Below are 60,948 nucleotides of genomic sequence, written 5' to 3' on the forward strand. Positions count from 1 at the left end.
TGTTACCTTCTTCTTCTTCTTTTTTTTTTTTTAAAGATTTTTATTTATTTATTTGATAGAGAGAGATCACAAGTAGGCAGAGAGGCAGGCAGAGAGAGGAGGGGGAAGCAGGCTCCCCGCTGAGCAGAGAGCCCGATGTGGGGCTCGATCCCAGGACCCTGAGACCATGACCTGAGCCAAAGGCAGAGGCTTAAACCACTGAGCCACCTAGGAGCCCCAAAATGTTACCTTCTTGATGAGGCCCCTCTTGACTGCGTTATCAAATGGTAGCCTTCTCCTTCTACCAGGACCTCTCCTGGTCCCCCTTAGCCTGCTCAAACTTGCCTCCCTCTCCAGGGTCCCTAGCATCTCCTAACATCCCATGACCTATCTTACTGATTGTGTGTGCTGCTTACGTTTTGTCTCCCTTCTCCCCAAGGGAAAACTCCACGAGATCAAGGATTTGCTCTGTGTCTGGTACACAGTAGGTGTTCAGCACAGGAGACCTGTGCTAGAAGAGCAAGAGAAGGGAGAGAAGACTCCCAGTTTGAGAAGTGGCAGCAGGAAGAGAGAACAGGGGACGGAGGAGAGGAGCAGTGGGGGAAGGGTGCCCAGCATTTGGTGACTAACTGGAGAAGGGAGCGAGTGGGACCATGGATGACTGGGAAGGGCTTGACTTCCCACAGCTGGGATAAGACTGTGACTGAGGGCATGTGGCAGGTGTGGGAAAGGCTGATCTAAGGGAGGTTGCAGTTTTACTCCTACTAAGCTTGAAAATATAGCCAGAAACCCCAGGGATGGTTTTCTGTTCATGGAAAAACATTCCATGCTCATGGATTGGAAGAATAAACATTGTTAAAATGTCTATGCTGCCCAGAGCAAGCTATACTTTCAACACCATCCCAATCAAAATACCAATGGCACTTTTCAAAGAGCTAGAACAAACAATCTTAAAATTTGTGTGGAACCAGAAAAGACTCCGAATCGTTAAGGAAATTTTGAAAAAGAAAAACAAAGCTGGGGGCATCATGTTGCCTGATGTCAAGTTATACAAAGCTGTGATCACCAAGACAGCATGGGACTGGCATAAAAACAGACACACAGACCAGTGGAACAGAGTAGAGAGCCCAGATATGGACCCTCAACTCTATGGGCAAATAATCTTTGACAAAGCAGGAAAAAATGTACAGTGGAAAAAAGACAGTCTCTTCAATAAATGGTGCTGGGAAAGTTGGACAGCTATTTACATAAGAATGAAACTTAACGACTCTCTTACACCCCACACAAAGATAAATTCTAAATGAATTAAAGACCTCAGTGAGGTGAGACAGGAATCCATCAACATCCCAGAGGAGAACATAGGCAGTAACCTCTTTGACATCGGGCATGGCAACTTCTTTCAAGACACATCTCTAAAGGCAAAGGAAATGAAAATGACCATGAGCTTTTGGAACTTCATCAAGACAAAAAGCTTCTGCACAGCAAAGGAAATAGTCAACAAAACTAAGAGGCAACCCACGGAATGGGAGAAGATATTTACAAATGACACTACAGACAAAGGGCTGATAACCAAGATCTATAAAGAATTTCTCAAACTCAACGCCCAAAAAACGGATAATCAAGTCAAAAAATGGGCAGAAGACATGAACAGTCCTCATAGTATCTTGATGGCACAAACATTCTTTTATTCTGATTTATATAGAATTAGCTGAGCAGCTTCAGCTGGCTCTCAAGATAACTACCTTTTTGGGGCCAGAGACATCTTTTCCCAGTTTCCTTCTCTGTTTCTATGGTTAGGAGTGTGTTAGGATACGGGAAAACTCTGTGTGTGCGCACACGCGCGTGTGCCATATGGAGGTGGAAGGATGTTCTGAGGGAGGGGGATTCTTTGTGCCGTGGGGACTGATGGAGAGTGTCTGGTGATGTGGAGTATTATGTGACAGAGGCAGGCTGTGGAGGGAGAAGGAGAGTTTTAGGTGCATCGGGGAGAAAGGTGGACAACAGTGCTTTTGGCCCATGGTATTACCCATACTTACAGCCTTAGTCAGAGCATCTAACGTGACTCGCATCCTCCAGGCCCACGGCCAGAGAGAGAGTCTGGGACACCTGCCTGTCTGATTTGCTCACCTCCCTCCCTCTCTCTTCCACTTCCCATCATTCTGGAGCCAAGAGGGCAGGGTCCTGCCTGAATGACATCTCCCTCTTTCCTGACTCCAATATCAGAGCTGTTTTCTTTGTGCATTCAAAGTCGGCTCTACTAAACGGGGATGAAAGGGATTGGGAAAAATCTCTTACAGAAAACCTGGCTTTCAAGATTGTTGCTTTGCTGCACAATCTCATTTTGCGTGTCAGAAACTGGAAAATGCCTCATTATGTCTTTTTTTCAATCCCTCAGGAACAGATGCTAGCCTAATACCAGGAAATGGGTGCCTTGGGTTGACAAGAGGAAAATAAATCATCAACATGGAAAGATAGAAAAACACAACCAGAATACAATTACAATCTTTTAAAACATTATCCTTTTGATAAGGATACAAGGGATTATTAAATCAACTGGTTTTTCAGTGGATTATTTTTAGAGGAATTGGCATTAGGCAAGTTAATCTAAACCTCTTTTAACTGCCTTTAATCTGGCATTTCATTGCTCTGTGTGTGGGTGCATCATAAATTTCAGTGCCTTACTTTTAAAAATATGAGCAGGGGTGCTTGGGTAGCTCAGTTGGTTAAGCCTCGGACTGGAGCTCAGTTCAGGTCCTGATCTCAGTCGTGGGGTCAAGCCCTGAATCAGGCTTCCTGCTCAGCAGGGAGTCTGCTTGCCTCCCTCTTCCTCTGCCCCTCCCCATCCCTTCCCCTTTGACCTGCTTGTGCATGCTCTCTCTCTCTCTCTCTCTGAAATAAATGGATCTTAAAAAAAAATATGAGCAGATAACAAAAAATCACCAGATATTTGGAAAGACCTCTAACATTAAGATTGATATAAAAGCAAATCGAGGGACATCTAGGTGGCTCAGTGGGTTAAGCCTCTGCCTTTGGCTTAGGTCATGATCTCAGGGTCCTGGGATTGAGCCCCACATTGGACTCTCTGCTCAGCAGGGAGCCTGCTTTCCTCTCGCTCTCTCTCTGCCTGCCTCTCTGTCTACTTGTGATCTCTCTCTCTGTCACATAAATAAATAAAATCTTTTAAAAAAAAAAAAAAAGAAAAAACAAACCAGCCAGCTGAGTCATCTTTTTGAGGGAAGCCATAAAAGCCACAGGTTAGCCTGCTGCCAGTCAGCTCTAATTGGGGTTTGGGAGAAGATGCCAGGAAATGGTACAATGTAGTGTAGAATGAGGGCACAGGGATTTAAAAGGCACATTTTCCACCTCCTTTTATGGGTATGTAATTGACACGTAACACTGTATCATTTAGGGTGCACCGCAGGTGGATTTGATCCCTTTACACAAGGAAGATCTCGGCACTACTGTCAGCCAGCTCCCCCACCACAGCAAATAACTGCCATGTCTTTTTTGGTGAGAACATTTGAGATCTATTCTCATAGCTATAATTCAGTGTTATTAACTATAACCACCCTCCTCTTCATTAGATCTCCCGAACTTATTCAACTCATACCTAGAAACGTTTACCCTTTGTCTACCATCACCCTATTTCCTGTACTCCCCAACCCTTGGCAACGTCCATTCTCTCTGTTTCCATGAATTTGGCTTATTTAGATTCCACATATAAGTGATATCATATAGTATTTGTCTTTCTCTTTCTGACTTAACACAAGGCTCTCAAATTCCATCCATGTTGTTGCTAATGACAGGATTCCCGTCTTTCTCGTGGCTGAGCGCATTCATATATGTACACACATATATTTATACATATGTGTGTATATATAACACCGTTTTAGGGATTTTATTTACTTATTTAAGGGAGGGAAAGAGAGAGGTGGGGGAAGAGCAGAGGCAGAGGGAGAGAGACTCTCCAGCAGTCTCCACGCTGAGCAGAGCCCAAGGACCTCAATCCCAGGACCCTGGGATCATGACCCAACTGAAATCAAGAGTCAGACACTTAACCGACTGAGCCTCCCAGGTGCCCTCATTTATAACATCTTTTTCATCCATTTATCCATTGATGGACTTCAGGTTGTTTCCATATTTGGACTATTGTTAATAATACTGCCATGGACATGGGAGTTTAGATACTACCTTAAGATCCTATTTTCATTTCCTTTGAATAGATACCTTCAAGAGGGATTGCTGAATCATCTGATAATTCCATTTTTAATTTTTCGAGGAACATCCGTACTGTTTTCCACAGTGGCTGCATCAGTCAGCCTTTTCCCCATCAGTGCACAAGCGTTCCCTTTTTTCCATATCCTCACCAACACCTGTTATCTCTTGTCTTTTTGAGGATAGCCAATGTAACAGGTGTGAGATGATATTTCATAGAAGTTTTGATTTGCATTTTCCTGATGATTAGTGATGTGAAGTGGTTTTCTTGTGTCTGTTGACCATTTGTATGTCTTCTTTGGAAAAATATATATTCAGTTCCTTTTTTTTTTTTTTTTTGAGAGAGAGAGCACATGCAAGTGGGGGTGGGGGAGAGGCAGAGGGAGAGGGAGAGATAATTTAAGCAGACTCCATGCTCAGGGAGGAGCCCAACTCACCGCTTAATCTCACAACCCTGAGATCATGACCTGGGCCAAAATCAGGAGTCTGATGCTTCACTGACTGAGCCACCCTGGAGCCCCTCTGTCCATTTTTTAACAAGAATTTTTTTTAAGCTATGGAGATATATTAGTTTTTAAAATATATTTTGGATATTAAACTCTTACCAGATATATGGTTTGAAAATATTTTTTCCATTACATAGGTTGCCTTTTCATATTTTGCTATGCAACGCTCTTGAGTACGAGGTAGTCACACTTATTTTTTATTTTGCTGCTTGTGCTTTTGGTGTCATATCCATAAATCATTGCCAAGGCCAGGGTCAAGGATATGTTTCCCTGCGTTTGCCTCTAGGAGTTTTATGGTTTCAATTCTTTGTTGGTATTTGCTTAATATATCTAGGTGCTCAGATGTTGAGTAGGTATATATTTGTGATTGTTATTTCTTCTTGAAAACTTGACCCCTTTGCCATTATAATGATACTATGACCTCTTTTGTTGCAGTTTTCGGCTTAAAATCTATTTTGTTTTCTCATTTCATTCTTGCACTGTTTTTCTACTCTTGTCAAACTGCATCTGTTCTCTTATAGCTCTCTGAGCATCCTTAGAACAATTATTTTGAATTATTTGTGGGACAGTTCCTGATTCCTCATTTGAGGGGGACAGTTATTAGAGATCTCCTGTATTCCTTTGGTGGAGTCTTGCTTCCCTGATTCTTCATGATCCTTGTCGCCTGTGTGCCTATACATCTGAAGAAGCAGTCATCTCTCTTCTAGACTTTATGGTGTAACTTCAGTAAGAGAAGACTTTCACTTGTAGGCATGGGCCCACTGGCATGTGCTGTGAACCCAGGTCTAGCTATGCAAGTAGGTAAGTGCAGAGGTGTGTGGCAGCGCTGGGCCACCTGTGGAGGGTGAAGGCATGATGTCACCTCAGCTCAGACTGCTGGGGTTCCTAGCATTAAAAACTCTATGGTCCTTGGTAAGTGCTTCGTGTGTGTGTGTATGTGTGTGGGGTGGGGTGGAGGGTGATGTGGTCCTGCGGTGGTTGGAATGGCTGTTGGGGTCCTCAGGTAGAAACTAGGGCAGGCAGTGAGGGTGGCCAGAGCCGGCAGTGTGGACACACTCGGCTGCAAGTGTTAGTTTCTGGCACCTGTGTATGGCCGTGGCCAGTTACAGATACACACATCGTGGGGAGGAAGTGGAGAGGGACTCGGTGGACTGACATATGCTGGTGAAATCTGCAGGGGTCCCCAGGCAGCTGTACCCACCATTGGTGAGTCCTTTAATGGCAAGAACTGCTAGATGTGACTGTATAGCAGGTCCCTGAACCCAGTGGCACCCATGGTGCGGCCACTATGAGGGAGTCACGGCTTTTCTTCCTTGTTTCCTGCCATCCCTACATGTCTCTGCTTTGCCACTCTGGGTAGGGGGAAATCACAAACGTTCCCTTTCATGCAGTGCCCTTAAAGGCTGGGGAAGCTGGTGTTCACACTGCTCTCCCTCCTGGTGAGGGAAGTTTTTTCCAACAAGGGAGTTCCTTCTCGGCACTGAACGATGCCTTCGTGGGGGAGGGAATGATGTAACTAAAATGCAGCTGTCTTCTTTGCTCTTTTTCATGCGGTTATTCTCAGGGTTTTTTGTTCTATTATGTTGCTGAGGTTTCTTAAGTGGAGCTAAATGGACTCCAGAGCTCTCTGTTTCTGTTTGTGGATCGCTAATTGTTGATCTTCGCTGGAGGACAGTGATTCTCCTGCACCGCCATCTTGATGACATTACTCTGAGGGACACATTTAAAGTAGGACACATGGGTGCCTGCCAGAAGAACCCTGTCCCGGGTCTAGAGGTGAGAGGAACCACCAAGTGGACCTTTTGCTCTCTTCCCTCCAGGTGGGTACCTGGGTCCATAAAACAAGCAGACATGGGGTGGGATGCGCAAGGCAGACATGCCCCAAAGCTAGATATATTGTTTGTGCATCTTCTGAGGTGCAAAATAACAACAAGACCAGCTTTGCCTGTCAGCAAGAGAAACAGAGACTGCAGATGGCTATGGGGAAGATTCCCAGGAGGGAGGCCCGCACAATGCTGGCAAGCGGGTTACCCTGGACTGATGCCACTGACCCTGGGGCTAATAAATGAGTCCTAACAGGAACAGATACTTATTCTGGATTAGCTTTGCATACCCAATGCTAGATGCAAATGTTCAAAATACTATTAAAAATTTGTAACAGACGATACTGTATCAATCTGAGTGGCCAAATTACATTTCTTCAGACCAAGGGATGTACTTTATGGCCCATAATGTCCAACAGTGCCCATTATCAAGAGGACAAATCAGGCTGCCAATCCTCCCTAGAGAAATAGTGTAATAGAGAATTGGAACAGGCAGTTGAAACATGTAATGTCTAAGACGGTGTTGGAGATGGGGGGAGAGGAGAGAGCTAGAGGGAGGGCGCAGGTGCAGCTCTATCCTTCCCCACCCCACCCCCCCAGCTCAAGTTTATTTTTTCCTATCTGACGCAGTGGTCCCAGGACCAGGGATGCAACTGAGGGCACCAAGAGGGGGGATGATTCTTAAGCAAGATACTGTAACTACACTTTTAAATCTTTTTTTTTAAATTTTATTTATTTATTTGACAGACAGAGATTACAAGTAGGCAGAGAGGCAGTCAGAGAGAGGAGGAAGCAGGCTTCCTGCTGAGCAGAGAGCCCGATGCGGGGCTCGATCCCAGGACCCTGGGATCATGACCTGAGCCAAAGGCAGAGGCTTTAACCCACTGAGCTACCCAGGTGCCCCTACACTTTTAAATCTTTACAACAGATTTCCTAAGGGCCTGGTAGGGTGGGTTGTGCCTTCACACGGTCTGGCAAACTCGGGGTTCACAGTGGATGCGTCTGTGTTTCCTGGTGGGAGGACAGCCCACTGGTTCTGCACCTGCGTCACCCTACCCTGTATGAATGGGAGCAGATGCATTTCCTAGAGTCACATTGTTGCCAGCAATCTGGACGGATGCAGTGGCTGAGCCTCATGTCTCTTCCAAAAGTTGAAAAGTCTGGGTAAAAATAAATGACAAAGGGAGAGAAGAAGAAATAAGAGCTAAGAACAAAGGAATAAATAAGTGGGTTCTGCAACAAGGGAAATCCGACATGTTGTGAATATTTCAAGAGAGGCTCAGAGCAAAAGAATAATATCTCCTAGCACAGTTATACCAGATGCCCAGAAGAGGGAGGCTGTGTTTGCCAAGACCAGTCCTACTTTTGGAATCTGGTGAGGCTGAACAGCAGCCTGCAACCCAAGTGGCATCCCTTGGGGATATGTTCTGTTCTATGTTCTGGTCATACGAAATGACAGCCTGGACCGATGGTTAATGACTAAATGCAACTCCAATAATGTGCTAGTGTCTTTTGATTCCGACTTTTTAAGCTATATGCTGCAAAGAATATCATTGGAAAAGGAATTTCCAGGCATTGCTTCCTTCTGGGACTTTAAACTGTGATGTACGGATCTCCACGGACTGACTGGTCACTAGGTAACTATCAACTTTGATGATCAAATACTGTAGAAAGGTCTTTGATGATAATGAACAAATACAGTGGCAGCATGTCCAGCATGCTACTGCGTGCTACGCGCAAACGTGTACCACCCCTGTTCTCATGGACGGAGAACCAGGAGGCAGGATCAGGGTAAACAAGGGGCCTCTGATGGGATTAAGACAGAGGGCCTCACAGAGTTCCTCCGAGTTCCTCAGGGGGACAACCCCAGCCTGAAACTAGAAAGGATGTGGGAGGCCTTCTGGCCTACTCCAAGTAAATGACATCAGGCATGACCATCTACCCCTCATCTACCCTATGGAACCCAATGTTCGGGGTGCCGAACACACACCCTAACCACACCCAGGCTTAGTACACATGGCAACGACGTGTGAGGTGGATTAAACAGCGATGGCCCACAAGACAGAAAAGATCGTTAGGGGAGATAGGTGTCAGTCTGTGTCCTCTGGAGAAGTGGGGTTTGTTTCTAATGAGGATTGGCATTCAGAAGAAAAAGATTTATTAACTAGAGTAGACAGATGATAGGGAGCTCCCGCCCAGGAGGAAGGCACAGGATGGAAGTCAGTTCCCAAGGGCAACAGGTTTAGTGAGGTGGTCCGGTGACTCAGCTGAATGAGTCCATGATGCTGGATGTTGCTGGAACCTGGTGTGGGGAATGGGCCAACTCACGGACCCAATGGGCTTCTTGACCATTAAAATGGGCTTCTTGACCATTTTAATATAATTGGAGGCTGAAACCACCATGGAGGGCTCTGGGGACTTCCTTCCCTTCAGAAATGTGGAGTTTTTCTTGCATGTTTGTCTTTTGTTTAAAATCTTGATGAAGTCTGAGGTAAATTTTGTATGCTTTTTTAAAAAAGATTTTATTTATTGAGAGAGAGAGAGCTGTAGGGAGAGAGAGAGAGAGAGAATCTGAAGCAGACTCCACACTGAGTGGGGAGCCAGATGTGGGGCTCGATCTTGGCACCATGAGATCATGACATGAGCTGACATCAAGAGTCAGAAGCTTAACAGATTGAACCACCCAGGTGCCCCTTGTGCAAGTTTTTTAATGGCATTTTGACCATTTTGGGTCCTTTTTATTTTTTGGTTTCTGTTTTTTTGAAAGATTTTATTTGAGAGAGAGAGCATGAGAGAGGGGAGGGTCAGAGGGAGAAGAAGACTCCTAGCTGAGCAGGGAGCCTGATGTGGGGCTTGATCCTGGGACTCCAGGATCATTACCAGAGCTGAAGGCAGATGCTTCACCGACTAAGCCACCTAGGCGCCCCTGTATTTTTTTTTTTTTTATTGTTAAACCTGCTCTGCACATTTTGGCAGTGTTTCCATAAATTTTTATGTAAAATCTTCCCTATTTCTAATGACTATTCTGGAAGCCAGTCATTGGTCATTCGAGCATGTTCCAGGAAGATTTTATAACTGTTTAAGCATTTCAAACAATTTCAAATGTTTTCTTAAGTAGTTTACCTCCTCAAAAACCTTTATTAAAGTGGAACTATATCTACAAGTAAAATGTAAGCCACCAGAATACTGCTGGGTAGCAAACCATGCATTGTGTACCTAGGGGGAAAGATACAATATGCCTGGATTGTGGGGAGCTGTATAAGGTGAAACGTTCTAGAGAAGTACTTTCGACCTCTTTCTTTTACATTCCAATGTCAAAATGGAACTTCAATGTAATACTTTTTCCAGCCATGTCTTCTTTAAAGTGTCATTTCTTTCATTTCTGTGAGAATTTCATTTTTAATTTGAATTTTAATAAAATTTAACTTAATTTATTAAAGCTACCGATTCCATAAAGTTGAAAGATTAGTAAATGGCTTGAAGTCTGAAATAGCGTAGGAACATCAGAGAAAGACCCAAGATCTATCCACAGAACTGTGGTCTCACCCAGCTCCCACAGCTCTGAGAAGTTTGATCAATGTGTAAAGCTGATTTTTGCCACAACTTGAATGGGTCTTGGTGAAATCCTGAGCTGAGTGGCTACTGTGATGTGTGACAGTGGTCTCCAAAGGGCAAAAGCTGCAGAAAGCAAGTAAAAAGTGACCCTCAGCATAATGCCCAGCAGGTGCCAAAAACTATGGCAGCCTTGAGAAAGTCAGGGAAGGTCACAGAGCTAGTGAATGTGGATTGAACCTTGAGCTTCTGATTCTGGTTCTGGTTCTCCTTCTCCTGTATCACAGTCTTCTCAGGTGGCTTCTCAGAACAAGAGGCCAAGGGCATAGGCCCTGAGAGAACTCAGAGAGAAGGTCAGAGGGAAACTAAAGACATAAAAGGATTCCTGATAATGAAACCCAAGAGGGTAGTGACTGGGTTAATACTATTCTGAGTTGACGAGATAAACCTTTCATGTGAAAAGCCAGAAGGAGTTGGACATCTCCAATCACATGCAACAACCATGCACAGGTATAAGGTGAAATTGGGTGGAAATCGGGTAAAATGAGTCCTGTGAGCTGAGGACTGAAGATGAAGATGTAGATAACCAGTTGGGTGGAAACGCTTGAAGAGCTTCCGCAATGAACTCCACTGTAGGAGTAACATGAGCTCATGCCTACAGCTTACACACGTGTGTACCATCCTCCTGTCCCTGGTCCCTGGCCTAGCACAGTGCCTGACAAACACAGCACCTGGGGGCCACCAATGAAGCTGTCAGAGGGTGTGTTTCCCAGGAAAGGGTCTGGGTCTCAGAGCTGCATGCAGGAGGATTCTGGGAGTGGGGTGAGGGCAGCCTGAATGGGCAGAGGGAGAAGCTGAATGGAGATACCATTGCAATAGTGTCACAGAGGCCACAGGGAACTGAGGGGTTGGGTGGGGGCAGGGCTGTTCAGAGCTGTCAAAACTGAGACAGGGCCACTGAATCCTGGATGCCCGTGTGTATGCTAGCTACTGGGTGCAGGAGGCCCCAGGAGGAGGAGCCTTGGGGGGGGCAGCCTCTCTCAGCTGAAGGAAGTCTCTAGGGAGCACTCCCACGTGAACAGCCACACACACAGCAGCTGGGGGCAGAGGTGAGCACCCAGGCTCTGCCGGGAGCACCCACGGCACGTGTTTCTGTCTTCCAGCACTATTCTAACTTTATTCTTTTAAAAAATATATGCTTTGGGGATGCCTGAGCCGCTCAGTCGGTTGAGCGTCTGCCTTCTGTTCGGGCCACGATCTCGCGGTCCTGGCATCGAGTCCCAGCACCGGGCTCCTTGATCAGCAGGGAGTCTGCCTCTCTCTCTCCACCTAACGCTCCCCCTGCTTGTGCTTTCTCTCTCTCACTCTCTCGCTCTCTGGTGAATAAATAAATAAATAAAATATATTTAAAAAAAAATGCTTTTCATAAGAATTAATTTGGAGATGAGGAGAGGTGGATACTTTTTTAAAGAGCAGTTTTAGATTTATAATGCATTTGAGAGGAAGATCCAAAGAGTTCCCTTATAGACTCTGCACACAGACCCCCAGGTATCCACATACACATGGCCTCCTCCACTACCAGCATCACTCACTGGAGTGTTACACTTTTCCGCAAGGGTGAACATACACTGACTCATATAATTGACTAAAGTGCATAGTTTACCTAAGTGGTCACGCTTGGTGTGGGGCACTCTTTGTGTTTGGACAAATATATGGTGATGTATATTCATCGTAATAGTATCATACACAGTATTTTCACTGCCCTTAAAAGGATACTTGTTCTTAGCCAGCCATTTTCTTTTTTTTTTTTTTTAAAGATTTTATTTATTTATTTGACAGACAGAGATCACAAGTAGGCAGAGAGGCTGGCAGAAAGAGAGAGAGGAGGAAACAGACTCCCTGCGGAGCAGAGAGCCCGATGCGGGGCTTGATCCCAGGACTCTGAGATCATGACCTGAGCTGAAGGCAGAGGCTTTAGCCCACTGAGCCACCCAGGTGCCCCTTAGCCTGCCATTTTCATCCAAATGTGCATATCCTAACACCGAACTACTCTTGGGATACCAATAATAGTATTTCATTTCTCCATGATGCATTTTCTAAGTGAATAGATTTTATTTGGCAGTATTTTGAAATCACATCTCTCTTTTTTCTATATTCCTCATAAGCATCCCAGAATTCTCATATTCCCAGCTTTTTTGCTAAGTGAAATATATTGACTCATTATAGAATTTTTTTTTATGAAACAGTGACGTGGTTGGCATTGTGCTAGAGACGCAGCCCCGAGGAGGGCACACAATGATTCTGATTGTTAGCAAAAATACTGAAACATGTGGGGTGTGAAATAATGGAAGCATAAAGTGCTTTTAAAACAGAGCACGGGCAACTGCCCACGAGGGAGTCAGGAAAGACTACGCAAGAGAAAACATGAAGCGGGCCTCAGCTGATGTGCGGAAATAAAGATGGCGGGAAGAGAGGGCGGCGTGGGAGAGCACAGGGCAGGAGTTCGTGTTTACCCGGTTTGGGGAGCAGTAAGACATTTCAGTGTGTCTGGAGCTGGTGTTTTTAATGCATTTGGGGAAGGGGGTTGGGTAATTTTTAGTACCTTGCCCTTTCCCCCAAACATCTAAGAGTTTTCTCATGTTCTCTAGAATTTCCAGTGGAGAAGCCCACTTAAAAGATTCACTAACATTGTGAGTGGCAGCTGGGAAGACCCCTTGCCTCAAGGCCCAGCCTCTTTCCTCACCCCACAGGACTTCCAGCCCCTCAGAAGGGCGCTGTTGTGTTCCTAGGGGAGACTTCAGGATCATGGGACTCTCTGTCCTGGTAGTTGCCAAAACTGGTTTCTCAGCTAAGCCCTTTGCAGGCCTGGGAGGTGAGAGAGTGAGTCAGCCACTGGGGTTGTGTAACACAGGACTGAGAAGAGAGTCATCACCTTTCGGGGAAGCCCCAGCTGGGTGGTGTCTGCCCGACTCCCCATCGCTTCCTCAAGGGGATAATGACAGCTGCGTTCCTGTGCAGCACCTCTAAGTAAGCATGTTATCTCATTTAATCCTTAACACAATAGTGTGAGGTAATGGTCTTATCCTCACTTTAAAGTTGAGGCAATTGAAACTCAGATATTAAATAACTTATTCAGTGCCCAGACACCAGAAAATGGTACTGGTGTAGGCACTTGCATCTTTCGGTGAGTGAGAAGTAGAAGGGCTGCTCTTGTAGACATCTAACTAGACGACTAAGCTGCACTTAGTTAACTGATAGTTCCAAAGGTGGACAAGTTCTGCCGCCTATTAGACACTCTGAAAACATGGTTATCCATCATACTGTGGTAAAGGTGAGGGAATCTCGAGTAGGTGGGAAATGGAAATTAATCACCTGTGGAGAGATGTTTCCTCACAAAATCTCTATGAAGTAGTTCCTTATCCCCATTTTGTAATAAAAAACCAGACACTCAGAAAGATTAAGGAACTTGTCTGAGGACGGTCAGTAAGAGTTAGAGTTGGAACTTCAACCCGGGACTGTGGGACTCCAACGTCCTGTTGTGTGCATAACCATTCCATGAGAAAGCCAGTGTGGAGGGGCTCCTAGGTGGCTTGGTTGGTTAAGCATCCAACTCTTGGTTTCGGCTCAGGTCATGATTTCAGAGTCCTGGGACCAAGCCCCAGGTCGGGCTCCACACTCGGTGGGGAGTCTGCTTATGTTTCTCTCTTCCTCTCCCTGTGCCCCTCCCCCCACTTCTTCATGCACTCTCATTCACTCGTTCTACAAAATAAATAAAGAAATCTTAGAAGGTCAGTGTGTAAACCTGGTGCTCCTGCAACCAGCTGGCCAGGCAGAGCCACTGGTAAGTCATGGAGTGAGCAAAGCACGTTTTCTTTGCCCTCCCACCTTCTACCAGCCTCTACACTCTTCCTTCCATTTCCTGTGCCTGAGCACCCAATGGTCTCATGTTACTCTTTGGTTGGTCAGAGAAGACAGCCCTGCCTCTGACAGTACATCAGAGAGGTTGACCTATATTTTAAAAGGATTCTCTACTTCTTATAATCAAAATTGCCAATCACTGCTCTCACAACCCACAACCAGTCCACCAGAAAATCCCCTTACATCTACATTCAAAATATGCACAGAAATTGTCAGCTCCCTCCTGCCTCTGCCCCTGCCAATCTGGTCTGTCATCTTATGCCTGGATTAATACAATAGTTAGTCTCCTTGATGGTCTCCCCACTTCACTTCTGCCCATGCCCCTGTACCGAAGTCTTCACTCTTGCAGTATTTCGAGGCCTCAGTACCCACGTGGGGCTCATGACTTTCCTATTGTCTGTTATCATTACAGCAGGCAGACTGAGAGTTTAAAAATCAAAATCAGGTCATATCCATTCAAACCCTCCCATGGTCTGTTTCAGAGTCAAAGCAAAATCATTATAATGACTTACATACGAGTTCTGCTGAGCTGGCCCTGGCTACCTCTCCTTGCCACTCTTTCTCCTAATCCCCTCTCTGTCCTTTACTCATGTGGCTCTACCTTGCCATGTGCTGTTATTTGATAGTGCAGAGCAAAATCCCACCTCAGGACCTTTGTATGTGCTATTGATACTTCTGGATTTGCTTTTTCTCCAGAGATGCTCAGGGCTTTCTTGTTCACCCCATTCAACTCTCTGCTCAACTCACTGTTCCACCTTAATTGAAAAGCCCCTCTGACTGCTCAATTTCAATAGTACATTCTCCCCACTGGTGCCTCACATGCTATCCCTCTACCCTGATATGATTTTCTCTATAGCAATGAAAGTGTTATACATGTTTGTTTATGTGTGTATTTAGCTCTGTGAGTGCAGGGCCTCTGTGTTAGTTTCTGAAACATCTCCAGAACAAAAAGTAGGCTGTATCTTTGGCATTTTGGCACACATTGGGTGCTCAACAAACATTTGCCGAATGCATAGGAAAGTGGCGGATAAACTCAGGTGTTGATGACTATGTTGTATTGTGGAAATATTTGCATTTTATTTAAAGCTTATAAAGAGGCACTTCCATCAGGAGAAATGGGAAATGAACATTCAAATAATTTCTCTTGTAAGGAAGATATTTTTGGTGGAGAGACCTCTTACATCACAGCATGTTGAGGGTGTGAATCAGGGATGGCATCTTAGATCTAAGAGCACTGTCTCATAGACCTTTCTGTGATAATGGAGATATTTTTACTTGCCCTTGCCAACAGGGTAGCCAGCAAGTAGCTGTGGAGCACTTGAAATGTGGCTAGTGTGATCAAGAGATAGAATTTTCAATTCTATTTTTTCTACAACTCAGGGTTGCTGAGTCAAGAAGACCAGGAGTGAACTCTGGAGAGCCAGGAGGTTCCCTGCAGTCTTTGCGAGAAACTCTCGGCACCCCCACCCTGATGGTATAGACAAGGCCAATAACATTCACCTTGCAGCTTCCACCAAGGTCTAAGAGGACTTGAGACAACATGATCCCTAGTCTTTAATGCCCAATCAGTTTTTGTGAGCTTGGTATATACTTCCCAAGAGTCCCGTGATCTCATTAGATAACATCCTCTCTCTCTTGTCAAGAATAGGAAACTGATTCACAGCATGACTCTCATGAGCCAAGTCCTAAAAATGATTCATAGAAGATGTAAGGCTAGAGTGCTAGACACCAGCCCTCACTCCCCCGGCAGGTGGGTGTGTCTGTGACTCAAGTATATACCTACCAGAACCGAGGGGGAGGGGGTAATAATACGAACATGGATAATGTGCAACGTAGTGTTCCAAGATGTTTACATGGTGAAGTACTTGCTGGCATTTTCCCACTTCACAAATTAAGCAACTGAGATACAGAGAGGTCAGGTTTGCCAAAGATGACACAAATCATGTGAAATAATAAATAAGCTGCTACATTTTACGGAGCTTTGTTATGCAGCAACAGCTAACTGATACAGGAAGTTTTGGGACTCATGGGCATCATGGACAACAGGATCTTTTGCCAAAGATGACACAGCAGGTGATGGCTGAGTGAGGACTCAAACCCAGCAGGTGATGGATGAGCCGTGCGCCCACCCAGTGTACTCTACTACATTGGACAAGACAGGGTCTGGGTGGGTGCCCATGGCCCCCACTCCCGCTCCTTTCACCCACCTTGAACAGCTTCAACCATGTCCTCATTCCCACTCCCAACCTCCCTGTGTCTCTCTTCTTTCTCTACCATCAATACCCGTGCTTCTTCCTGCCAATAGCTGGCTGACAGAAGAATCACAGATGATCACAAGGTGCCAAGGCCATTAGCACATAAGAAAGAGTCATGGTTTTCTCTTTGGGAAAAGTCACCACCAGACTGGGCTGATGGGGTCTGAAGGGCAGCTGGAAGCAATGCTAAAGATGGTTTAAAGATGGCCACTAGAGCATGAGGTAGGAGATCTTCTAAGGACTAGGACCCTGCCCTTTGGAACCAAAGGATTGGAAAAGAAGCAAGATACTTAAGAGACACCCCCATCCCCCGCAAAGTTGTCAGTGTCAGGGAGCTTCTACTACATAACAAAATAGCCCGAAACTTAGCAGCTGTGTTATTTTGCACAATTCTGTGGTTGACTGGGTGCTTCTTGTGTGAGCTTTCACAGACTAGGGTGGTCTCACTCATATGTCTGGACTCAGCTCCAGCAGTTGAGGTCATGGCAGCCTTTCTCCACGTGGTTTCTCAACCCCAAGGAAGCAATCCTGCACTCGTGCATGTGGTAGCGGATGGACCCTCAGCAGCAAGAAAAGGTGAAACTCAATGCACAAGGACTTTTCTTTTCTTTTTTTTTTTTTTTAATTATCATGTTCAGTTAGCCAGCGTATGGTACACCATTAGTTTTTGATGTAGTGTTCAATGATTCATTAGTTGCATGTAATACCCAGTGCTCATCACATCATGTGCCCTCATTGATACCCATCCTCCCACCCCCCATCGCCCCATCCCCCACCCCCTCCCTTCTGTAATCCTCAGTTTGTTTCCCAGAGTCCAGAGTCTCTCATGGTTTGTCTCCTTCTCTGATTTCTTCCCATTTTGTTTTTCCTCCCCTCCCCTATGGTCCTCTGCACTATTCCTTATGTTCCACATATGAGTGAAACCATATGATAATTGTCTTTCTCTGCTTGACTTATTTCACTTAGCATAATCTCCTCCAGTTCCATCTGTGTCCATGTAAATTGTCAGTATTCGTCCCTTCTGATGGCTGAGTAATAGTCCATTGTATATATGGACCACATCTTCTTTTCCATTCATCTGTTGAAGGGCATTTCAGCTCCTTCCATAGTTTGGCTATCATGGACACTGCTGCTATGAACATTGGGGTGCATGTGCTCCTTCTTTTCACTACATCTGGATCCTTGGAGTAAATACTTAGTAGCACAATTGCTGAGTCATAAGGTAGCTCTATTTTTAACATCTTGAGGAACCTCCATACTGTTTTCCAGAGTGGCTGCACCAGCTTGCATTTTCACTATCACTATAAGAGGGTTCCCCTTTCTCCACATTCTCATCATCAGTTGTTTTCTGTCTTGTTAATTTCACAAGGCCTTTTAAAATCTCTGCTTGGATCACATATGCTACTGTCCCATTGGCCAAAGCAAGTCTCAAGGCCAAGTCCAGATACCAGGGATGGAAAAAGAGACTGCCTCTTGATGGGAAGGAGGGTCTTTCAAAGCCACACTGCAAAGGGGCATGCCATGTCTCCATGGGGAAGAATTTGCAGGCAGCTTGCCATCTACGACAGCTTCGGAGCTGAACCATCATTTCCAAGCACTACATAGAACTTGTTGGCAATGTTATCATATTCTGATTTCTTTACAGTGGAACTATTTCCATCTGAAGGGGAAAATAAAAATCAAACCTCAAATCTGAAACATAGCAATGCTGGGATGATAGTTCAACTTGATGGGAGAAGATTTTGGTGGAAGTACAGAAGATGCTGCTGCATGATAGCAGTCCTGGACAGAATCCCAAGAAATTCCAAATTCAGTAAACTTGGCAGGACCGGCCAGTAGTGTCTTTAAGAGCTGCAGCAGTTTGGGGTGCCTGGGTGGCTCAGTGGGTAAGCATCTGACTCAATTCCAGCTCAGGTCATGATCTCATGGTCCACACGGGGTGGGGAGTCTGCTCCCTCTGCCTCTACCTTCCCTTCACCCACCTTGAACAGCTTCAACCATGTCCTCATTCCCACTCCCAACCTCCCTGTGTCTCTCTTCTTTCTCTACCATCAATACCCGTGCTTCTTCCTGCCAATAGCTGGCTGACAGAAGAATCACAGATGATCACAAGGTGCCAAGGCCATTAGCACATAAGAAAGAGTCATGGTTTTCTCTTTGGGAAAAGTCACCACCAGACTGGGCTGATGGGGTCTGAAGGGCAGCTGGAAGCAATGCTAAAGATGGTTTAAAGATGGCCACTAGAGCATGAGGTAGGAGATCTTCTAAGGACTATGACCCCTGCTCCCCTGCTCCCCTGCTCCCTTGTGCACTTGCATGCTATCTTTCTCTTGAATGAATAAATAAATATGAGGGGAAAAAATTGCAATAGTTCAGGGACACTTGGCTGGTTCAATCGGTAGAGCGCGTGGCTCTTGATCTCTGGGTTGTGAGTTTGAGCCCCACACTGGTTGTAATGATTGCTTAAATCAAACTTAAAAAAGAATTGCAACAGTACAGTCCTCCAGTTTGAAAGAGAATGAAATTCCTGAATAAGCCTGCTAATTGGGTTATGATGAAAGTTCCAGTTAATTTGTCTGTGCAGTCAAACTCCCTCTTCTTACTGAACTTCTCCTGACCACACAATCCCTATAAGGAGCAGCTCTTTAGATCTGCAACCCCGTTGTCCTGTATGCAGCTACTTGTGTCAGACGTAGGTGCCTGACACACAGCCCTGTCCACATGCAGCTGAGCAATAAAGGCAGAGTGACAAAGAAACTGAACCAAGAAGCACAGAAGTTTGGCAGATAACAGGGGCATTTGTATTGGCAGTGGTGACGATCTTGGTCAGAACTATGGTGGGGAAAACTATAGGCAAACTCAAATGATGTGAAATCAGAAACCATAAAGAAGCACAAAGTGAGTATTCGGAGAGGAAAATGCACTGTACCTGCAGAAATAAGTGTGTCTGGTGGTTTTATTACAACCTGTTTCCAGGCCACCTCCTCAGCTTTACCTTGAGCATGGCTCTAGTGATTTGATTCCAGATTCATAAGCTCTTCCAACCCCAACATCATGAGTTACTGATTTGTTGTATTGATATCCCTGTTCCAAATTTGCAAGAGACTCATCTTTTAAGCCAGGCCACATGACAACATAGTTGTTGGAAAACCAGTTGTGGCTCCCATCAGCCATGTGGGTGAGGCATGGTCCCTCCTCAAAGATGCCGGCACTCAACAGACAACGGCAGCCATGTCTGGTACAGAACGTGGTCCACAGTTTTATACCCATGTATGCATTCACCCACACATACATTTCTGTAGTAAACATTTATTGAAAGCCTTCCCCAGATCCTTCTCTAAATTTCCAAACCCCCACATGACCTACTTTAACGTTGGTTGCTAGGCGTGATTCTCTTCACAGAGGTAGTCTGCATGAAATGCTTCTGTTTTCCACGAGGAGAACTAAAAGAGAAGCATTTATGCCTCCCCAAACTCCTAGCTCTGACAAATTTTCCCCTCTGTAAGCAGAAAGTATATTTTTATAAACCAGCTCGTTTCCTCATTCTTCAAGTCATGGTATCTTAGCCTGTGTCCCAAGATCTCATAGCAACAGCCAACTAGCGCCCATGTCCACGTGGTAGGTCCTGGGGCCCCTTCACGTTGGCAGGCAGCCCTTGGGAGGGTGCCCACATCCGGCTTCCCTGAAGCCTGGAAAGGGGAAGCAGAGACTCTCACTGCTGTGCTAGGTCTGTATTCATCCTGCTTGACAAAACCCTCATCAGTGTGGCTGTAGTCACTTCTTCCATGTCTGCTTTCCCTTGCTCATTAGCCTGAGTAACCACCGTCTAACAACTTCAGGGGTGAAAAGAAGTCTGGAGGGGGACGAGCTCAGCCCGGCTGGGGTAGGAGTGCTGCATCTCACTCCATATTGCACTTTGTGTCATCTGTTCTAGACACTCCCAGTGAGTGCACTCTGGAGCTTGAGCTTCTCTAGAACACTGGGAGGGGCAGAATAAAGGTCCTCCTAAAGATGTCCTTGTCCTAATTCCTGAAACCTTTGAATGTGTTACCTTAACATAGCAAAAGGGACTTTGCAACTGTGATTAAGTTAAGGAACATCGGATAGGGGATTATCCTGGATTACCTTAGTGGCCAATGTAATCACAGGGGTCTTTATGAGAGGGAAGTAGGAGGGTCAGAGTCAGGAAGATGCGATGAGGCTAGAGCATGCTCTTTGAAGATGGAACAGGAGTCCGGGGTCCAAGGGGGTCTAGATTCCTCTGGAATCTAGAAAAGGCAAGGAGACAGATTCTTCCCTAGAGCCTTCAGAAGGCACTGGCACTTTGATTTTGGCCTGTAGGGTCCATGTCAGACATTTGGCCTCTACAACGGTCAGATAACAGGTTGGTGTTGTTTTAAGTTACTAAGTTGCTGGCGATTTGTTATAGTAGCAAGAGGAAACTAACTCATCAACATGGTGGCCAACAGCAAATACAAGGGCATCTTCTCTCTGGCTGTATGAGCTGAGGTTTCGGTGGCCAGCAACAGAAACCATGTTCATGAGCATACACAGAGAAGGAGTTCATTGACAGACTCTTGGGAAGCTCATAGCATTGATGGGAAATCTGAAGATCCAGGCTTAAAACTAGATGGGGTCCGAGGGAGGCCAGGCAATTAGCATCCTATCCAAGGACACATGACAGAGATGATGAGGTAAGTGCATTGGCCCAGGACATCATCATGCTGATGCTGTGGATCATTTCTGAATTGTCTTTGCATCTTTGTGTTACTCACTCAGAATTCAAGCACTTGGCTGGAATATCTAAATGGCAAAGCTTGGGTCGCTTGCTTAGGTTCTGTCAGGGTGGGAGTCCGCTCTCCCCACTTTGGTTTTCATAGTGGGTGGCAGGGCACTGAGTCCTGCCAATGGCACAAAGAGTTTGCATAATCAGAAGGGAGTTTGCCAAACATAGGGCAAATCCCAAATACAGCAGCCGTCCTCAACTGCTCTCCTATTTTCAATGCACCCAAAAGAGAATTCTGGGGATGGAAACGTGACCAGGTGCTAATGTCCAAGAGAGTGAGCATAGGCAGACCCAAGTGGGAGAGAAGGAGAGTGAGGCGGGCACCCATGGTAGATGGGACAACAAGCTCATTACAAAAGTCCCTTGCTGTCCTTTCTGACTGGCTCTTATTGGATCCCACTGAAACCCCAGTAAAGGCTCTTGCCCACATTCTGCCCACCCTCTCCACTCCCTCTGCCTCCGTACAAACCTCGGTGCTTCCCTGTGTGCCCACCACCCCATGGCACGACCCCTTCTCTTGTGAGCCTCACGTAATAAACTATGGTTCCAATGGCCATTGTCTCCTGATCTGTTGGCCTCACCATATTTGAACAATAATAAAATTCATATTTGAAAACATTGAATCCCATTTCTGTTGGTATTGGATGAGTCCTGGTGTGCAGATGTTAGTCTTACCTATAGATCTACAGATCTTAGACCATCATAGGACGAGAAGTCTGTGTCATTAGCTCCAACACGGTTTGCCTCAGGTGTTTCAAGTCACTAGAGTGTTTATTGCTGAGGAATCACGAGCCTTTCATGGGGAACCATGAAACCTCTGACAGCAGGCTCCACCAACCAGCAGCATGAGTGTCTCCTGGGAGTCCCCTGGGCATCTGCTGGGCACTTAGAAATACAGTCTCTGGCTCTGCCCCAGAACGACCGAATCAGAATCAGCATACTACTCTGCCCTCCGCCAGGTGATTCTTCCCATTCAGCAGTGATCTATGAATTTGTGCTCTAGTGGTCTGTGAGTGTGTCTACAGGGTCCTGGGCAGGATTCATGGGCATCTGAGCACCCTCCTCACCACCAAGGTTGTTCTTTCTCCTGTGCTTCTCTCTGAGCCCCCAATCCACATCCTTGGACTCTGCATCACTCCCCTGTTTCATCTACAAGGGACAACAACCCCACTGTTCAGGATTTAGCCAGGTGGCCCCAGGGTGTGATATAAGACGTACATAGTTCAGTAGCATTACGTATGTGTATGTTGTTGTGCTGACATTATCACGTTCATATCCAGATTCCACATGATGTTTCCCTTTTAGCTAGAAAAGAATGTCTCGAAGATGGTAATGCCACACAGGAGTTCCTGCTTTCTCTGTGACTTGTCACACCCTTCCAGGAATCTCTCTAATGGGGAGGGGAAGCATAGCCCATGCCACGCCAAGAAGATACTTCCCCAGAGACTTAACAGGATCTGTGATCCAGAAACTGCTCCTCAATAATCTCAGCTCAGAATCCAATTGGTTAGAGAGTCAAGAGCAAACTCGCCTCTGGGGAAATGGGTATTGGTCAAACCCTAGAGACTGATATGAGCTCTGAACACTGAGAACATAGCACATATATGAGAATTATAAATGCCTCCTGGCCAGAGCATGTAGACTGAAGGTCTGTCGCATGGAAAATGAAATGTAATCAGAAAGTGGTTTGATGGGTATGCCATCAAAACAAGACACATTACTAGATCGGAACATCTAATGTCCCAGCTGCCCTCACCAGCCACAGCTCCTCCCACGGACCCCAGTCCTTGGCCAGAGCACTCGTTCCCTGAGACAATGCTTGAACACCATTTCCCAGATTTCGCCGCCCTCTCTTCTTTCCTTGGGAACATTGGTATCAACAGTTACGGTCAAGTTCTGTCTGTTCTGATTTCACAGCCTCTCTCTCTCTCAGGGAAATATTTTATTTCCATGTTCTTGGGAGAAGCCTCATGGAAACTGATATCAGCCCTATTATTCATTGGCTTTTTTCCTTTCTGTGGTTTTTAATTTCACTTCCTGGGTTCCATTAGCGCCTCTACTGGGGCTTTCATTATTAATGTACTTTTGCTATGAATTGGATTTGCTGGGGGAGGGACACATTTAGCACGGCTCAACCTTTGGTCTTTTGTATCAAGGCTGTTTTTCAGAGCTCTGGGAATCTCTCTGCCTCCCGCCATAGTGTTCAGAACAATCTTCACGATCACTATTTATTCCTTTATGCTCAGTACTCATTTCACATATATTGATTTTCAAGTGGAGTAACATTTTTCAAGCTTGGGCTCAGTTTCCTGTTTTGTTTGATGCAGTCCTGCTCCTTCTGCCCCACAGACTTCGTTCCTGTCCCTCACCTGATCCTTGCCATCTTTTCTCTTCATGCCTTAGATCTCAGCTCTGGCTGCACTGTTAACAACCCCTTGGGGAGCTCTGAGAGCTTCAAATGTCCAGCCTGCACCCAGACCCATGTGTTCAGACTTCCCAGGGCAGCGCCCCAGCACTGGCACTTTTCCAGCTCCCCACATGAGTCTCCAGAGGATCCCAGTGTGCAGCGAACGTTGAGATATACAGTGACCCAAGGCACTTTCTCCAGCCTTGCTCTTAAGCAGGGCTGTTGGGCGTGCCTGTGTGTGTGTGTGTTTTAACTGAAATATATTTCACATGTAATGTTGTGTCAGCTTAAGGTGTACAAACATTGCCTTGATGCATTCATATACGGGAGTATGATTGCTTACAGAATTATTTCTTTTTTATGGTGAGAGTAAGGGGTCCTTTACCTGATCCTCCAGGGATGGACTTTGAGAAGTCCGTGAACCCCTAAATTTGTATAGTTTTAAAGAGAGGGCTCACAGCTTTTGTCTAATTCTGAAAGGGGTCTGGGTCTCAAAAAGAGGGGAAATTGCCTTGAATACCCTTTCTTCCCAGACAAGATCTTAGCCCAGGGGCCATCAGCTTTTCTACCATGGAAGCCCTCTCTTCTTTCCTCTAAGCACGTGGATGGCACGTGGCAGAACTGGCTACAGCAGGTAATGCTTGTCATTCTTCAGAATTCGTTGTGGGTAACATGTTCGTCCCATCTGCAGCGGAATCTTCCGCACCGTGGGTGTGTTCATCCGCTGGGCACACTTTCCCCGTGGTGTTGCAATGCTTTCTTAATTCAACCTGTATGGGTGGGGCTTTTTCATTTTAGACTCCTTATTGGGTATAAATTGTGCCTTTCTGGGCTTGGCCCTTTTCATTGTTTGTGATATTTGCAATTTATGGGGTGGATTTCGTACAAAAGCGAAAATCCTGTGCCTTTTCTCTCTGCTGTCTTCCCAGAGCTGGGGACGGGAGGGTTCGTGGTGTTCATCCAGGGCTTAGGTGTGGCTGGGCTTCTCTTACTTCCTGAGGCTTAATTCCTGCCCCCACCCTCTGAGGTAGCCAGCATTATTTGCTATTATGGAAGTCTCCCTTTAAAAATATTTTAAAAATTTATGTTGATGAATCATTTTCAGGGGAGGGTAAGCTGCATTCTCTCCCATCTGCCAACACACAGCGTCCCACATACACTTTCTCACCTGCCCCCCTACTCGGGAGTGAAGCTATCTGAACCATGGCTCTTGTTCCGTGGTATGCTGTTACACTCTACCCTTTTCCTTATTCTGCCTTATCCCCAGAGGACCTAGCAAAGTGCCTGTGCTGGGTAGGTGCTCAGTTAGTACTTGCTGAATGAATGATAACCTCTCAAGTATCTCATCTTTAAGAATAGAAAAAGGGGGTGCCTGGGTGGCTCAGTCCTTAAGCATGTGCCTTCGGCTCAGGTCATGATCCCAGGGTCCTGGGACTGAGCCCACATCAGGCTCCCGACTCAGCAGGAAGCCTGCTTCTCCCTCTCCCACTCCCACCTGCTTGTGTTTTTGTTCTTGCTCTCTCTCTCTGCAAGTAAGTAAAATCTTTAAAAAAAAAACAAAAAACAAAAAACAGCAAAGGTGCACTCATGGGACATGGGCTCTGGGCTTTCCAAACAGTCCCGGAAAACCAGTGCTTTGCTAATTCTCTTAGTATAGCCTCTTTATCTCCATGCCTTTTCCTTTCTCAACCCAGTTTCAAATGCCTTTAATGTTCTGGATCTTTTGTTCACCTGTTCCCACCCTCAGACTTGGTGGCCGCTTTGCTGGAGAGCCCCCAGTTCTTGATCTCAGAGAAAACCCCCAAGGTCCTCATTCACCCTGCTCCTGCCTGGTATGGGTGTCCCACATCTGTTCCTGCTGTCAGGCAGCTGATTTCCAGTTCGTGATCTCACGTTACTTTGGCATCCTGAAAGGACTCTGCCAGTGTGTGGAGCCCTTTCTGTTGGATGTGTTCATGAGATTGTGAGTTTTACTCCTTGCTAAGCCAGGTAAAGAAGACTTCTGCAGCCACTGGCCAGAATATGGAAGGGTCAGGGAATGACAGCAGTTTGCCCCGAGTCGGTCAGCAACAATCACAAGCCCTTCAGCCTGAAAAGCAGTGCCATGTTGGGAAAGCTTTACAGATGATGACTGTCCATTGATGAAAATGTGGGAAGATGTGGAGAATGGGATAGGGACAATACTCATGCCCTGGGAGAAATCGGCATTGAGGGCCTCCTGGGATATATGACATTCTGATGATGAGGATGAAGATGATAATGATGGAGACAAAAGCATTTATCGAGTGCTTTCTACACACCAGGCCCTGTGCTAAGTGTACACTCTCCTGTTAATCCAGGAAGTTAGGCACGGTTTTGGTCCCTGTATTAGTGTGCTCGGGCTGCCGTGACAAAATGCCACAGACTGATAGGCTTAAACAATAAAAATGTACTTTCTCACAGCTCTGGAGGCTGGGAATTCCAAGGTCAAGGTGCCAGCAGGGTTGGTTTCCAGTGAGAGCTCTCTTTCTAGCTCACGGATGGCAGCCTTCTCACTGTGCTCATATGGCCTTTTCTGTTGGTGTCTGGTGTCTCTTCCCCTTCGTTTTTAAATTTGCTTTTATTTTTGGTATCTCTCCCCCTTCTTTTTTTAAATTATTTTTATTTTTAAATTAATTTATTTATTTGAGACGGAAAGACAGAGAGAGTGAGCAGGGGGAAAGGCAGAGGAAGAGGAACAAGCAGAACCCCTGTTGAGCAGGAAGCCCAACATGGGGCTTGATCCCAGGATCCTGAGATCACGACCTGAACTGAAATCCAGAGTCGGCTGCTCCACCACTCAGCTGACGGACCCACGCAGGAGCCCCTGTTAGAAACATTTCTTAGGGAGAAGCTCTGGATTTGCACTGTGCTCTTGTACCTGAACAAATGAGTAGCTGAATGAATGATTTTTAAAATCAGAAAAACATTGTTCCCTAAAGCTTTGGAAGGACTCCATACAATAATGCAAAGACACTGAATGAGAAGAATTTTGATTTCCTGAGCTACGCCCCCTGCCCCTCTCCGCCCCCGGCATGATGCTGGGGACAGGGTAACAGTAAGGAGATGACGTCCTAAGCCATCCACCAGGGTTCGGATACCAGCCTCGTCGCTGTGACCCTTGTGGGACTTCAGCAAGTCGTCTATCATCTCTGTGACGTGGTTTCCTCAAGTAAGTAACAGGGAAGCACCTAATTCACAGCATTGGTGTGAAGCGTAAGTGAGTTCACACCTGTAAAGCACTTGGGACGGGGCCTGGCCCGCGGCAAGATCTGTAACTACCAGGGTTACTGTTTATTTTTACTCTGAGCCCTCCGGAGTCAGAGCTCTGCCCCAGGAGTGGTAGGAGCTTGACCGCAGCATCACAATAAGGGCAACAGCTGTGCGTGGACCCAGCACCCCCAAGGGCTCCGCCTGCCTCCCCTCCAGCCTTCAGCCGCTCTGCGAGATGGGTGTCTGACCCCTGTTTTCCAAAAGAAAGGATGGAAGCGCAGAAAGGCAGGAACCCAAGGCCGCATCATTAGAAGACGAGTCAGAATTGTCTCCGAAAGGGCGCCTAGGTGGCTCAGTGGGTTAAAGCCTCTGCCTTCGGCTCAGGTCATGATCCCAGGGTCCTGGGATCGAGCCCCGCATCGGGCTCTTTGCTCAGCAGGGAGCCTGCTTCCTCCCCTCTCTCTCTGCCTGCCTCTCTGCCTACTTGTAATCTCTGTCTGTCAAATAAAAAATAAATAAAATCTTAAAAAAAAAAAAGAATTGTCTCAGAAGTCCTACAACGTATCAGGCTAACGTCTTCAAGATCATTTGAATCACCGATGACGGTGATGACTGCATTCATCTCTCTTCTGGCATCTCGTTTGTGCAGGGCGCCGCGGGCACTCACGTGCGGTTTTTCAGTTCTTGCAAGGACCCTGTGAAAGAGCCGAGATGTGATTCTCGTACTTTACAGTTAATTTTCGGTGTCAGCTTGGCAAGGGTAGGGTGCCCAGCTGCATCGTCAAAGCTAGTCTAATGTTGTCAAGGTGTTTACAGATGTGATGAGCTACAGGTGTGATTAAATGAGTAGACTTTGAGTAAGGGACCTTAGGTCGGTGCACGGCGCCCAAGCATCTGGATGCCTGAAGAGTAGAGACTGAGCTTCCGGAAGAAGGACTTTTGCTTCAAGACAGCAGTATGGAAACCATCCTGAGCTGCCCGCCAGGTGGCCTAAGGAATTCAGAGCAAAGACCATAGCATCAACCTCAAGTTCCCATCAACTCTCCCCTGAATCCTCAGCCTGCCAGTTCCCGAAATTGTGTGAGCCAGTTCCTCGAAATAAATCTTTCTCATGATCTATCTAGTAGAGATCAGGATCCTATGGGTTCCGTTTCTCTGGAGAACCTCGACTTAAAAACAGAGTAAATGAGGGGTGCCTGGGTGGCTCAGTGGGTTAAGCCTCTGCCTTCGGCTCAGGTCATGATCCCAGGGTTCTGGGACTGAGCCCCACATCAGGCTCCCTGCTCAGCGGGGAGCCTGCTTCCCCCTCTCTCTGCCTGCCTCCCTGCCTGCTTGTGATTTTTCTCTCTCTGTCAAATGAATAAATAAATAAATAAATAAATAAATAAATAGTAAATGCAAACTCAACAATGTTAAGAATTTGTTCTGAAGAACACGGTTTATGAGGGCTAGAGATGGGATTTAAACCCAGGTCTCTCTGTTTCATGTTTCCCAGCTCCGAGAAGCCAAGGACATTATCCCTGACCTTGTGCTTTCAAGCATCACAGCAACTGGGCACTGACACTGGGCAGGAGTGAGCCTCCAGGCACTCGTTCCAATAAGTAATGCCAAATAAAAACAGACTTACAGCATAGACAGGTTCTATGTACGATCTCCCCATCATCACCAAAGCAGAGTGGAAGGGCTTGCTTCTAATTCTCCCTACAGACTCACCCTTCAGCGAGTGTTTTGTCTATTGTTTTCTTTGAAGATTGCTCTCAATGGTCATTTAACCCAAGTGCTTTTACCCCTGCTCTGTCCCCTGTGGTAGGCACTGGCCACAGGTAACTCTTGAGCATTTGAGATGTAACTGGTCGAATTGAGGTATGTCGTAAAGTATAAAATACACACTGAGTTTCGAAGGCTTGGTATGAGAAAAAGAGTGTAAATTATCTTACTGACAATTGCTTATACTGATTTCGTGCTGAGATAATACTTTTGCTATATTAAGTCAAATATATTTTAAATATATTTGTTGTATCAGCCCACATGTTATTATATTTATCCTATTGTTAGATTATTATATTATAAATTTATCTGATCAAATATACATAATTATCATTCTATATTTCATTAACATAATTATACTTTATTATAGTAAGCCATTACCTTATGTATTATAATTTCAGATTATTCAGATTATATTGTCTTAGATAATTAAATACACTAATTGTACATTGTATTATATATTACATGGTATAATATATGAATCATAAATATATTGCTCTCATCTATTAATGTGTAATTATAGTAATAATATATTGCCAAATATTAAAATTGATTCCACCTGTTTTCTTTTACTTTTTATTTTTTTTGCTTTTTATTTTTTTTCTTTTAGTAACCTCTATGTCCAGCATGGGGCTGGAACTCACATCCCAGCCATCAAGAGTCACGTGGTCCACTGGCAGAGCCAGCCAGGTAGGCACCCCTCTCTTTACTTTTTCAGTGCGTCTACAAGAAAACTTTTCTTCACACACGTCCCTGGATGAGTGCACTCCTAGTGGGCAGCCTAGCTCCAGACAAAGAGGGAGGAAGGAAATAGATACCTGCCCACTTAAGTATTCCTTTCACAAAGGCACTGGTGTTCCTGTCCTGGGGTAGCTAACATTTCCGCCTTTTGTTGGCCCCACGCCTGCTTTAGGTGCATTGTTTACTGATATTCAACACTGTTGTGTAAGTGAAGCACAGCCTCATCCCCCTTGAGTGGCTGAGGCTTCCCGAACGTAAGTGAGGTTTCCAGAAGCTTCACCATAGGCACAAATTCAAAGAGTCTGACTCCAGACGAACTCCTACCTGCTGCCCAGACATGAACGTAAGAGCCTCGAGTGCTGGGTCATTTGCCAGGCGCTGTTGTCCTTGGCTGAGGTTCTTTGGAAAGGTCAAGGGGACCAACAGCTCGCAGACTCTGAAGGCAGGATAGACGCAGGTTCAGAGCAGAATTGTCACTATGTGATCTACAGCAAGTTATGTGACCCCACAGACCCTCAGTTTCCTCTTCTATCAAGAGATGGGATAACACCCCCCTATGGGATTATTGGGAGGACTACATAAAAGGCCTATTTGCCCAGCACTGCATTCCTGTCCTTGGGGTAGGTGTCCCCACACACCCATTTAATTGTTTAAGATACTTTTGAAATGCCTGATAAAAATTTGCATTATAAAAGCAAGACTAGGGGGGCACCTGGGTGGCTCAGTCGTTAAGTTTCTTGCCTTTGCTTCGGTCATGATCCCAGGGTCCTGGGGTGGAGCCCTGCATCAGGCTCCCTGCTTGGTGGGAAGCCTGCTTCTCCCTCTCCCTCTGCTTGTGTTCCCTCTCTAGCTGTGTCTCTCTCTGTCAAATAAATAAATAAAATATTTTTTAAAATAAATAAATAAATAAAAGTCTTTTTTAAAAAATCAAGATTAAAAGTGAGAGAAAGGCAAAACAAAAGCTGCTTCTGAGGTTTAAGTAGACAAGTTCTTTAGTGATATTTCCAACACAGACTGGCTATTGGCATGAAAAAACGTTATTCCACAAAGCAGCGGTGAGCTGGTCTGGAGTGTTCCTGTACCCATCACCACCCTGATCTCAATCTTAGTCTGGGATGTGATGGTAAATCCTGGTGAGCAATTCCACTGAGCCAACTAAATGGACTTTTGAAGCAATCTGGTGCAGCTAAAACATTCACACTGATCCGAGAGCCCGAGGACCTTGGTTCCCTCCCTCTGGGTCAAAGGACTGAGACCTCCCCTGGTATCTGAGACATCTGGAGGCTCTGGAAAAGGAAGGTACATTCCCCAAAGTGTGTCAGCACCACACCCAGCTCCCGAGGCCTGTTCTCTGGAACCATCAGCAGTTGTCTTCTTGTAATGCAAATGAAGCTGAAGGCAGAGTGCTCTGGCAAGTTTGATCTTGCTCCAACTTGAACCTTGCCTTCAAAAGACTGGTCAGTGGCTCCTGGGTGGCTCAGTGGGTTAAGCCTCTGCCTTCAGCTCAGGTCTTGGTCTCAGGGTCCTGGGATTGAGCCCCTCATCGGGTTCTCTGCTCTGCAGGGAGCCTGCTTCCTCCTCTCTCAGCCAGCCTCTCTGTCTACTTGTGATCTGTCTGTCAAATAAACAAATAAAACCTTAAAAACAAAAATAGGAAAGAGCATTGCCTTTAAAAAAAAAAAAAAGAAAAAAAGAAAAAACTGGTCATGTACATTCCTTCTTTTCAAAATTGGGAGGAGATTGTCTCTTGCCTCTTAGGTCTGGGGGGCCACCATGGAATCCTGGCTCCCACTCTCTCCCAAGGATGTGGGGAAGGAATGTCACCAGAGATGCTCAAAGATTCACTAGTCCTATTCTCCATTGCCTTTAGTTCTGGAAGCATCTATCTTACTATCAATGTCAAGTCAAAACAGAGCTCCGGTGACACTTGAATTGATGAAGGAAAAAGACTGAGCTTGAATGGACCCACTCAGTGCTTCTGCTGCCTCAGAGGCTCAGCAGAGCCTCCCAAGGGCTGGAAAGCTTTGGAGCTGCTACATTGACTTTCTTGTGGGGGAGAGGAAGCATGGAACATGTGGTCAGAGGGCCATCTCCAATCTTACAAGGAGGGCAAGGAGGTGACATCAAGAATTAAAGTCTTTCTTGCTGCCCAATATGTGCCTGGCATGAAAGGTAGGGAAGGCATCTCAGCTCCCTGAACCGTGGTGGGTAACTAGAGAAGCCTGCTCTGAACCATTTGAATTTTCATCATTTTATTTTGCCTAGGTCTTGCTTTGAGATTTAAAAAAAGACATCAAGTATTCGGCTCTTTGCATGAAAGCATTAGTCATGGGATAGGAAATTTAATTGAATGACATTAAATGGTAACTCAATTTATAGTAGCTTCTCCTAGGAGCATCTTCATGATCATTAAGGTCTCTGGGCCAGCCTTTGAAAGTGCCTATTAGGGTAGCAGTCACCTATTTGTGAAATCACGCCCTGGCAGCTGAAAGCTGGGGTGGGGAGCTCACTTCCGCTCCTCACTTAGCTGCTTTAGAACCGCCTTTATAAAAGCAACACATGGTTAGAGCTCTGTGATATTGCCAGGGCCAGTTGTCTGCATCGAGTGGGTACCCACTGTGGTCTGATGGTGCTAATGAGTTCTCGCAGGCCATGTCCGCCAGCAGCAATCACTTGTACTTTCCAGCAGTGAAAGTGATGAAGTTCTAGAACCTAGGCGAGGTTCGGTGGGTAGCTGAGGTCCGGAGCCAATGACCAAGAAAGAATTCTTGAGACATCTTTGGTGCAAAATGGTGGTTTATTAAAGCATGGGGACAGGACCTGTGGGCAGGAAAAGCTGCTGCCCTGTTATCCTGAGGAGTGGCTGATTTTATACACAGTTGGGTAGGTGAGAACAAAGGGGGTGATGTTAGTCTGTAAGGAATTTTGGAAGCAATGTCTCCAGGACCTTGAGGGGGCTAGCTATTGTTGAGAGAAAGGTTATTTATTACTACTAGTAAAAATCTTCTTGTGAGACCCTTTAGATGTGTATCAGTGGGCCTTGTGCTTGGGAATGATTCTCGACACTATCTTGGAGATCTAGAGATAAAGTTTCACACTTCTCCTATCAAGTGTCCTTGTTAGTGAGATTTGGGTTTAGAAGAAATTTAACTTTATTTAGGGCTTCAAGAACTGAGTTATTTGCTTCTGGAAATTGTGCTATTGATAAGGTAACTTCTTTGTTTGTAGATCTCTAGGACATTTGTACCAAGGGAGACTCCTGTCTTGTAGGATTGTGATTTCTGCAACTTAACTATTTGTTTCTCACTTATGGCAGTCAGGGGTGCCTGAGGAATGTCACACACATTACCCCGAGGGGAGCAGGTGGAGAGAGGGTGCAAGGTGCCAGCTTTTGCTTTGTCCTCAGCCAGCCTCCTGCTCTCTCATCAAAAGCAAGAAATATCTGGAATCCTTAGACAATGGAAAGATCATGCTTTCTCTGGGAGCATACATACATACCTATGTACGTACATATTTCTCTGTCTTCCTGCACATACGTGTGTATGTGTATTTTCTACTCTAGAACATTGTCTCAAGTGAGTTTTTTTTCATTGTACCATTTACTGCCCATTTTTGAAATAAATTACGTCTACACAGCATCTGATAGGCAACCCCCCCCCCCAAGCACACTGTGCCCTCATTGCCCGACCCAGCTACACTTACTTACCTTTTTTTTTGCAGAGAGGGATAAAGATGGGGAGGAGGGAGGATGGGTAAGGACAGAGGGACAGGGAGAGAAAGAATCTGAAGCAGTCCCCATGCCCAGAATGGAGCCCAATTTTGCCACCCTGAGGTCCTAACCTGAGCCAAAATGAGGAGTTGGACGCTTAACCACCTGAGCCACCCAGGTGCCCCTAAACTTACTTTTATTTGGATCTCTACAACCTGTCTGCTCTTCTGAGCAGGACAACTATCAGTACTTATTAGTATAGATTGATGCGGCTTACATTTTTAAAAACCAAAGCAAAGTCAGCTCTGTGGAGTTAAGATGTGAGACTGGTAGGATTTTATGAAGAGAGGTGGAGTTCTGGAAATTTTGATATTGCACCAGTAATGCCTGCTGGGACAGCCACCCAGGAAGGAAGGAAGAAGGAAAAGGAAGGAGTTTGTCCAGAGATAAACCTATAAGGTCTGTGTTTGTGTCTATCTATTGACCTACATCCCTCTATCTAGCATCTATCATCTCTCTATCATCCAGGTTCCTCTGTGTTGAGAATCTTGCTCGAGTTCACACAGGATGTGCAGGAACCAGAACTCTGCCCTTCTTGCCAGAGCAGCAACTTAGTATGTCCAGACTGGCTGTTTTTTCCTTTTTTGCTCTTTCTTCCAAACTTTTCTGGAATGTTATCAAATCAGATTATCAATGGATGCCACAATTAATGGAAGAACACCCACCCTTATTCTCTTTATGGACACAAAAGACCTGAGGTCAATTTTCTACTTAGAGGTAAGCTAAAGCTGTCAATGTGTAAGCCAAGCTAACAGGAGGTTAGCCGTCAGCCTTTGGAACTCGCTAGACTTGGGCCTTGTGCTTGGAGACCTACATGCAGGACCAGAGGATTCATGAGTGGTGCTGGCTAGTCTGAAAGACCTCAATAGCTCACTGCTTCTGCCTGAATAAGAGGTACTAGTTAGATTTTCTAAAAGTAAATTCTATTTTGAGGGGTGCTTGGGTGGCCAGTTGGTTAAGTGTCTGCCTTTGGCTCAGGTCATGGTTCCAGTGTGCTGGGGTCGAGTCCTCCATCATCTCTGCCCAGTGGGGAGCCTGCTTCCCTCCCTCTGCCTGCCACTCCCCCTACTTGTGCCCCCCCCCCGTGTCAAATAAATAAATAAATAAATAAATAAAATATTTAAAAAAATTCTATTTTGGGATGATATTCAATTTACAGAAAAGTTGCAAAGATAGTACAGAGAATTCCTATATACCCCTCACTTGGTTTTAGTATTCACTAATGTTACCATTTCACATTGCAATTGTGATACATTCTCAAAACTTAAGAAATTAACGCTGGTCCTTACCACTGAACTCCAGACTTTATTTGATTCCACCAGTATTTTCACTACAGAGCAACTAACTGCCCCTCACTCTGCCACACTTTTTTTGGCCCAGAATCCAACCCATGATACCTCATTGCATCTAGTTGACCTGTCTCCTTGATCTCCTCTGGTTTCTGACCGTTTCTGGCCTGCTATATTTTCCATGACCTTGATAGATTTGAGGAGTACTGACCATCTATTTTCTAGAATGGCCAGCAGTGGGTTTGTCTGATGTGTTTTCTCAAAATTGTCCAGCAATTTGGAGTTTTGGGGGGGGGGGTGGGGAGAATGAAGTGACATGCCCTGCTCATCATTTCATTTCAGGGAGTCCCTGACATCCATACAATGACACTGAGGTGTTCATTTTGATCATGTGGTCAAGGTAATGTTGGCCAGATTTTTCCCTCGTAAAGTCATGATTTTTCCCTTTATAATCTATAACTTGGAAGTGAGTTACTGAATCCAGCCTACCCTCAGGGACTGGGGAATTGAACTTGACTTCCTGAGGTGAAAATAATTAGATTGCCTCCCACCCTGAGAACTGGGGATCACTCTACTCCATCCTACCCTCCTTATAATTTGCCACTTATTTGTGTTATGGGATAGAGAATGTGTCAAAATTTTCTCAAAAATTGGAATGATATCATCTGTCTGAACAATTACGAAAATTAAGCTGTACAACAATGCTGAAAACAATGCTGAGTACAGTGTTTGGTATGCAGTAGATGCTCAATAAAGGCTACTTGCTTTCCTCCAGTGAGATAACATAGTGTTGCTGCCAAGAAATGGGTCCTTGCTCCAGACTGCCTGCCTTTGAGTCTGGTTCTCCTGCTCTGAGCTGTGTGATCTTGGGCTGGTTCCTTAATCTCTCAGTGCTTCAGTTTTTTTCTTGGGGACAATAATAGTACTCCTTTCACAGAGTTGCTGTGAGTTTCAAATGATTTATTGTAGGTAAAGGGCATAAACAGTGCCCAGCACATTTGTAAATATTGTGTATCCTTCCATACATTTCTATTTTGGGCATGGGGATAAAAATACAATATGTGTTATTTTAATATCAAACTATCCTGTAGATTACAATACCCATTTTTTCTTGTCAGAACCTCCACATTATTGTAATGTGTAATTAAGATACAATAAATTGCCCAAAAGTGTATAGTTGACAAGTTTTGACATATTAATATATCCATAAAACAATCACCCTGATCAAAATACCCAACTTGTCTGTCAGACCCCCAAAGTTTCCTTGTTTCTCTTTGTCATCACTCCCTTCTTTGCTTACATCTCTAGGAAACCATTCATCTGCTTTCTGCCACTATAGATGTTAATATTAATGGAATCATGTAGTAAGTACTGTTTTTTTTTTTGGTATGGCTTCTTTCAGCACAAATATTTTGAGGTTTATCCATGTTGTTGCATGTATCAAGCATTCATACATTTCTCTCTGTTTTAAGATTTATTTATCTATTCGAGAGAGAGAGAGAGAGAGACAGCATGTGAGTATGGGATCGGGGCTAGGGGGTTGGGGCGGGGAGTGAGGGGGAGAATCTCAGGCAGACTCCTCACCCAGCAATGAGCCCATGGCTTGCCTGGGTCCCACGACCCAGGAGAGATCGTGACCTGAGCTGAAATCAAGAGTCGACACTTTAATGAGCACTTGGTATTATAGAAGACTGATGAATCACTGGACTCTACCTATGTAACTAATAATACACTCTATGTTAATTAATTAAACTTAAACTTTAAAAAATAAAGAGTCAGATGCTTAACTAACTGAGCCACCCAGGTGCCCCAAGATGTACCATAATTTTGTAACCCATTCATCTATTTTTTTAAAGATTTTTATTTATTTATTTGAGAGAGAGACAGTGAGAGAAAGCCTGAGAGGGGAAAAGGTCAGAGGGAGAAGCAGACTCCCTATGGAGGTGGGAGTCTCACACGGGACTCAGTCCCAGTACTCTGGGATCATGACCTCAGCTGAAGGCAGTTGCTCAACCATCTGAGCCACCCAGGCGCCCATCCATTCATCTATTGATGGACATTTGTATTATATCCATTTCTTCTGCTATTGCAGATAAAGATGTCCTGAGTAGCCATACCCTGAGAACCATGCACAAGACTATGCATGAACATATGCTTTGATTTCTCTTGAGTAAAGATAAATAATCCTCACTATTCATGGATTCAGTATTTGCAGATTTACCTACTTGTTGAAATCTGTCACCCCAAAGTCAACACTCGTGGTCATTTGCCTGCATGTGCAGAGCTGCAAAAAATGAGTCTCTGGGCTTTGCAAATCCCCAGCTAAAGTCAAACAAGACAGTACTCTGCTGCTCTGCCTTCTTGCTCCTGCTGTCACACGGAGATGACTAGAGGGATGGAACGCGCTGGGCTGTCATGGTTTGTGCGAAAAGCTCTAGCCTTGGGGCTTGTTGGACAGGGATTGAATCCCAGTCCTGGCACCAGTTAATGGGCTGGTCTCAGTCGATTCACTTAAGATTCCTGAATTTTGTTTTACCCTTTGTAAAATAAAGAAAATAGAATCTACCAGGATGAGCTGTTTTTAGGATTGAAGATTATAATCTATGTGATTCCCACATATATATATCTCAAATATTTCTCTCTATATATTTTATATTTTACATATATATATATTTCTTCAAGGAACAATGTTTCAGTATTAGCTAATTCAGAGTTTGCGGTGTCTTTATAGAAGTATAGAAGTACCTTTATAGAAGTACTTTATAGAAGTACCTCCAATAATGAGAATCTACTGTACCCTAGGAGTGAAATGGGGGGGCCTTATAGAAGTTATATATTTAACATTTTAAGAAACTCCCACACTATTGTCCAAAGTGGCTGTATGGTTTTACAGTTCCAGCAATCTAGGAAAGTTCCAGCCAATTCACATCCTCACCAACACTTGGTGTGATTGGTTTTTTAAAAAAACAAGAGTCTGATGTCAATGTATTTTCTATTTCCTGATAGATTTTCTCTACTTTTTTTGGTTCTAGTTTAGTGGATTTCTGCTTTTTAGTATTGCCTTTATTTTGCATATTTCAGGATGAATATGACTTTTCCCCTTAGTTTGTTAAAATTGAAACTTTAACTTCGACACCTTTCTTCTTTTCTAATGTAGGTATTTTGTACTATACGTTTTTCTCAAAGCACTCCTTTAGCAGACTCCCATAACTTCTGGTATATGTGTCTTCATTTTCATGAAGTTCAAAGTACTTCTAATTCCCATTATGAGTTTTTTTTTATTATGGATTATTTAGACATATGTTCTTACATTTCAAAAAAAAAGATGGCTGGTTAGCTTTCTTTCTTTCGCTCTCCCAGTCTCTCTTTCTCTCTCTCTTTCTTTTTTTTTTTTTTTTAAAGATTTTATTTATTTATTTGACAGAGAGAGATCACAAGTAGGCAGAGAGGCAGGCAGAGAGAGAGAGAGGAGGAAGCAGGCTCCCTGCTGAGCAGAGAGCCTGATGCGGGACTCGATCCCAGGACCCTGAGATCATGACCTGAGCCGAAGGCAGCGGCTTAACCACTGTGCCACCCAGGCGCCCTCTCTCTTTCTTTTTTGCTGTGGTTTTATTTTCAAACCTTCTCTGTAAATTCCAAATATTTTGGGATTTTCTAGTTATCTTCCTGTTATTGACTTCCAGGTTTGTGCTCATGGAAAGAATACATATTCTGATAATGTTGGAGGCGATGCTCTTTCAATGTCAGTTAGGTCAAGTGTTGTTCAAATCTTCTATATCCTTACTAACTTGGTTGCAAATTAGTCTAGCTTCAATTTTGCTTAACTAATGAGGAGGCCACTTCTTAGTACTCTCTCCCATGGACTTTGAATTATCAGATTTTCCTACTCTGGCTGCTAGGAACACACACTATTGCTAGCCCCATGTAAGCTTTGGTGATTCTTGTCTTTATTCCTTGTTGGTTATTCTTCCCTGGCATTGGATAATTTTCTTACACCTATTTCCTGATCATTACTCAGCTCGAGACCTGAGAGGATCATCTGAGTGAGTCTGGAGTTTTCTCTTTTACTCTCTCTTTTTCAACACTGTCTCCTATGATGCTTCTTGACAACCTAGAACTCCCAAATCTGTTTGAAGAACTCGAGAAGATGGCAGAGTCCACCTGGCTTCCTCCTTCCCACTCTGTGGTTGGGAAACTCGCCCTTCTCGGTAAGCTGGAGCAATCACAGGGCTCACTGCATGAGAGCCCCTTTCTCAGGGTTCACTGTCCCATCTGTCTCATGTCCTGTGTTTGAAAACTGTTAGCAACAACAAAGATGAAGTGTAGCTGTGTCCTGATTATTTATTATTTATTTATTTATTTTTATTTGACAGACAGAGATCCCAAGTAGTCAGAGAGGCAGGCAGAGAGAGAGAGGAGGAAGCAGGCTCCCTGCTGAGCAGAGAGCCCGATGTAGGGCTCGATCCCAGGACCCTGGGATCATGACCTGAACCGAAAGCAGAGGCTTTAACCCACTGAGCCACCCAAACACCTCAGCCCGTGTGTGTCCTGATTATTGAAAACAATCTAATTGGGCTTTCATTTTGTATTAATAACTTATTTGAATTATTTGGACAATGTATTCCTTGATTCTGAACCTACATATCCTAGTACTTTGAGAAAAGAAGGCTACTATGGATTGTAACCTCAGTAGAACTACATGGTGTGGAGAACAACTTTCCTGAAAACAAAGTAGATTATTATCAGAACAGATTGAAAAACTTCAGCTCCTTCTCTAGGAGATACTATAAATGACTTCATAGTTTCTTCCAAGGACAAGAAGTTTCCAATTTTTTATTGACCACAGGCCTCTCTACTTACCTGAATTGTTTGAATTCAGACTGTCCTGATTTATGTGCTTTGCTTTCTAGGCCTGGCCAACTATTAGTCCTATACTTCTAGAAGAGTGAAGTTCTTTCAAGTTTGAGTCCCGTATCCATTCTTCTGGATTTTAGTTGGATCCAATGCAGCGGAGACTTTTCTCTCCAAACTAGAGAAAGAATTTTCTCTCCACTCCTGGTCCCTTTTAAAAAGAACCTGTTCTTTCCACGAGGGCATGTGACCTAGAACTATACTCACTGCCCTTCCCCACTCCCCCAGCATTCCCAATCCCAACTATTGGGATAGAGATCTGATCCAAATTAGGTGAATCTAACACATTCTTCAGGAATTTCTATAAAAGTCAGTATTTTCTTAGTGCTTTATTTGGTTAGCTGTGGGGAAGCTGAGCTGAAAGCTTCTGTAGACTTGTTTGAGGAGCCCATGATTTGCAGTCAAAGGAGACCACGTGCAAGGGGGTGAGTGAGTGAGCAGAGAAGGTGGTCCAAGGATGCTCAGAGTAGGGGAGAGAGAGAATGGTTGTCCATATGACCCAGCGATGCTTCTTGGACTTGAACAACTCCTTTCTCATCAAACTTCTTTGAGTGGTTTTCTATCCTTTGCAATCACGTGATTCCTAAGACCCTCACCATCTGGGCTGGCACCTGACCCTGATCCTGGGAATCCTTCATTCTTGTTATCACAGACTTCTGCTCCTTATAGTAGCCTTGCTCTTGCTGATTAAGTATTGTGCTCATCTGCCAGGGCTGCCACAGCAGTCTCACAGGCTGGGTTGTTTAAACAACAGAAATTTATTTCTTCAGTGTTCTGAGGGCTGGAAGTTCGAGGTCAGGGTGTGTGTCAATAGGGTTGGTTTCTTCTGAGGCCTCTCTCCTTGGCTTGCAGATGGATACCTTCTTACCGTGTCCTCACATGGTCTTCCCTCTGTGTGTGCCTGTGTACTTATCATTTTTTTCCTGTAAGGACATGGTTCCATTGGATTAGGGCCCATCCCAATGACCTCAGTGAATTTTATTTACCCTTGTAAAGACTTCACCTTCTATTGGCAAATGATATATCTGATAAGGGGTTAATATCCAAAATATATAAAGAATACTTACAACTCAACACCAAAAAAAAAAAAAAAAGAAAAGAAAAGAAAAGAAAGAAAGAATAAAACCCAACAATAAAAACAACAAACAAACAAACAAACACAGACTATCCAATTAAAAAATGGACAGAGGACCTGAAGAGACATTTTTCGAATGCAGTCATGCAGATGGCCAATAGACATATGAAAAGATGCTCAGCGAGAGCCATCGTCAGGGAAATGCAAATCAAAACCATAATAAGCTATCACCTTACACCTGTCACAATGACGAAAATAAAAAACACAAGAAGTAACAGCTGTTTAGGAGGATGTGTAGAAAAGGAAATCTTTGTGCACCATTGGTGGGAATGCAAACCAGTACAGCCACTGGAAAACGGTATGGAGCTCCCTCAAAAAATTAAAAATGGAATTACTTTATGATTCAGTAATTCCACTACTGTGTATTTACCCAAAGAAAACAAAAACTATTTTGAAAAAATACATGCACCTCTGTGTTTATTGCAGAATTGTTGACAATAGCCAAAATATGGAAGCAACCTAAGTGTCCTAAGTGTCCATCAACAGATCAGGAATATGTGGCATGCATATATTATACATACTCATATAAATATAATATTGCACAGCCATAAAAAAGGATGAGATCTTGCCTTTTGCAACAATATGGATGGATCTACAAGATATTGTGCTAAGTGTAATAAATCAGACTGAGAAAGACAAATACCATATGATTTCACTTATATGTGGAATCTAAAAAAATAAAACAAATGAATAAACAAACAGAAAGTATAATTAGACCTATAAATACAAAGTGCAAGCTAATGGTTGCCAGAAAGGAGGAGAGGTAGGGGACTGGCAACATGGGTAAGGAGAGTGGGAGATCAGGCTTCCAGTTATGGAATGAATAAATCACAAGAATAAAAAGCTCAGCACAGGGAATATAGTCATTGATATTGTAATAGTGTTGCACGGTGACAGATGGTAGCTACACTTGTGGGGAGCACAGCATGACATATACAGAAGTCAAATCACTATGTTGCACACCTGGAACTAATGTAACACTGTGTGTCAACTATACTAAAAAAATTTTTTTTAATAAAGAAAGGAATAAAATATAAAAACCTACAAAGTTAGCATGTGTGAATCTAGACAGACATAAATAAACATTTGGATTCATAAAAATGGGTCACAAGATGAAAAAAAATATAATTTTGAAAGTTCTCCCATGATAAATCCTGATTTTATGTAGATGCATGCTAACTAGAAGGCCTCCCTTCTCATCTAAAACCAAACTGAGAAAGTAGCTCTAAAATACAGTAGAGGAATTTAAAGCTTCAGCATTACATATGTATATACTTTCTGTTTAAGAAAGTTAACAAAGAGGTGCCTGGATGGCCCAGTTGATTAAGCGTCTGCCTTCGGCTCAGGTCATGATTCCAGGGTCCTGGGTTCGAGTCCCACATGGGGCTCCCTGCTCAACAGAGAGCCTGTTTCTGTCTCTCTCTCTGCCTGCCTCTCTGCTTACTTGGGCTATCTCTCTGTCAAATAAATAAATAAAATCTTTAAAAATAAAAAAAGAAAGTTAACAAAAAAGAAAACTAAAGAGATGGACAATGAAGAATCTATGAGTAAAAAATATCAATTCAAAGAAAAAAAGTCTAATAAGAAAAAGTCTTCTAATAAAAAAGTTGATTCTAGATATCCTGATAAAGATAGAAAAAAAAATTTTTTTTGAAGACCTTGTCATCAATATAGTCACATCCTGAGGTACCAGGGGTTGGTTTTCAACATATGAATGGGGTGGGGGAGGGTCCCAGTTCAGCCCCAAATAAAGATTTTGCAGTTTGCTTCCTTTTGCTTTCCCAATCCTGCGGGAAGTGGTTCTCAGTTGCTTCTCTTCTAAGGTTCAAATTCACCATTACTGGAGTCTCTTTGTTACTCTTGTTTCTAATAAGAGTCTGTTTGTATTCTTTTTTGTTGTTGTTGTTATAAATTAATTTATTTATTTTCAGAAAAACAGTATTCATTATTTTTTCACCACACCCAGTTCTCCATGCAATCCGTGCCCTCCATAATACCCACCACCCGGTACCCCAACCTCCCACCCCCCGCCACTTCAAACCCCTCAGATTGTTTTTCAGAGTCCATAGCCTCTCATGGTTCACCTCCCCTTCCAATTCCTCCCAACTCCATTCTCCTCTCTAACACCCCTTGCCCTCCATGCTATTTGTTGTGCTCCACAAATAAGTGAGACCATATGATAATTGACTCTCTCTGCTTGACTTATTTCACTCAGCATAATCTCTTCCAGTCCGGTCCATGTTGCTACAAAAGTTGGGTATTCATCCTTTCTGATGGAGGCATAATACTCCATAGTGTATATGGACCACATCTTCCTTATCCATTCATCCGTTGAAGGGCATCTTGGTTCTTTCCATAGTTTGGTGACCGTGGCCATTGCTGCTATAAACATTGGGGTACAGATGGCCCTTCTTTTCACAACATCTGTATCTTTGGGGTAAATACCCAGGAGTGCAATTGCAGGGTCATAGGGAAGTTCTATTTTTAATTTCTTGAGGAATCTCCACACTGTTCTCCAAAGAGGCTGCACCAACTTGCATTCCCACCAACAGTGGAAGAGGGTTCCCCTTTCTCCACATCCTCTCCAACACATGTTGTTTCCTGTTTTGTTAATTTTGGCCATTCTAACTGTTGTAAGGTGATATCTCAATGTAGTTTTAATTTGAATCTTCCTGAGGGCTAGTGATGATGAACATTTTTTCATGTGTCTGATAGCCATTTGTATGTCTTCAATGGAGAAGTGTCTGTTCATATCTTCTGCCCATTGTTTGATATGTTTGCCTGTTTCATGTGTGTTGAGTTTGAGGAGTTCATTATAGATCCTGGATATCAACCTTTTGTCTGTACTGTCATTTGCAAATATCTTCTCCCATTCCATGGGTTGCCTCTTTGTTTTCTTGACTGTTTCCTTTGCTGTGCAGAAGCTTTTGATTTTGATGAAGTCCCAAAAGTTTATTTTCGCTTTTGTTTCCTTTGCCTTTGGAGACATATCTTGAAAGAAGTTGCTGTGGCTAATATCGAAGAGATTACTGCCTATGTTCTCCTCTAGGATTCTGATGGATTCCTGTCTCACGTTGAGGTCTTTTATCCATTTTTTCAAATGATAATTTTTTCAAAATGGATAAAAGACCTCAATGTGAGAGTCTGTTTGTATTCTAACTATTATAAAAATTTGTCCCAGAACCCAAATTTGATGTCTTGTTTGTTGTTTGTTTCTCCCAATCTCACCCTTCACACTTCCATTAACATATTTATATCTTAATAACATTTATTCTCCTTTATTTAAAAAAAAAATTAAGTTTTATTTATTTATTTATTTATTTATTTATTTGAGAGAGAGAGAATCTGAGTAAGGGGAGGGGCGGAAGGAGAGGGAGAGGAAGAATCTCAAGTAGACTCTGCTGACTGCAGAGCCTGATGCAGGGCTCTATCCCAGGCCCTGAGATTATGACTCAAACCAAAGTTAAGAGCTGCCTGGTCAACTGACTGAGCCACCCAGGGGCCCCTAAACTTTTTTTTATTTTTTAATTTTTTTTTAAGTGAAGCATGGAGCCCAGTGCAGGGCTTGAACTCATAATCCTGAGATCAAGACCCTAGCTGAGATCAAGAGTTGGGACATTTAACGAACTGAACCACCCAGGTGCCCCAAGCATTTTTTTCTCATAAAACACCTCAATATTTCAATTTCAAGTGACATAGAAATGTATTAATTAAAAAATTTAAAACTTTTCTCAAAGTCAAGGTAAGACCAAATCCTCGGTCTAGTTAGAATGCTTGACTTTTAAAATATACATGCTTTTCATTTCTCTAAGCGAAGAAGAGGACCCATGAGTGTGCATGCGTCCACACAAACATGCATGTATGAACACCTGTGCACACACGCGAGCATTTGCACCTCTGTGATCTCTGTCCCTTATGCTAGACAGGGCTATGGTGTGAGGAGAGACTAACATACAGCATATTTTAAAAAGCAACATGTAATATAAAAAATAGGAATCAAGATATTGAGTATGTTGGTGGTGTCAACTTCCCAGGTGAAAAGGAAGCAAAAACACTTACTGAGAATTCTTTAAAAGACAAGTGTGTCCTGGGCACCTGGGTGGCTCAGATGATTAAGTGTCTGCCTTCAGCTCAGGTCATGATCTTGGGGTCCTGAGATCAAGTCCCGTGTTGGGCTCCCTGCTCAGCAGGTTTTTTGTTTTTCCCTCTGTTTCTGCCCCTCCTGCTTGTGCTCTCATGTGTGTGCGCTCTCTCTCTCTCTCTCTTTCTCTCTCTCTGTCTCTCAAATGGATAAATAAAAAATCTTGAAAAAGAAAAAAGGCAAGTGTGTCTGACATTTTCCAACTATATACACATTGTGAGTGTAGTTGGGATGTAATATATCACACTTGCTGAATGGACCACCCAGCCTTGCTCAAGTGACATTGACTTGTTCCTTGGGTTCCTGATGGGACTCCTATGACAAAAGTGGTCTGTGCTAAAATAAATATGGATACTCACCCGTTAGAGTGGCTGTTACCAAAACAACAAAATAACAAGTTTTGGTGAGAGTGTGGAGCAACTGGGGCACTGCTGGGGGGGAATGTAAAGTGGTATAATCCATCCAGAAAACAGTTTGGCAGCTCCTCAAAAAATTAAACATGGCACTACAAAGGGGCTAGCGAGTCCAGTCCTAGGGATTTACCCAAAAGAACCGGAAGCAGGGTCTCAAATAGCTACTTTCATACCGATGTTCATAGTAGCACAATTCACAGTGGCCAAAAGTTTAAAACAGGGGAACCTGGGTGACTCAGTCGGTTGGGCGGCTGCCTTGGGTTCAGGTCATGATCACTGGGTCCTGGGATCAAGCCTAGCATTGGGCTCTCCGCTCAAGGGGGAACCTGCTTCTCCCTCTCCCTGCTGCTCCCCCTGCTTGTGCACTCTTTCTCAAATAAATAAATAAATAAAATCTTAAAAAAAAAAAGTTTAAAACAGCCCAAGTGTCCGTCAACAGATAAACGAATAGACAGAATGTGTGACACACGTACAGAATATCATTCAGCCAGAAACAGAATGGAATTCTGACGCATGCGACAGACAACATGGATGAGCTTTGAAAACATTACGCCACGTGAAATCAGCTACACCCAAAAAGGCAAATCCATGATTGCACTCCTATGAGGTATCCAGAAGGAGCAAATTCACAGAGACCCAAAGCGGAGTAGAGGCGAGCAGGGGCCTGGGTGGGGATGGGGAGATACTGTTTCATGGCTACAGAATTTCTGTTTTGGGTGATTAGAAAGTTCTGGAACTTAGTGGTGATAGTTGTACGACATTGTGAGTCCACTTCCTGCCACTGAATTGTACATTTTAATATTACACATAATTTTACCACAGTAAAATAAACAATAAAGTGCTAAAAGGTGAGCTGGGACAATACTGCATTAAATAAAGTGAAACAGGTCTCTTGACCCCGTGGCATCTGAAAACTTTAACCAGTTAGTTAGAATCGTCAGTCCTGGGGGAGCAAGATTCATATTTCTCAAATCACCTTTTTTTGCAGAGTAAATCCATAATAAAAATTGATAAATAACAAGTGGGCATTTAAACTTGAAATGGAAGACCATGGAACAAAATAAAGCAACATTGATCTTCAGCACTGTTTTAATCTCTCGGTCCAGGGTTCCACTCCGGAAGCATGTGGTTCAAGAAGGATATAAGAGGTGGCCTGTGTGCCTCGTTCAGTAGCCAGAAGGTCAAAGTCAAGGACAGGGAAGATGGAGGAACTGAAGGGCATGACTGCTCCTAGCCCCCACCAACCTTTCTTGGTTCTGGAAAGAATATGTACAGAGAAAGGCAGTGTTTTATTTCTTCCTGACTAATCTCTTAATTTCATTAAACTGAATCAAATTATCCAGGACACAGAACTTAATAATAAAAATATCAGATAGGATTTTTTTTCCTTCTCTTAAATGGCTGCTACCAGAAGTCCCTGGATATTTCTCTTACAAATTGCAGATCCACATTAATTTTGAAACACTGTTCTTTTTCAGAATGCCCGCACTTAGCATACTGAGCTTCTCCTGGAGCAGAGGTCACTTCCACTTTGATAATCCTGGATTCCAGTACTTAGCACTTAACAGTGAGACTAAACAAAGTATTTCCCCCGTGAATAAAAGGAACGTAAATTCTGGAATGGAGTGAATGTAACAAAAATAATCTATAATCCTGTAACTCAGAGATAACCACTGTTAACATTCCAGTGTACCTGTCTACATGTGTGTGACGAGAACGTCTGTCATGCATCCCTGTCTCCCTATCACGGAGCACATGTTGAGCTCAATCCCCGACATAGAGAGGCATCGAATAAACAGAGCTAAATATTCTTGCATAAATTATTATAAAATTGTACACATTAGATTTTATATCATATTCAACTTTTATGACACCTATAGAATAGGCAAATCTATGGAATCTATGGAAAGTAGATTAGTGGTTTCGAGGGTCTGAACTGAGGGATGGTCAGGGTAGTGACTGCTAATAGGTATGTGACTTCCTTGAGAGATAATAAAAATATTATGGGGGGGGGCACCTGGGTGGCTCAGTCTGTTAAGCATCTTCCTTTGGCTCAGGTCATGATCTCAGGGTCCTGGGATGGAGCCATAATTTGGGCTCCCCTCTGAGGGAGAAGCCTGCTTCTCCCTCTCCCTCTGCTCCACAGCGTCCCCAACCCTCCCCTACTCTCTCTCTCTCTCTCTTTGAAATAAATAAATAAAATCTTTAAAAAAAAAATGCTTCAGGGAACATTACTAGTTGAAATAAATCAGTCCCCAAAAGACAAATACTGCATGATTCCATTTACATGCGGCATCGAAAGTAGTCAAGCTCATAGAAACAAAAAGCAGAATGTGGTTCCCAGAGGCTGTGGGGGGAGAGAGATTTGGAAATCGTTCAGTGGGTATAGAGTTTCGGTTATGTAAGGTGAAAGTTCTAGAGCTCTGTTGCACAATATAGGTATCTTTCACATATTGTATGGTGCACTTTAAGGTGGTTAAGAAAGTGAATTTTTGTTATTTATTTTTATGCTGCCAAAGAAGATGATTTTGCAAGTCTTCAACGTCACGGACGAGGGATAGAATTTGAATTTTACTGGTTTCAGACCTCAGTATTCAGGGTTAGAAAGGGATTCTGTGTCCGATTTTCCTGTAGATGCACCTGCTCCAGCCAACTGGATAGAAATGCAAGCTTGGGTCAACTGTGGAAGGACAGGGTGGAGGGCACAGGTGAGAAGACAGTGAAAAGATCCGTAGTGGGACCCCACAGAGGAGGCACTGAATATGAGTGTAGAAATAGGCTGATGTGTTGGGTTAATTCTTGTTTTTATGAGAAATAATGGTGCTCGCTTCGGCAGCACATATACTAAAATTGGAATGAGAAATAAGGTATTTGCAGAAGGTAACTGAGGAGTTAGAGGACATTCATAAACATAAATGTCATTAAAACTCGGGGCCCTATGCCTGGGTGGCTCAGTGGGTTAAGCAGCTGCCTTCGGCTCAGGTCATGATCCCGGCGTCCTGGGATCGAGTCCCACATCAGGCTCCTTGCTCGGCAGGGAGCCTGCTTCTCTCTCTGCCTCTGCCTGCCATTCTGTCTGCCTATGCTCGCTCTCTCTCCCTCTCTCTCTCTGATAAATAAATAAAAAATCTTAAAAAAAATTACTGAAATCAGGGGTGCTGCGTGGCTCGGTGGGTTGGGCCTCAGTCTTCTGCTTGCGTCACGGTCTGGAGGTCCTGGGATTGAGTCCCGCCTCAGGCTCTCTGCTCTGCGGGGTGCCTGCCTCCCCCTCTCTCTCTACCTGCATCTCTGCCTACTTGTGATCTTGTTCTCTGTTAAATAAATAAATAAAATCTTAAAAAAAAATTACTGATATCATTATACATATATTTGTCTAAATCCATAGCATGTTCAACAGGAAGAGTGAACTCGGAGGTGAATTATGGAATTTGCGTGATTTTGATGTGTCCATGTTTGCTTATCCATGGGAGAAAAAAAGTACCATTCTGGTGAGTGATGTTGATAATGGAAGAGGCTATACGTATGTGGTGGCAGAGAGTATATGGGAAGTCTCTGTAATTCCTTCTTCATTTTGTTGTAAACCTAAAACTTCTCTAAAAGAATAAAATCTTTTTAAAAAATTAAAAAAAAAAAAACAACTCGGGGCCCTTCACCAGAGTTTTGAATGTACCTATTGACTTTGGTCATAAAATTTCCAGAATCTGTTGTTTCGCTGTGGCTATATTTTCCCAATCTGGATATGACCAGCCAGAAGAAGTGTTATCTCAATGTGCTTCAAAGTGCAAATATTCTACCAGCTTCGTTTCAGAGCACAAATATTACCTTTAGCCTGGGTTTCTGAGGGTAGAAGCTGAATATAACAACAAATTTCAGTGAAGTTTAGATAATCTCATCCCTTGTTTAATTTGTCTTTCAGAGTTCAGCTAGGCAAGCACTTGTGAAATTGTGTTTTCTGAAGTCTTCTCTCTTGGACAAGGGAAGGAAACACTTTTGGAAGTAGCCGATTGCACAGGCCAGTTGCCACTCCTGTGACAGGTGCTCGATAACTCTGTGACTTCAGGCAAAACTCTTTCTCTGGACAGTATCTTGCTCCCCTCTGTAAAGTGACAGCATGAGATAAGAGGACCTCTAACCTACTTTCCAGTTGTTAATCTGGGCTGTTCTCCTTTGTAATCGTTTAACTATTCTGGAAAGAAAGAGAGTTGAAAATTTAATAGTTAAATGACATGAGAAGAATTAAAATGAAACTTGAACTTTGAGGTCAGTGTACCTAGGGCATCGGGGAGAATTTGACTTGTAAGACATATCTCATTCTGAAAACGATAATATTGGTGATGGTGCATGACACCCCCAGTTGCATCTTCCTGCCCCTGTACTGGGATGTCCTCCCCGCCAGCATGCTCCAAAGAACCTGCAATAGCCCCCCCATACTCCAGACCTTGCTTGATTTCTTTCCATCTAATCTAAACTGTCCCGCGTCCCATTTTTTTTTTAGGTCTACTGAGTGTCATTGGTTGCTAATGGCTCATTGACATACCAAGAAGTCTCCACTGTGTCATGACTCTTGAATTACTCACTTAAACAGTGTGCCTCCTAATGAGACCTCTCAACTAGCATTCTGGATCCCTTGGCTGGGTGGTCGGTTGGAGACCTTGAGAAGGACATGTTTTCCAGGAGCCCTCCAATGCCACATTGAGCACTTCTTCTATGTTGTTGAAGGCATATTCTTTCCTTCAAGTTATGCCCAGTCTAGTGGGGAACGGGATGCTATAATGGCATAAAAATTCTTCTTTCCTCTCATTCACAAGATTTTCAATCACTGAGAGGGAAAGAAAGTCACATCAAGCTACATGGTATGGGGCCATTGAGTGACAACACGACACCTTGCCAAAGTTTGGGTCCAGTGGAGTCAGGTAAAGCATTGTGCTATGAATTTTCAACTCACCAAGAGTGCTGTAGATTTTTACAATGACCATGTGCAGATAATAATACCCAGAATTTGAGAATACAACTAGTCAACTCTGCTGTTACAGTGTGAAAGCAGCTATAGCCAATCTGCAAACAAATAAGTGTGTCCGTGTTCCAATAAAACTGTATTTATGAACACTAAAATTTGAATTTCATATAATTTTCACCTGTCATGAAGTAGTCTTTTCTTCAGATTTTCTTTCAACTGTTTAAAAATGTAAAACCAGGGGCACCTGGGTGGCTCAGTGGGTTAAGCCTCTGCCTGCAGCTCAGGTCATGGTCTCAGGGTCCTGGGATTGAGCCCTGCATTGGGCTCTCTGTTCAGCAGGGAGCCTGCTTCTCTGCCTACTCGTGATCCCTCTCTCTTTGTCAGATAAATAAATAAAATCATTAAAAAAATGTAAAATCATCCTTAGCTCACAGGTTGTACAAAAACATGCAGAAGCCTGGATTGGGGCCCCCTCCCCACCTCCTGCCATAGTTTGTGTAGAAGAAAGAGGAATCACCACACTTAATCCAGTGATGAGCCCCTACCATAAGGTAGATGCTGAGAATACGGTGACCAGTAGACAGAAGAGTCTTCCATAGCCTAGTGGTGGAGCAAACAAGCAATTAAAAGGGTATAAAGTCCTATTAGGAAGGTAGAAGACTCCTAACCCAGACTTGGGAGAGTAGGGGAGGGACACCAGGAAAGTAGTGCCACAGGAGGACCTAATGGATGGGAGGAGACCATCAAGAAAATGTGAGGGGAGAGAATATTCCAGTAGAAGACCTGTGCAGTCAGAAGAATTGGGTTTGAGACTCAAGGGCTACCCTTAACTCATTATTGGCTGTCAGGCAAGTCAGTGTACATGTGGGCTTCCATTGGTGCCTCCTCTTGTGCCCAACAGATATGATGTTGATGCTTACCTCACCAGTTGTCAATAAGAAGACAGAGACCAGAGTGTGACTGAATATTAGTTATGTCCATGTTCTCCATTTGAGAATTGAATGAGTTGGTCTGAATAATCTGCAACGTTCCTACCAGCCCTGAAGTTCTATGAATTCCTGATTATTATGTTTACACAAAGAGAAGCCGTGCCGTTGAGCAGTTCTAGATGCTGTCAATGTCAATGGTGCCCTGCCTCACCCCAACTGAAACTACCCAAAGCTGAAGAAATATAGTATCCCTTATATTCAAAGATGACATCAGTGATTGTGATGGTGGCCCCTCTCTGGACTAAAAGGGTTTCAAGTTGGACAAACGTTTCACCTTCACCCTACATGAGAAAACCATTCTGAGTTCGCAGCTGTGGTGATTTGTCAGAATCTGAACTTGAGGTTGGCCTAGACAAAGGCACTCAACACTATACAGCTCTTGCTCTGTTGGCCCCAGTGGTTCATGTTCACAGATCTGCTCAACCCCTTCAATGTAAGAGAAGAGCTTTAGACTCGCAGTTGATCCCCTTAAGTGAGTGACAATATTTCTCTTCTTGCTCAAAATAACAAGTGGGAGTAGATTCCCCAACAATCTAGGGATCGACCTGCAGATTGACTTCAGCGATAGTATGAAGTCCAGCAAGTGACAGACAGAGAAGAGATGGTAGGAAAAATGAAGTTGCAGGTGCTTGGGTTTGTTGAAGGGTTTACAGCCATTTCTATAACTCTTTTGTTCCTTTATACTGACTTAGTTTCACAAAAATACCTGCAAGGGGGGAACATCTCAAACCCTGTCACAGACTTTGCAGAAGTCTGTGACATGAAAGGAAAGAAAATCTTCTGGGATTAAAAATATACCAGTGACACTGTTGGGGAGGAAACATTACCCTTCTTCCTTTCTAGGCTCTTTGGCTGGCCTAATCATTAAACTGACATAAGGCAGATTAACAGGAGAAAAACAAATTTAATTTCATACATATGGGAGCTCATAGAAATATGAGACTGAAAGAGGTGACTCAAGCAGGCAAATTTTATACTTTTTAGACAAAGAAACAATAAATCTGTGAAGAATTGAAGAGATGAAGAAGTTTGGGCTGGGGTAGTAAATTTGTGAAAAAGTGACAAGGTTTGCTTATATAGACTTCTTGGCCCTAAATGCCTATGTCTGGTGATAAGGATGTCTCTTTTTCTCCTAGTAAGTACAGGGAGTGTACATTTCACATAAGAGCTGTATTTCCTGCTTCCAAGAGAGCATAAGAGAATCAGTGCCTCCTTCTTGCACCAGCTTTTTCTTATGTAATTTTAATTCAAAAATAATCAATATATCAAACAGACTGCCCTGAATCCCATTAACACCATTGAGAACAATAACTTGCCAACAGTACTGGCTCCAAAATCCATACCTAATGAAACTCTGTCTAAAGATGAAGTTGAGTTCTATTTTGTATATGTCATGGTCATCTACAAAGTTTTGGATATATTTGAAAGTCTCTTAAAGACTATTTGCTCACCTCAAAATTTCTACCATGTTCATGGGGATAAGAAAGTCATCCCTGCTTTCAAAGACCCAGTGGGAAGGCTATTGAGCTGCTTTGCAGATGGCTTTCTGACTTCCAAGAGGAAGCTGTCGTTTACCCGGAAGTTTCCAGGCTTTGGTCTGACCTGCACAGCCTGGCAGTACTTGTGGCTTCTGAAGTTCCATCAGTTCCTATGGGTGAGATCCCCCCTGAAAACTGAGGAGGAATTAGTTTAGTATATGATTTTAAGGGGAAACTAGAACTTCTAGAGGAGCCATCTCCTCCTATATTATCGGAAGGACCAAAGACATGCACTTAGAGCAGGGATGCTGTTTGTTTTCCTTTATGCTGAGGCTTGGATGAGAAAAACATGCCTCATAACCTGGCATCTGCCTCAGCTCTGCCCACCTGGTCCTTACAAGAGAATTTGCTAATGTTGTTCTTCAAGACCAGAGGGCTATTGATTTACTTGGGTGGCCGAAAGATCCCTGCTCTCCTGATCAACGTTTCTGAGGGACACTCAGTACTCTTCTAGGTATGTGAAACTGGATTTCCATTCTACCTGAAGTCTGGAAGCAGTGTGTGTGTGTGTGTGTGTGTGTGTGTGTGTGTGTGTGTGTTTTACACTTTGAAAATGTGCTTGATGGCGTTACATATATTCACCTGTCTTCCCAATGTTTATGGGAATCCTATGGGCTATTTTGTGCATCGGTTACTTCTTCCATATCAATAATATACTGTTTGCTTATATACTTATATGCTTATAAGTATATACTTATATACTCATTAAATTTTTATTGCATGGTATGTCTCAAATTTTTGATAGGACACATGAGACTTTTTTTTTTAAAGATTTTATTTATTTATTTGACAGACAGAGATCACAAGTAGGCAGAGAGCCAGGCAGAGAGAGAAGGGGAAGCAGGCTCGCTGCTGAGCAGACAGCCTGATGCAGGGCTCGATCCCAGGACCCTGAGATCATGACCTGAGCCGAAGGCAGAGGCTTAACCCACTGAGCCACCCAGGTGCCCCAGGACACATGAGACTTTTAAAAGCAATTGTAGCATGTTCAGGAATTCAGTTATCTTCAACATGGGATAATTTGTTATGGTCTTATTTGTGTGAATTTGAGTTGTGTGAGTTTGGGAAGTTCGAGATCTGAAAAATATTAATAAGATCCCTATAAGAATAATTTGAAATAATGCACATCTGTCCATATTAAATTTTTTTAAAAAGCTGTCAAGAATTTCACAAATTCAGTGCTGTTGGACAAATGAAGCATAGACTGTGTTTAGGCTTGGCCATGTGGCAGCCTCACTTAGCTTGGTGAATAGAAATCCTGCCATCCATTGTTAACTCTGTACACCAGCTGTGGATGAGTCTTCAGGGACTTACCCTTCATGTAAAAGGGTAGTTTTACTGTAGTAGTTACTGATGGGCAGAAAAATTAAAAAAAAAAATACTAAAAATAAAACTTTTTTCTTATTCTAAAATACAGTCCTATTGTAGAAATTCTGCAAAATGAAGAAAAGTAAAATATAATTGCTAAGTAGAAATAGCAAGAAAACAAAAATTATACATCATACAATTTGAGAAGTCATTGCGGTGAAAATATTTGTATTATTTATCTCCTTCTCCATGTATTGCTTTATGTAGTTAGGTTATATATATATATATATACACACACACACACTTCTTCTTCTTTTTTTTTTTTTTTAAGTAGGTTCCATGCCCAGTGTGGAGCCCAGCATGGGTCTTGAACTCATGACCCTGAGATCAAGACCTGAGCTCAGATCAAGAGTCAGACTCTTAAGTGAGCAACCCAGGCACCCCTTTAGTTACAGCATGTTGATTTATATAATTTTGTATTCTGCTACTTTCTCCTAACAATATATGAGAATGATTTCCCTGTCTTCTTGGAAATCTTGGAAATATGGCATGACTGCTTTCTTTTTCACAGCACAGATGAAGCATGATTTGACAGTCACTGAGCATTCATTTCCATTTTCCTACTGTGGAAAATATTATCATAATCAATGTTGAAGAACATCGAAAGTAAGTCACACCTTTTCACATAAAGTTTTGTCACATTTCAGAGTAACTGCCTTTGGAACAAAAACTTCATGAATTGAAAGATTATGGAATCACTATGTCATATGCCTGAAACTAATGTAACACTGTGTGTCAACTCTATGTCAGTAAAAACATTGTAACAGCTGTTAACAAAAGAAATTGAGGGGCACCTGGGTGGCTTACTTGGCAAAAAGTCTGCTTTCAGCTCAGGTCATGATCGCAGGGTCATGGGATCGAGCCCCTTGTCAGACTACCTGCTCAGTGGGGAGCTTCTCCCTCTGCTTCTGCTGCTCGCCCTGGTTGTGCTTTCTCTAGCTGTCAAATAAAAATAAATAAAATCCAAAAAAAATTGAGAAATAGGAACACTTTAAGTTCTTGATACATATTCCAAAAGTGTCTAGGGGAGGAAAAGTAAACCTTGAGTTTACTTGCCTTAGGTTCTTCACCTAGGGCTCTAGAAATTACACTGACAAAACACAGGCTGTTGAGAGAAAAAACAGTTGATTAATACATGCAGTTCACAGTCGCATGGGAGAGATTCAAATGGTGAGTAACTCAAAGGAATGGTTAAAACTTCGGGTTTATACAGTGTCTTAACAAAGAACGATACCTTTGTAGAGAAGGAACAAGACAAAGGAAAGAGTTTAGGCTCTTAGGATTGGCAATTTGTAGTAAAAAAAAAAAAAAAAATGTGGGGACAACTAATGGAAGATAAGAGCTACTTTGTAGGGCTTATGATCTAGATTCCTCTGGTGTCATGTCCATAAGGGTCTAGAGAATCGTCTTACCATTTCCTGGCCACTTGGCTAAGATCAAATGTGAAGATCATCCTGCCCTTCCTGCTACAGATGGGAAGGGCAGAGTTTCCTGTGTTTGCATTTCTGAATCACTTCAGGTCACAGGCATCCTTATGTCACGGGGCAGACTTCGGGTAGCCTACTCTGAATGCTTGGAACTCCTTCATTGCTTCCAAAATGTGTTCTAATTTTCAATCAGACCCCCAGTGTACAGGAGGGCTTATGTCATCACACCTCTGCTCACAGTGGATATTCTTAGGTGTTCTTTTTCTTTTCTTTTTTTTTTTTTTTTTAAGATTTTTTTAAATTTATTTGACAGAGATCACAAGTAGGCAGAGAGGCAGGCAGAGAGAGAGGAGGAAGCAGGTTCCCCACTGAGTGGAGAGCCCCCAAGGCGGGACTCGATCCCAGGACCCTGAGATCATGACCTGAGCGGAAGGCTTAGAGGCTTAAACACTGAGCAACCCAGGTGCCCAAGACCTGCATTTTTGTTTTTATTTGCAATTCAGTGAAGGGGAATCTTTTTTTAAAACATCTACTAGGCCTTTTCTTTTGTCTTTGTGGGATGCCAAGGTTTCTCCATGGTAGGCATAGAATTTAAATATTCTCCCTAATTATGGAGAAGAGCAGGGTAGGTGGGTCAGAAGGAAGAATAAGAGTATTTAGAGAAGAGAATGGAGCCATAAAGAGCAGAGAAGTCCTGAAGTAATTTGAGCTGTGTAGTGAAATAATTAGGTCATTGTCAAGGAACAGAAAATTAACTTTGGCTGAAATCATTTGCCTCGACTGACTTTTCCAAAATGAGAGGACTCAGTCCTTAACCTTCAGAACAGCTGCTTCTTCTTCCTCTACCCCCTCCACCTTCCAGTGCTGGAAGGGTCTGAAAAACTCCCATATACACAATAATAGTTATCTGGTGGTTTTAGTCCGTTGTTGGTAAAAGATGTAGAATCTCATAAGGCATTGTATTTTCTTCTCTAGCAAGATTCCTGTGGAGTAGGGTCCATTTGTTCATACTTTTGCACGTGGTACAGAATGCCAGGCCGTGAAGAAATTGAGGAAGTTGAATGCTAAGGAGGAAGTTGAATTTTCCATCAATGTCAAACACATGCAGCTCTGCAGAAGAAAACTATCACAACAGTTGAGCCTCTTTGAGTCTCTTCAGGACATGGTCATTTTAAGAATTGCTGATTTGATATTCCTTTGGCTTTTCTTGTCTCTACTGCAAATTTTGTTTTGGCCCTTTTTTTTCCCCCCAAGATTTTATTTATTTATTTGACAGAGCAAGAAAGAGAGTGTGAGCAGAGGGAAGCGGCAGGCAGAAGGAGAAGGAGAAGCAGACTCCCCGCTGAGCAGGGAGCCAGGTGTGGGGCTCAATCCCAGGACCCTGAGATCATGACCTGAGCCAAAGTCAGACCTTAACCGACTGAGCCACCCGTTGCCCCTGCCAATTTTGCTTTTTAAAACCCATCGGATATTATCAGTTGCTTCAAACCATTTATGGGAAGAGAGAATGCTGGGTAAAAGTATATAGCACCTAGCTTATTCCCTGGAACATGAATCATAGTTCATTCCTGGAATTATGTTTGCCTGGCCTGAGGCTCATAGTGCAGTAACTCATTCAAGGAATACAACTTGTGTTATGGACCGTAGAATCTGGTCTCCTAACTCCCAACCCAGTGCATTTTCTACTAAATCCAGTTGCCTTGTGATTTCCCTTCCTTAGTGGGGCAGATCTGTGTGAGGACCACTGATCTTAATCCATTATAACTCACTCTGGCTCTGGGACTATAGGATTTCCCATCTGGAACTAAGTTGAAGGATGAACCTCAAGCTCCAATGATCTGTAAGGAGAACCCAAAAATCCCTTCTCTGGGCAAAGCAACCTTTGAGTGGGGAAGATGGAGGGTAGTGTCAGAAAAATACCAGAGAATAATTCTCCTGCCTCGTGCATTAGAGCATCCTAGCGGGAGGTCCTTATGGCAATGACAGCTGCTTCCCTGTGTAACCTCTCTGGGGTTGGAAGTGTTAGATTCAAAGCCCTTCTGGATCCTGTCGGGAAGGGTTACATACCGGTGGTCACAGATAACAGTAACTCGAGACATGAAGACTCCAGGCCTGATCCTTCTTAGACTCCCAGGCCAGCCCTTTGGGGGTGGAATTAAAAGGCAAACAGATCTTTTTGTGTCCACATTCCAGCTTTTGTTATCCCACGTCTAATCAGTAAGGTTAATTTGGTTAACCTGCCTTTACCTTAAAGAGAAGGAGGGATTTGCTGTGGGATTCATCTGGGCAACTTCATCCTTCTAGGAACGAGAGAGACAGAGGCAGACAGAGACAGAAGAGAACAGATTGGAGGAAGAGAGGCACAGCACTTACCTCTGTTTAATCCCAAGCAGTACCCACCCAGTAGGATTAAGTTCATGTGGCCCGCCTTTATTTTTTCTATTTCCAGAACCTAGCACAGTGCCTGGCATAAAGTAAGCACACAAAAAATGCTTGTTGAATGAATGAGTGAATCATTTGATCGTGGTACACGGGATTTCCATTTCTAAAGGTTTTTCAAAGGGTAGTTCAGGGTAGTGGGGGCTCTCCTTAGGCCATGGACTTGCTGGAGACTATGATTTCTCGCATTTGTCTTGTCAAGTCATTAGTAGCCATATATATTTAATTACAACTAAGCTTTTATTGAAGGACAATGTTCATTTCTAACTTAATGGTTGACATTATGTACTTCAGTTTCCTTCAGGCAAAGGGAAAAAGTTCTTGGCACTGTGTAGTGGGTTAAAACATACTTTTATTTCACGAGTCCCCACAACATTCCTGTTGAGAATAGGTAAAACTGGACCAAGTAGAAAAGCAATGATGTAGGTTTGCAAGTGATTGCTGTGAAAACCCATCTCCCAGAGGTAAAGACACATCGATGACTTAGAATCAGGTTTTGCCAAACGCAGAGCTACTTTTCTGGTTTCCCTACTTTTTTCAATCTGAGCCTGTCTCGAGCCTGCTCTGAGGGCGGGTCATGGGGTTGTATCTTTCCACAAGGTCAGCTTTACACAGTCATAAAGCCAGGTAAACACAGCTGTAAAGCAGGTTCAGGATTCCAGATTCAGTGGCGTCTCACAGAGCATTTAACTTGGCTTCAAGCATGGCACCCAAAATAAAGCACAATACAAAGTCACGAAAGAAAGATACAATAAGGAGTAAGAAAGTAATGAACCAAAGGCGAAGTCAATTTGCGAGCACATGAATTATGTTCAAGCCATGAAGGGTCTCTGTCATGCTCAGTGATCAACCAGGCAGAGCCTTTGGTTACTTTCCTGATTATATCACTACTTGACATGAGTGATGCCATCTTGCACTCTGCAGGGCCTTTGGTGGTCACCTCTTGTAAAGAGTGTCCCCCTCCCCCATCCAGGGGTGAATTGGCCGAATAGGCAGTAGGTATCCAAGAGTTTCAGTAGACTGTGGGCTCTGAGAGGAAAAAATGGGGACTTTGCAATTCCAGCACCTGGAGACCTTACAGATTAGGGGATCCCTTCTTTACAGTCTGTTCTGATTGAACAGCCTGTTGCCATTGGAAGAAGGCAGACTCTGTTCTTTAAGCACGTTATTCTCCAGGATCAGAAGCTCGAGGCCTCCCCTGTGGTAGGAACACTTGCTGCAGCCGTGATCTTAAGGTCCTAAACCTTCCCAATCTAATCAAGGACTTCTTGAGGAATAGAATGGAGAAAGGGAAGAATGAAAATCTAGAAAGGTAAACAGGCCAAGCTGGACCCCTGCTGTTTCTCCCCTGACACCCAACCTTGAAAATCCAGCCAAAGCTCATACATGAGGATTTTCTGAACGGGGAGGTTAAACTGTCCAAGCATCGGAGGTCCAGGCTCAGACTCCCTTAGTGGGTGGCATTTACAGTGAGGGTGACCAGTTATCCCTTCATGTGCAAAGGAGCTGGGAGGTGCTCCAGTGCCACAGACTTGACTTAATGCCGCTGAGATGGTTCATCGTTCAGCTCTTTTCCTCAGCTCTGCCTTGCTCCAATGCTATTAAACCGACTGCTTGCAGAGAACCAGTCTTTGCACGCATTTCCACACTCTCCTACATCCAGTTATCCTGTGTTAAACTCCTACAATCCTCCCCATGTTCTTCCTGTGATCTGTGCTTTCCCAAGCCTTTCCCTCAAGGTCTGACGTTTCCGGCCAGCCCTGAGAGGGGCTGCCGGACTCCCGCTGGGATCCTCCCAGCTCCACCAGGAGACTGAGGATGGCACCCAGACTGGAATTGAAAACCCAAGACTCAGAGGTGTGGATGACCTGGCAAGGAAGGAATCAGCCACTGGGGGTTGGAGACCCCGGGGTAACTACAAGAGGTGTCTCCTCAAATTTACCCAAAAGGGTGAGGGGTGAGATCCACTGTCTTGTGGATGGCTGAGATCCAGCTGTCCACAGTGGCATTGGTCCAACTGGAACATTTCTGACCCCCAACCCAGGGCTCTTCTCATCTCCTTGAAACCCTGTTGCTTCTTGTGGTTATTAAAAGCATTGATGAGGATAGGGCAGGGTACTGAATTTAACAGTAATAAGTACATCAATAAACAGAGGAAGAGATAGATAAGTAAATAGATAAATAAACTGAAAAAAAAAATACTAGTAGGCAAGCACAGGGTGAATGCTGGGACATAAATTTAAACACTGCTATTTATGGAAGGACCAGGCCACAAGTCTGAATGGGTTCCCAGTTTCTTCAGCACTCCATCCTGCCTGATCACGGCCTCCAACTTAGAATTGGGGGTATTCATTTTGATCGAAGGCTCCAGCTGGGATGAAGAATCGCACTGTGCCTTTTGGTTACCCATTACCATCCCCTTCTATTACTTCACACAAATGCAAGAGCCCAGAGCTTGGGATTTAGGAGGATAACTAGTGATTTGCCACACGGGGCCTCGGGAAAGCCAGGAGGATCAGAACGAGCATTTCCCATATTTCTTACATGAGAACCAAGAAGGGAAGCATCAGATAGACTAGGTAGATGGGGGAAGGGAAGATTGGTACTAATTCTTTAAAATATGTTTAGCATCGTTGAGGGGGATCTGGGTGGCCCAGCTGCCTTCAGCTGAGGTCATGATCCCAGGGTCCTGTTGGGCTCCCTGCTCATTGGTGAGCCTGCTTCTCCCTCCCCCTCTGCCACTCCTCTTACTTGTGTGCACTGTCTCTCTCTCTGACAAATAAATCAATCAAATCTTTAAAAGAAATAAAATTGAAAATGTTTAGCATTGTTGAAGAATTTATCTTAAATAACTGTGGAAGTTTCTAGAGCTTACCATCGAAGGACCCTTGGCACGGTTCAGGTGAAGTACAATTAAGGACTCCATTGCAGCGAAGGACTAACTTTAAATGTTCTTTGCCCCACGACTCTATATTCAGGGAGCTGTAGGTTTCGAGAAGAGCCAGGAAACTGTTGGAGATGCATTTCCGCATGAAATGTCTGGAAGGATGGGACTGTGCCAGGAATGAAGGTGATGGCCAAAATAAACAGGAAGTTATCTGGATATGTTAGGAGAAGAAGCTGTAAAAATTGGACTAGTTTCGGTAAGCATAATTAGTTATCGATGGCTTCCTTTAATCCCTGGTCCCTTTCATCTGATGCGGACAGAGGCTGCCTAGAGGGAAATGAACAATTTTTTTTTTTAAGTGAGAGAAATTTTACTCATTATTTCAGAAAAGACCATTCTTAGATGATAAAGAATTCTAGGTACATGCATGAAAGATGGTTGTATAAACAGATATTTGGGTTGTTTGAATTCTATTTTGGGTCATATAGACAAGATGTGTCTGAAT

The 60,948-nt window shown here is 43.7% G+C and overlaps 1 long non-coding RNA gene across 1 annotated transcript; it reads left to right on the forward strand.

Annotated features, from left to right (window-relative positions):
* The first annotated feature begins 24,581 nt into the window (after positions 1–24,581).
* On the forward strand, positions 24,582–60,571 carry LOC309864554. The gene is made up of 3 exons (XR_014311607.1): positions 24,582–24,661; positions 29,050–29,129; positions 60,535–60,571. It is a non-coding gene; the product is annotated as an uncharacterized lncRNA (long non-coding RNA).
* The last annotated feature ends 377 nt before the right edge of the window (positions 60,572–60,948 follow it).

Source organism: Mustela nivalis, assembly GCF_964662115.1.
Source record: "Mustela nivalis genome assembly, chromosome: 5".
Lineage (NCBI taxonomy): Eukaryota > Metazoa > Chordata > Mammalia > Carnivora > Mustelidae > Mustela > Mustela nivalis.